This window comes from Peromyscus eremicus, chromosome 16_21 (genome assembly GCF_949786415.1).
Source record: "Peromyscus eremicus chromosome 16_21, PerEre_H2_v1, whole genome shotgun sequence".
NCBI lineage: Eukaryota > Metazoa > Chordata > Mammalia > Rodentia > Cricetidae > Peromyscus > Peromyscus eremicus.
The window spans coordinates 30,162,392-30,234,125 of record NC_081432.1 but is presented as its reverse complement, the minus strand read 5'-3'; the positions used below and the strand labels follow the sequence as shown (position 1 = coordinate 30,234,125).

At 46.1% G+C, this 71,734-nt stretch overlaps 2 protein-coding genes and 2 pseudogenes across 2 annotated transcripts; 1 reads left to right on the top strand and 3 right to left on the bottom strand.

Annotated features, from left to right (window-relative positions):
• Window positions 1–7,837: 7,837 nt before the first annotated feature.
• LOC131926112 (NHP2-like protein 1) lies at window positions 7,838–8,221 on the bottom strand (annotated as a pseudogene).
• A 16,180-nt stretch (window positions 8,222–24,401) lies between these two features.
• LOC131926111 (high mobility group protein B2-like) lies at window positions 24,402–25,857 on the bottom strand (annotated as a pseudogene).
• Window positions 25,858–26,071: 214 nt separating this feature from the next.
• Gpr45 (G protein-coupled receptor 45) lies at window positions 26,072–27,193 on the top strand. The gene has a single exon (XM_059281572.1). The coding sequence runs from the start codon at window positions 26,072–26,074 to the stop codon at window positions 27,191–27,193; it is 1,122 nt and encodes a 373-aa protein (XP_059137555.1).
• Window positions 27,194–42,993: 15,800 nt separating this feature from the next.
• Window positions 42,994–71,247, bottom strand: Tgfbrap1 (transforming growth factor beta receptor associated protein 1). Its single transcript, XM_059282138.1, has 11 exons — window positions 70,533–71,247; window positions 64,500–64,694; window positions 62,078–62,232; window positions 57,877–57,959; window positions 56,205–56,546; window positions 54,395–54,452; window positions 51,811–51,954; window positions 49,356–49,502; window positions 48,403–48,562; window positions 46,522–46,955; window positions 42,994–44,533 (listed from the first exon to the last, which is right to left on the bottom strand). The coding sequence occupies exons 1-11, from the start codon at window positions 71,218–71,220 to the stop codon at window positions 44,357–44,359; spliced, it is 2,583 nt and encodes an 860-aa protein (XP_059138121.1). The 5' UTR covers window positions 71,221–71,247; the 3' UTR covers window positions 42,994–44,356.
• Between the last annotated feature and the right edge of the window lie 487 nt (window positions 71,248–71,734).

The following is a 71,734-nucleotide window of genomic DNA, read 5'->3' as shown; positions in this document are numbered from 1 at the left end:
TAAAAAAAGGCCGGGCGGTGGTGGCGCACGCCTTTAATCCCAGCACTCGGGAGGCAGAGCCAGGCGGATCTCTGTGAGTTCGAGGCCAGCCTGGGCTACCAAGTGAGTTCCAGGAAAGGCGCAAAGCTACACAGAGAAACCCTGTCTCGAAAAACCAAAAAAAAGAAGCAGGAAAAAAAAAAAAAAAAAAGGGGGGGGCAGGGGCACAGGTGAGCCGGCCTTGAGGGCCTGAGAATGGGAGAGCTAGCCCTGTTCTCCCAACCCCCGCCCTGCCCCTGTCTGCCATGTGGTGGCATAAGCCAGGGAAAGACGCCCTCCCTCCCTCCTCCCCCCTTGCCACCTGCAGCAGGTAGAAGAGCTTGCCCTGCCCCTCACAAGCGGCAGCACTTGAGAGTGGGCCCTGCACCTCTCCTTGGGCAACACAGGAGAACCAGACCAACCCCAGGGCATGACAGCAAGAGAGCTGGCCCCGCCCCTTGTTGCCTGCTGTACTAGGTGAGCTAGCTGGGGCAGTGCTAGAGAGCTCCTCCTGGTGGTGAGGATGAGGGAGCGCTGGCAGGCTGACCAACCTGGCTACCACCCAGACCCAGAACCAGGGCTACAAGTGGACCCACACCAACATCCACCTCATTTATGAACTGCTGGAGCACGTGATGGGGCCAGTCCTACAGAATCAAATCTGCAGGATCTTTGTGGCATAGGGCAATAACAGGATATCCAAGAGGAGTCTCATTAAGGGCCCAGTATCACTAGTGTAGCAGAAGCCAGAGGCCTCGAGAGCAGATCAGTGACTCATTGCAATGAACATTTGAAATTAAGATGTATGTATGGACTAAAGGGTATGCTGTGTGACTCACTGTGTCACACTACAGCCTCCGTGATGAGATTTTTTTCTTTTAAATTTTCTTTTCTTTTATCCAGGGGGGGGGGAGTTGCAAGGGCAGAGAGCAGATACGAAAGGACAGGGAGATGAATGGGATCAGGATGCATGATGTGAAATCCCCAAAGAATCAATAAAAAGTTAAAAAAAAGAAAAGAAAAGAAAAAAGGTGGGGGGTGATTGCTGAGGGAGGCTTATAGAACTGAGACTGAGCAACATTCTGGAACACTAGACTAGAAATGATGGCCTGGGAGAATATATGAGAAATGCAGGCCCAGCCTGGAACTCTCCCTGTCTCTGGAAAGGTCTTTGAATCTAAGCAAATGTCTGGTCGTCATTGCTACAATCCCTTCAGATCATGCTGCTTGGAAGAGGTTAACACAGAACAGGTGCATATTTGGCTTCATTGTCAAATATCATCTCGGGTGACCTTTCTGAGTGCCCACGATGGCAAATGACCCTCTTCTGGCTGGATTCAGAGGAGCCCACGTGGGAGTGGCTAACCTGGAGGCAGGGGTTCCCTGTGGCTTGGCTGTGGACTTCAGATGTTTCCATCTCAAGACTCTTTTTGAACTAAATGTGTTCCTCATGCTGAGAAGGCACGTGTTTGATGTCATTAGGGGCCTGAACAATTAAAACATGTTGGGAATTATTAGGAGTTGAAGCAGCTGGTATTGGAATACTCTAGCCCTAGGTTTAAATTAGTAAGTTGGCTTTCTTGATAAGAAGTGGTATTAGATTCCAGGCCCTGATTTTACAATGAATTTGGCTGCTGTCCAGAACAGACTAACACAGGGGGTCACGCTGTCTCCCTCCCTTTATCTAGCTATCACTGTTTCCCACTTCTTATCCGTCACATTCAAGAAATGCAAAATGCAAACATACCAAGCGTTACTTTTTTATTTTTTTTTATTTAGCTGCTTTTTTCTTAGTAAAATATATTTTGTTGGGAGAGAAGTGAAGTAATTCATCCACTGGGTAAATATTGACTGAATTGTTACTAAGTTCCAGAAACCGTCAGATGCCCCTGAGAGGCAACAATATGTAGTGAGTGCCCAGAAGGGGCGTGAACTGGTGGTGGGGTGCTTGCTCATGTCTGCTGACAGTTATTTCTTAGTCTCAACTTGCTGTGGTCCAGCAAGAGCCTATGAAGTCAGCTATGGCTGAAGTTCACCGTATCCAGGCTCTGCAGTACTCCACTCAACACCGACGTAGTCCTGGCAATCTCAGGATGCCCAGTTCTAGATGAGACAAAAGGGCCAAAGAAAGTCTCACCAATGCCCAGGTCAATGCCCAAGCCACCCTATGCCTCAGTGCCTTGCTGTCACTGGGGGTTTTATGACCACCCTCTGTGGAAGTACAAATATCCCTGTGGCTAATTTCTGTGGGTATCAACACTTGTCTCCCTATAGTAGATTCCTGGAGAGGACTTTCCAAGTCAGTCTCTTACCGTAGCAATGAAATGATATTTTTGACAAATTAAACAATTATGAACAAACTGTCACGGATACTTAGTGACAAATTAAACAATTATGAGCAGACTGTCACAGATACTTAGAAGAGAGTCCCATTGTGATGTCAGTCAATTTAAAGGCAGTAATTGCCATGGGTCTGGTTGGGTATCTTTGCAGTGAGAATCTCTCTCCCCACACAGTGTCTTCTGAAGACATCTATGACTCAGCGTTAGTAGACAATTCTCTAGAATATCTCTCAGCCCCATGTGCCCAGGAGAGGGTTGGTGGCCACTCTCCACAGTGGATACTCTACCAGGCTGTCCCATCAGAGACTTCGGTGGGTTAGCCAGTAGCTGTGCTATATAGCATGACCTCGTTTTGGAAAGGCTAAGGGCTCTTTATCCCCTAGAGGTCCCCTGTCCCAAGGATAAAAGGATTGACAATATTAGAGCTAGTCCTGGTTTCTCAGAAACCCTTCCCAAACTACCCCTCAACCGTGGACAGGAAAGTTACCCATTCTCTCTCTAGGTAGAAATGACCCACTCCCTCTGGATGCGGGAGAAAAGTTAAATGAGATGGAAAAGTATGTGGGTATTGGCCCAGATGTGGCTGTTTGGAACATCAGTACCATCATTGCCAGCTTCCTTTAGATTTGCCACCTTGAACCACTCACTCTTTCCTCCTCCTAGGCCTCTCATACCAGAGTACAGTCAGGCATCATTGACACTGAGTACTTACCCTGAGAAATGCATCATTGAGTGATACTGGTGCGTGTCAGCATTATAGAGTGTGTTCACACAAGCCGAGGTGTTGCTGCGCGCTGCCCATTGGAGCATCTCATTGCTCCAAAGCACGGGCCCGAAGATTGCAGGTAATGGTGAAGATTGGTGGATTTAAGGTGTAGAGGATGTGGAGTAAAAACAAGGCATAGAGGATTAAAAACGGCAGCCAGCACAGGGCACTTTCAGCGGATGGAGCTTGCAGGGCTGGGTATTGCTCTGGATGAATGATGGAGAGACTTGTGAGTGAAAGAGAAGGCTGTAAAGATGCAAAACAAAAGATAAGAGACGAAACTACTCTGTAAATCTGCTGTAAATGAAGTGCATGGTGTTTACAGACCAAAGGGGCAATGCTCATACTGTGAAGCACAGCCTTGCTCTTCATTCAGGCATAATGAGGCCTCCCTCCGTGCCTGCCCTCGCCTTTGCTACATCACCAGTTACATCATCTGAGGGAGAGCATGTGTTACGTGGCCACAAGGCTCTAGGGCCGTGGTTCTCAACCTTCCTAATGCAGCAACCCTTTAAGACAGTTCCTCATGTCGTGGTGACCCCCAACCGTAAGGTTATTTTTGTTGCCTGGTGGTGGTGGCACACGCCTTTAGTCCCAGCACTCAGGAGGCAGAGGCAGCCGGATCTCTGTGAGTTCGAGGCCAGCCTTGTCTAGGGAGCAAGTTCCAGGACAGGCTTCAAAGCTACACAGAGAAACCCTGTCTTGAAAAACCCCCCCCAAAAAAAAAACCAAAACAAAAGATTATTTTTGTTGGTGCTTCATAACTGTGATTTTGCTATTGTTATGAAACATAGCGTAAATATCTGTGTTTTCTGGTGGTCTTAGGCGACCCCTGTGAAAAGGTCATTTGGTCCAAATCAGGGGCTGTGACTCACAGGTTGAGAACCACTGCTCTGTTGACTTCCCTGTGCACCCAGTGTTTACTCTTTCTTCATGAAAAGAATCTGTTCTTCCCCTAGGAACAAACTCCTCCTGGAGCCTCCCTCCCCCCTGTTTGCCCCCACCCCCATCACTGTGCTGCTCAGTCTGGGAACTGGAGTGTCTAGTGTCTATCAGCATAGGCTACAGGTTCCCCAGATGGAAGGAATGTGGCAATAATGCAGGCCAGGGGTTCTCTGTCATCAGGAGGCTTGGAAATGATGTCAGCCAGCCTTCTCTATGACAACAGATATTTGCAACAATTGCCATTAAGAGAAGAGGTTGATGCTGGCCCCCGTCTTGGTGGTATCAGTGCATGGGTGACTGATGCGGCTGCTTTTATGCCTAGGGTGAGGCGACATGCTGTGGTAGGAGTGGGTATAGGAACAAAACCATTTCTGCATGGTAAGCAAAAGAAGGAAAAGACAGACAAGAGAAGGCCCAACAATCACCTTCCAAAGCATGCACCAAATAACTTAAGACACCCCCTCCACTATTTCCCACCTCTAAGGGTTCTACCAACTCCCAATAGAACCACCCTGGGGATCATGTAACACACAGGCCTTCAGGAGATTCTTACATGCAAATTACACAAGAATCACTCAGGTTGGGCCTGGAAGTACAGCCCCTGGTACTTACCCTCAAGTCTGATGACAGGGAGGTGCTCTTCTAACAGGCACCCAGTTTACCCCACCCCCAGCCTTTAGCATGCTCCCCACTTTCTTTCTGTGGACCAAGCCACCAGAGAAGAGGAAAGGTTCTTAGAACCATAGTAAAATAATAATAATAATAATAATAATAATAATAATAATAATAGTGATAATAATAACAATAATGGCATCACAGCAGTAGTAGAATACATGGAAGCTACACATTCAAGATGCATCCTTAACACTGATTTGTTTTTTATTTTTAGTTTTGTTTTTCCACGCTGGGGTTAGAACACAGGGTCTCCACATACTAGGCAAGTGCTTTACCCCTGAGTTACGTCACTAGCACCAAGATTGATCGATTTCTAAATATTTTTTTCTCTCTTTCATAAAATGTCTTTCGATATTTCTTTGAACTACTATGCTAGTTACTCTTCTTCACAGTGACAGAGGTGACTTCATGGAGGGAAGATTTATTGTGGCTTATGGTTTTGGCTTCAGGGGATTTTAGTTCGTCTTGGCAAAGAAGGCCTGAGAAGGTGGCTGAGTGTCGGGTAGGGGGATTGTGTGGTAGAGTTCCTCACACCTCAGCAGTTCAGGAAACAGAATCTAGGGTGATGTTTTCCCCTAGCTGGAATGTGTCTGGATGGCTGAGGAGGACAGACATCTCAGCACTAAGTCATTCTTTGTCATTAGCAGCTGTCACCTCCTCCTTCAGACTAACAGGAGCACACTCCATGCAATGTGAAAGGAAAGTTGGGAGACCCTGGGCTTTTAATATTCATTTTATGAGCCTGAAAATGCTTTGAAAACTCAGGTCTTAAGAAAAAAGTGAAGGAACCATGGATGAACTAGGCACACAGGTAGGTCTCAGTGCAGGTGAGACATGTGCCACCACCCCATGCCTACTACCTCCCACCCCCACTGCCTCCCACCCCCGCTACCTCCCACCTCCATTGCCTCCCACCCCGACACCCCAGGGCAACCACAGATGTGACAGCCTTGACCTACCTCTTATGTTGTCAGAATTCTGGCACAGATCCTTTTCACTGTAGATAAATCCTCCTTGCATTAGGAGGCAGCTTTTCTACTCTTTAGCAGAGTCTGGCCTGCCTCTCAACTCTGTGATGGTCTCCTGCCATCCACTGCTGGTCTCAAGGGCGGAGACACCAAGAATCCCCTGTGAGCAAACTCTTGGCCCCTAGACAAGAACTTTAATGCAGTGAGTTTTCATGGATCCCCGTATCAGTCCCTTTTCTGCTGCTGTAATAAAACACCGTAACCAAGGCAACTTCTAGGAGAAATTGTTTCCTTTGACTCAGGGGTCCAGAAGGCTAGAGTCCATCACAGTGGGGGACACCCAGCAGCAGGTGGCAGGAACAGGAAACCGGGAGCATCCTCTACCACACGTGCAAAGCAGAACGGGCAAACTGGAAGTGGCTGGTGGCTGTTTAATCCCAAAGCCTGCCCCAGTAATGCACCTACTCCTTCCAGCAAGGCTGCACCACCAAAACCTCCCCAAACAGTGACACCAATGGGGACCAAGTATTCAAATGCCGGCGGTTATAGGGGACATTCTCACTCAAATCACCATAGACCCCATCATTTACTTTTCTTTCTTAAAGCAGGGTCTCACTATGGTACCCAGCCTGGTACTCATTATGTAGACCAGGCTGGCCTCAAACCCACAGAGACCCACCTGCCTCTGCCTCTGAGTGCTAGGATTAAAGGAACATGCTACTGTGTCCTGTTTCCCTGTCACATTTATGCAGCTCATCTCCAGACTACATCCGGAGAAAAGCCACCAAGTTTATAAATCCCTCAAAGACAGAGTTCATCATCCTGTCCCTGGGCCTGCCCACAGCCATTGCTCAGGAAATACTGGTTAAACACATCAATAAATTAGCATCTTACCCAGAATCTTAGAAACTTAGAACCTAAATCCAAGTTTCTTTCTTCCTTTCTAAAAGTAGTGAAATTCTGGATACAGGAGGGTCTGCTGCAGAAGTCCACCCTGAAGACACTTAGGGATGGCCCAAGTGAGGAGGTTCTGATGCACTGTGCAAGGCTGTGCATCCTTCTGAGACTTAGGTGTCAAGGGTGATGAGATCAATGAGATAATGAGCTCTTACGAGGCATCAAACATCTTACTCTAAATCTGACTATAATAAGAAGTACAATGCCTCAGAAGAGTATAGGACACCATCCCCAAGGAACCACACGCCAACAGCTAGTTCAGATCCGCCCCACCCACCAGATCTGGCATATCATGTACTATGGGACTGACCTTACTTCTGTCCTGATGAAGACCCCTCCCTACCTTTTCCTAGTGCCTCATGCCTTGTAGGGGGCTTTTCCAAACATTTGGTTTTCACAAAAGATATAGTAGGTAGGTACTCCACTCCCATTTTACAAAAGGAGAAACTGAGGCTGAAGAGTCAGGAGTTCATTCTAGGTTACAGATTGAGAAGCAGAGCTAGGAACCTGGTACTTACCTTGTTCCTTCACCTCCTCTATTTCATAGATTCATTGGCAGCTGATATTTTGGTGACTTCAAGTGAGAAAATAGTGTAACATTGCCGTGCTCCCTGCCCCACAAGACTTACTAGCTCTGGATCGTGAACACCAGCACAGGACACAGGCCTGCTATGACCTCAGTGAAGATGGTCTTTTAGCAGTTCGCTTCCATGTATCCCAGGCATAGGAGCGGATGTACAGGATGGGTGATGAGTGGCTAGGATTACTAGGTGCATTGTTAGAATTGCCAAGGTTATATCAATCCCTCTTTTTTTTGTCTTTTTGAAAATTAGTTGAAAGAACTGTTAAGAACTAAATCAGGGGACTGCAAACAGGCATAAGGGATTTTTCCTGGGGTAGGAGGACTAATCTCAAAGTTGATCCCAGTAGCACAACAGTTTAAATGGGTACAAAGCATCAATTCATAAACTTACAATGAGAAAATGCTTTATGTATAGCATATCACATATCCAAAGAACTGTATGTCTCCTTCACATCGCAAGTGGAAAAATGTATTTTTTTAAACAATATTTATAATAGAAACTGGCTGGAAACACTAAGTGCTAACAGACCACATGATACACAAGTAGGGTGTGAATCGACAGGAAAGGGCAGAGGCCACAGGCCTACACCAAGAGCCTTTGAACAGGCTGCCGGATGAACTGGATCTGCTGCTTTAGCTGAGAGCCGTCTTTGATGGTAACAGAACAGGCGACGGCAGTCCTGGAGAGCCCACAGACTGGTCCTAGGGCCTGCTTGGAGTGCACAGATACATGGGGGACATTCTTGTCTTCTCACAGCAGTGGGAGGTGCAGGGTGATCTCCAAGGGTTCAGCATCTGCTGCCATCACGATGAACTCAGAGATGTCCCTGTGGAGGGTTTCGGCGGCTTCACTGGCTCCCTTCTGAAGTTGCTTGTAGTCACATGACTGCTGAACAAGGCCCAGCAGCTTCTCAGTGAGGTGGGCACCTGGGACGGGATAGGCCTTCGGATTCACATCAGCCTCCATCCTGACTGTGGTGCTCTGGCCTCTCAGCCATCCGAGAGCCGGGAAACGGTGTTTTTAAAACTTAGACTTAGGTGGGTATTTTGGTCTGGTTTTCTTTTCTCTGGAAATACGGCATAAAATGTTAGGAAACTCACAGAGGCCCAAAAGGAGTTTAAAATTAGTTTCTGAGAAAAGCAGGTAAAAGGAAGAAGGCTGACGCAGGTGTGGTTTTGGAGGGAAAAAAAATTTTTTTTTTTCACAAAGCAGCTCGGAAAAGTTTGAGACGTCAGTGTCTGGTTTGACTCCAGCATGAGCCTAGTTGTCCTCCAAGCCCCTGGGCCAGGCTGCTTGGGATGTCACATGGTCTAGCTGGAGAAACTCAACATTGGCAGACCTTTTTTTTTTTTTTTTTTTTTTTTTAGCATCTTGAAAATGTGCTAATTGTCTCAGATTTTGTTAAAATATCAAGCCACATCCATTTTTAAACTGGCACCATATGCTTCGTGCCTGTAGCAGAATCTTCATACCTGGTTCGTGGACTTAAAAACCCCTTCTTAGCTACAAGACCTCTAGATGAGTTGAGCCAGAGTGAAAATGTTAGCTTTTAATCGTGAAATTCACAGATCAAATTCTCAGGGCTCCACTTGGAAGCTGCTAACCCTTAGGGAATCATGCACTGTCTCCCCCCGAAGAAAGGTGGCAACAGGAAGATGCAGGAAATAGATATTGTGTGAATATCCTCCAGGTGAGTTTGGGCTTGTTAGAAGCCTTGAAGAACTAATGGTTCTTTCTCAGAACTAGAGCAAGTACAGCCAGCCGGACGATTGATTGGTCGTCAGCTGAAACCGTAGAGGCACATTTGTCCACATAATGAGGCTCACATTGTACACGGACGGAGTGGGTGTCCTGATTGAGTCTTCCCCAAAACATCGGGAGGGAGAAAAGAGGAGAACGGTCAAAACTAAGTTCTGAAGCAGGACACATGACTATAATCCTGTTACTGTACAGGCTAAGACAGGAGGATCATGACTTCAAGGCTAGCCTGGGCTACGGAGTAAGACCCCATCTGTCTTAGTTAGGGTTTCCATTGCTGTGAAGAGACACAATGACCACGGCAACTCTTATAAAGGAAAAACATTTAATTGGGGTGGCTTGCATTTTCGGAAGCTCAGTCCGTTATCATCAAGGTGGGGCATGGTAGCCTGCAGGCAGACATGGTGCTTGGAGAAAGAGCTGAGAGTTCTTCATCTTTCACAGGCAATAGAAAGTGGTCTGAGGCCGGGCGGTGGTGGCGCACGCCTTTAATCCCAGCACTAGGGAGGCAGAGCCAGGTGGATCTCTGTGAGTTCGAGGCCAGCCTGGGCTACCAAGTGAGTTCCAGGAAAGGCGCAAAGCTACACAGAGAAACCCTGTCTCGAAAAACCAAAAAAAAAAAAAAAAGAAAGTGGTCTGAGACACTGGATGCATATATGTGACCTCAAAGTCCACCTCCACAGTGACACACTTCCTCCAACAAGGCCACACCTCCCATTAGTGTCACTCCCTTTGGGGGGCCGTTCTCTTTCAAGCCACCACACCATCTCAACAAACAAAGATGTGACTTGATTTCTCTGCCTTCCAAGGGTATCAAAAAAGATGTCATTGTCTTGATCAAGGTTCCGCATGTATAAATGGGGTTATCAAGACAGTGGGGCCACCTGTATCTGCAGATTCCACCTCTCAGAGGCAACCAAATGCGGACTGAAAATATCCTACATATAGGGATGGTCAGACCATCAGTGCTAGAAGCCTCACTCAGTGCATGCAAAGCTTAGTCTCCAGCAATGCCAAAAAGATACCACTAAAAAAATCCATCCATACTGACTATGCACATGGGTCTTGTAACTGTTTCCTAAACAATACTGCATAACACCATTTGTACGGGCTTACATTGCATTCAATATTCTAAGTCATTTGAGTGTATGGGGGACACATGCAGGCTCTGTGCGAAGAGGATGGTGCCATTTCATAGAGGGACTTGAGCACTCACAGAATTTGGAATTCTTGAAACAGTGCCTGTGGGCCTTAAGGGATAACTGTATGTCATTAGGGGCTATGAAAAGGAAGTAAGAACTCATTTCTGCAACATTTTGTCTATTTGAAAGTCTTATACAAATGTGAGATGTTACTGTTGCTTCTTGGTCATTAGAGTTTGTGTAAGTGGAGGTTCGATGAATGATTTCAGTTGGTTATTGGGATGGGTCACTTCGTCTGTGGCCTTGGTGCCATTGATGCCTGAGGCATCGATCCTATCAGCATGGCAACAACATGACAACCTCTGTGGACAGTGACTCTATGATGCTGGGCAACATCGTCTTCTGTCTGGTCCTTACCCAAAATAAGTGGAGAGGTACCAAAAGCTGAACAAAGACACGGGATGGCAGTGAATCCCAGCTCCACCCTGTGTCTCTCTTGGATCCAGCTTCAAGTTATAGGGTTTTTTTAAATTATTATTGTTGGTTTTTTTTGGAGCTAGCAGATTTTACTTTTGAGAGACAATAGGTCTTGTTGTAGTTTGGCTCTTTTTTTTTTTTTTTTTTTTTTTTTTTTTTTTTTTTTTTTTTTTGGTTTTTCAAGACAGGGTTTCTCTGTGTAGCTTTGCGCCTTTCATGGAACTCGCTTTGGAGACCAGGCTGGCCTTGAACTCACAGAGATCTGCCTGCCTCTGCCTCCCAGTGCTGGGATTAAAGGTGTGCGCCACCACCGCCCGGCTGTAGTTTGGCTCTTAAATGTCCCCCTAAGGTTCATGCAATGAAGATTTCAGTCACAAACTCATGTTACTTTGGTAGGGGAGGCAGCATAAATTTTCAGACATGAGGCCTGGTGGGAGGAAGTTAGGTCGTTGGGAGTTTGTCCTTAAAGGGGACATAGTGACTCTAGTTCCTTCCTCTGAGTTACTTTTCTAGTGCTGTGAGAAAAATACCATGTACAACAACATCTTTAGGGAGAAAGAGGGATACAGGTCCATCATGACAGGGCAGGCATGATGGCCGAAGCAGGAAGCTAAGAGCTCATATCTTCAAACAGAAGCAAGAAGCATAGAGAAAGCTGGGAGGGGCATGAGGCTTTAAATACTCAAAGTCTGTTCCCAGTGATTCACTTCCCCTTGCAAAGATTCACTTCCTAAAGGTTCCACAGCCTCCCCAGACAAGGACACTAGCTAAGGATCAAGTGTCCAAACATCTGACCCTACTGGAGATTGTGGTGGTTTGAAAGAAAATGCCCCCCCCCAAGGGAGTGGCACTAACGCGAGGTGCGGCCTTGTTGGAGGAAGGGTGTCACTGTGGGGGTGGGCTTTGAAGTCTCTTGCTCAAGCTTCTCTCAGTGTGACAGTCAACTTCCTGTTGCCTGAAAACTCCAGCACTATGTCTGCCTGCACAATGCCATCTTCCCTGTCACGATGACAATGGACTAGACCTCTGAAACAGTAAGCGAGCCACCTCAATTAAATGTTTTCTTTATAAGAGTGGCCACGGTCATGGTGTCTCTTCACAGCAGTAGAAACCTAACTGAGACAGGGAAGTTCTCATTCAAACCACCACATCACATGCCCAGGCTCCCATAGTCTCACAGTCATTTCATAATTTAAAATACATTTAGTCCAACTTTGAAAGTCCCCACAGTCTTTCATAGTTTCAACACTGTTTGAAAGTCCAAAGTCCAATATCTCTTTAGAGACTCAAGGCAATCTTTTAATTATAATCCCTTGTAAAATAAAATTTTAAAAAATGAAATTACATACTTCCAACATACAATGGCATAAAATACATATTACCATTCCAAAAGGAATGGAAGCACAGTGAGGAAATGCTGGACAAAAGCAAAACAGAAAATAAGCAGAGGAAACTCCAGACCCTGTAGCTCCATGTCTAATGTCGGCACCCTTCCAGCCTCTCAGATTGCAACTCCTCTCTCTCTCTCTCTCTCTCTCTCTCTCTCTCTCTCTCTCTCTCTCTCTCTCTCTCTCTCTCTCTCACACACACACACACACACACACACACACACACACACACACACACAGAGGCTGGTTCCACTCCTTCTATACACCTTTCTTAGCATATATCCCATTGTTCCGGCATCTCCCATATCTTGGGGGCTTCAGTTTCACAGCTTCACACAATGGCCTCTCGGGGCTTTCTGCCTTCTCAGGGCCTTCACACAGGTGCTCTCCTGACACACACTGCCTGGCCTCAGCTGCAGCTCTCTCAAACTCTGGAGAACAAATACATGGTCCCTTCACTCTTGCATTCTTCATGCCTCTAAACACCAGCATGATGTGTATAGCACTGCTGATCTTGGCTTTCAGCTTGGGATGGAGCCTCGTCTCCTTGAAACAAACAGCAGCACCTTTTGCACTCCGTTTCTTGCTAGGAGTGAAAAACCCCTTACCTAACTCTCCTTCACAAGTTAGAAAATTAGCTGGGTGGAGTCTCGCCCTGAGGGCACCCTTCCCTTTATTCCAGCGTGGAACAGGCCCTTCCATCTTGGCACTAAACTTAACTCTTCCTGCTTCTCTTCCCGCATATACTTCAGCTATAACATAAGCTTCCTAGTGAGCTTTTTCTCTATGAACTATACATTTTTTCTTTCTTTTTTTTTTATTACAGACTTGCACAAGCAGCATTAGTAACAACCATGCCACAGATTCAATATTTCATTGTCTTGAAATCTCCCTCATTAAGGAAATCAGTCTGTTATTTTTTTATTTTAACCTCAGGCAAGTTCTCAAAGCATGGGCAGAAGAGAGCCATGATTCTTTGCCAGACTATCACAGGACAGGCTTCTAGCTGAGTTACTGGTAAAGCCCTTGCTTCCCTCTGAGGCCTCTTGAGCCAGACCTCCATAGTCCACATTGCTCTCAGCATGACTGTTTTTTAGGGTCCTACTAGTACAGCATTTTAAGCTCTGAAGCTTTACATCATTGAAACTTTTTTAGGCCAAAGTTCCTAAATCTTCCACATTCCTCAAAAGACCAACATGGTCAAGTTCGTCACAGAAATAGCAACGCTCAGGTACGAACTTCTGTCTTAGTTACCTTTCTGTTGCTGTGAAGAAAGAGTTTATTTGGGCATACAGTTCCGGAGGGCTGAGTGTATTATGGTCGGGAAGTATGGTGGGAATCAGCAGGGATGGAAGCAGGAGCAGGAAACTGAGCATTCACAACTTCAAACACTGGCAAGAAGCAGAGAGAAAACTGGAAGTGGAGTGCAGGTTTAAATCCTCAAGGCCTGACTTCAATGATGTAATTCCTTCAGCAAGCCTCAACTTTGCAAAGGCTCCACAACCTCCCAAACAGTACCACCAACTGGGGACCAAGTATTCAAATAGTTGAGCCTATGGGGGACATTCTCATGCAAATCACCATATCTCTTCTCAGTATTTGCTTCTCAGCTGCTATGATGTTGAGCTGTTTCCCCCTCAAGCTCCTGATTTGATGTGCTGCTTCACCAAGGACACAAACCACCTAAGCCAACCGACCACAAATCCAAGACTCTAGAACTATGGACCAAAATAACTTTTTTTCTCTTTCTAAGTTGACTGTCTAATGTATATTGTCATGGTGATGAAAAGTGGGCTGATACTGGTCTAATCCATGTTTTAAGAGTCTTCTACCACTGTTGCACAGGGTCTGATCCAAGCTGTGAGAAAGCCTGGTGGCCCAGGGTCTGCCTAGGATATCAAGTACCCAATGTGCTCCTGTAGAGTCCCTGAGCACTTCCTTGTTCCTATATTTTCTGTGAAAGACATGGCTGCTGCTCCAAACTGGTGATTCATTTCTGATATAAAAGTCAGTTGTAGAGGCCAGAGATGACTCAGCAGTTAAGAGCATGACAATATTCCAGAGGAACTGGGTTCAATTCCCAGGGCATCCAGAATTCAATCACACCTGGATAAAAAAAAAAATCATGTGTGATTTCCCAATGTGTGATTATGTAAGCAGCCTCTGCATAGCCCAGACCTTAAGACTCTGGGTCCTGAGTCAGACCACTTGGTCCTGATGCTGAATTCCACAGCACTCATCCACCAGCATCCACATGGGAATGGTTTCAGGACTCTCCTTCCCTTGTGCAGAAGCCCCAGTCTATTATGTAGAATGGCAAAGTGATTGCGTCATCCCATGCACTGCATATCATCTCCAGGTGACTGGATACCATTATGATACTATTATAAGCACCACCTCTGTGTATCATTCCACAGCATGACAAGGGGAGAAAAAGGCTGACCATGCTTAGCATAGATACATTTTTTTCCCTTAAATGTCTTCAATCTGTGCTTGGTTGAATCAATAAATTTGGAAGCTCTTGACACAGAAGGGTTCCCTGTACTAAATGTTACCAGTAAAAAGGACTTAGCATGAACATTAAACAAGAGACATTATGTCAAACATTTCCTTAGAGTTCTCACTGAGAAAGCCTGACCTCCTAGAGGCCTTATTAAAGGTCAGCTGGTGCCTCATGCAGCATTTCTGATCTAGTAGAGTGTAGTTGGCTTTGTTGTTGTTGTTTTTTTCACTCTTTGGGGGCCCACCACACAGCTACCAAATAAAGACACAGAGACTTATTCTTACTTATGAATGCTCATCCTTAGCTTGGCTTGTTTCTAGGCAGCCTTTCTTAACTAATTATCCCCTCTACCTTTTGCCTCTGGGCTTTAATCTTTCTCTATCCTATATATTTTTCTTTCCTTCTTCCTCCATGACTGGTTGTGTGGCTGAGTGGCTGGCCCCTGGCATCACCCTCTCCTCTTCTCTACTTCTGTTTATACTCTCTGTATGCCAGCCCCACCTACTTCTTTCTCCTGCCGCACTGTTGGCCGTTCAGTTCTTTATTAGATCAATGAGGTGTTTTAGACAGACAAAGTAACACAGCTTCATAGAGTTAAACAAATGCAACATGAAAGAATGCAACACATCTTTACACCATTAAACAAATATTCCACAGCATAAATGAATGTAACATGTCTTAAGCTAATATTTCACAACAGTGGGGGTGGGGGCCTGAAGATCTAACAAATGCTGGGGATGCTAATGCAGCCAATCCAGGGCCAAGCTCCAGAACTGCCCAACTATGTAAAGGGATTCACCTATCACAGGAAATGCACACGAGGAAGTTCAACCATTGCTAAGAAGAGCGAGCGATAAAGATTTACTTCATTAAAAACATCCCCAGTTCTGCCCTAGTTGAAAAATCCCACCCCAAGAGCCTTGCCTGAGCTGAGGACTAAAAAATCCAGGCTCCTTTCAGCTTACCTTTCTTGGAAGTCGAGACACATGGCCCAACACCTGTTTCTAAACACTGCTACTTGATGTATTACTTTTGGCAGCCCTTGCATATTTTTTTTAATTGCCGATAAAGTTATTGAGATTGAAATATGCCATCTGTGTGAGTTTGTGTGGAAGAGGCAGGTGACAAGGTTGCAGGTAAGGATAGAGTCAAGCTGTTTCCACAGCAAAGGGCTGCTTCCCGCTTTTCCATCTGCCAAAACTGACTCCATTTCCAGATTTGGCATTTGAGAAACAATATGTTCTGCTGGAGAAGAGACTGAAAAACCCACTATTCCAAACACCAATGGGTTCCATGAAGTAATAGTAAATGCTGTGGAGACAGAGCCTATCAAGTTTCCCGCCACTTAGCTGAAACTGGATCAGTAAGGAGAAAGCAAATTCTATTAGATGTGTGTGTGTGTGTGTGTGTATGTGTGTGTGTGTGTGTGTGTGTGTATGAGAAAGAGAAAGAGAGAGAGAGAGAGAGAGAGAGAGAGAGAGAGAGAGAGAGAGAGAGAGAGAGTGTGTGTGTGTGTGTGTGTGTGTGTGTGTGTGTGTGTGTGTGTGTTTAACCTGTGTATCCAGTATATCTGCCTTTTCTCCAGCTTTTAAAAAATAGTTCCAAAAGGTTACAAACACTGGGCAGATAGGTAAGCTCAGTGGGTAAAGGTAATCACTTCCAAGCCTGATGACTTGAGCTTGACCCTGGAATTCACGTAGTGGAGAAAGAGAGCCAGCTCTGGTAAGTTGTCCTTCGACCTCCACAAGCATGTGTGCACACAGACACACACACACACACACACACACACACACACACACACACACACACACTACAGGTTTTAAAGCAAACACATGCCCCATGGGACTGTGCATGCAAATGGTCTACACTCTTATCAGTGGGTAGCGGCTCTGTCCAATTGGTTTTTGTCAACGTGCAAGGGTGCTCAGATGCAGAGGACAACTTCTGAAGGACACCTCTCACAGCCAGGAGAAGAGACTAATAGAACCTGTCGGACTCTAGCAGCAGACACCATAGGCCAGAGTGTAGCCTTATTCCCCTCTGGGCCTGAGTCAAGCAGAGTCATACAGAGAAACTCAGCAAAGACTACCAGGGCTGGGGTGGTTCCCAGTAGCCCTAGAGCGGTGGCAGCACTCAAGTGTGAAAAGGCCACATGGCTCGTGGAAAGTGATTGTAAGTTATGGAGGACTAGATGGAGTGATTTCTCCTAGCCATGCCATGGTATCCAAGTGTTCTTTTGATGAAACAACTCATATGAGTGATGACATCACTTTGTGCTATATTGGACCTTGTCAATATTGCTTTTTTAGTATCTCCTTAGCCACCTGTGGTGGTCTGAATGAAAATGAGCTCCGTAGACTCGTAAAGAGTGGCACTATTAGGAAGTATAGACTTGTTGGAGTAGATGTGGCCTTGTTGAAGGAAGTATGTTACTGTGGGTGGGCTTCAAGGATTCAGAAACTCAAGCCAGGCCCGGGGGGGGGGGGTCACTCTTTCTTCCTGCTGCCCGTGAATTCAGATGTAGAATTCTCAGCCCCTCTCCTGCACCATGTCTGCCCAAATGTGGCCATGCTCCTCTCCATAATAATAATGGATTAAACATCTGAACTGTAATCCAGCCCCAAAATTAAATGTTTTGCTTTATAAGAGTTGCCATGGTCATGATGTCTCATTCCAGCAATAAAACTCTGACTAAGATATTACCCAAGACCAATTGATACTTGCTTGGAGCAGACATGGGTGGGCCTTCAGAAATCTTGCCCACTCTCTGTAAAAGGCCTTATTTATATAGATTTACATAGTGGTATCCATTGAGAGTCATCTAGATTAAATCTGGGAGAAGAGTTAAGGCAAGCTAAGGCGTTTACTTGAGAACATCCTAAATGAATACAAAAGGGCACTCCCAAGAGCTCCAAGATTGTTGGGTGCCAGGGATGTGGTTCCCCCTATGAGTTGTTGGCTAGGGAGGTCACTGGAGCCTCACAAACCCTAAGGCTATTGCTATTTCGGGTGGCTGCATGCCAGAGCTAGACATCAAGACCCCATTTCTGAAGATACCCACATGCTTTAGCTTCTAGACGTGAAGAAATCAAACTGGGACTCAGCTAGAAGTTCCTGCCCCCAGGGCTGCCTCTCACAGTGCTAGAAAGTATCAGGCAGGCTGCTGGGAAAGAAGTTGCATCCATAGTCTTCCTTATTGTATTGGCTGGTTTTTGTGTATCAACTTGATATAAGGTAGATTCATGAGAGAGGAAGGAGCCTCAGTTAAGGAAATGCCTCCATGATATCCAGCTGTAAGGCATTTTCTCAATTAGTGGTCAATGAGGGAAGGTCCCGCCCATTAGAGGTGCTGCCATCCCGGGGCTGGTAGTTCTAGGTTCTATAAGAAAGCAGAATGAGCAAGCCAGAGGAAGCAAGCTAGTAACATTACTCACAGTGTACATTAGCTAGTGACATCATATCCATCCTAGTGTGTGTAATTACACTTTATGATATTTCCAAAATAACAGGCACCTAACAAATGCCATTTCATAAATAAATAAATAAATAAATATCCCCACTGTTATGTGATGAGTGATTGTGTTTTGTTTTGAGTGGAGGACAGAACAAGCCAATTCCAACCTCCTACTTAGAACTTCTTGAAGCCTATTGGTGCCATCCCCAGCTGATTTCTGCCTGTACTGCCAGCTACAATGAAGATTTGTTAGGCAATACATGTGGGCTGGAAGCTCCCATCTGCTCCTCCTTCCTGATTTGATGGCCACTCAAGTAATTTTTTTTTATTCTCAACTAAAGCATTCTTTTTGTTGAAATTATTATCAACATCACCATTTTGCTTTCTGTGACAAGGTCTCATTATATCACTGATGTTGACCTTGACTTACAATTTTGTGCCCCATTCAATCTGCTGAGTGCTGACATCACAGTCATGTACCACCATGCCCAGCTATTGAAAATATTATACACGTTATTTCTCAGAGGAAAAAACATGCAACTAGTTAAAGTTTAGTCAAAATCGTTAACTCATCAAATGCCGAGTTTTTAAAGTCCATTATGCTTTTACAGAATTTGTCAATGAAGTTATATTAGTTTCTTCTCTTGTTGCTGTGATAAAATACCATGACAAAAGCAAGTCAAGTGAGAAGCATTTATTTTTATTTTGGCTCACAGTTCAAGGGTTTAGCCAGTTCATTATGGCAAGGAGGTCAAGGCATCAGGAGTTTAAAGCAACCAGCCACATTAAATCCATAAGCAAGATGCAGTTTTCCCCCATCAGTCAACTCAGTCAAGATGATCCCTCACAGACATTCTCAGAGGCCAACTCTAAGCTAAATAATCCCTAAAAAAAAAAAAAAACCAATATTTGGAGGCCTATCCCCAAGGTAATTCTAGATCCTGTCAAGTTGACAATTAACACCAACCATCACAAGAGTACACCTTGAATGATATATTGTTAATAATACAAAAGCATCTTCCACCATAAGGACCTATGGCCAAGACAAACGAAGCTCCCATCTTTGAACTGAGCATTAGTTCTCAGCTGGAAGGTATAGACGCTTGTTGTGCCCAGAATCTTACATCTTCCCTCAGGACCATTTCATAAGAATCTTCTTCAGTGGCAGAGTGGTTATCCCCATTCTACAGATGAGGAAATAATGACTTAAAGAGATTAAGCACATCATCAGTTAATAGGAGACATATTAGTCCAGGGCTGAGCTTGCAGTCCCTCTTAGATATGCTCCTACTTTTCTTCTTCTTCTCCTTCTTCTACTACTTCTCCTTCTTCTATTACTTCTTCTTCTCTTCTTCTTCTTCTTCTCCTCCTCCTCCTCCACCTCCTCCTTCTTCTCCTTCTTCTTCCTTCTTCCTCCTCCTTCTTTCCCTTCTCTATTTTATTGTTTTCTTTTCTTGAATATAGATTTCCTCATACAATATATCCTGATTGGTTTCCCCTCCCTCTACTCCTCCCAGTTCCTCCCCTCTCCCATGCTCCCACTCTGTATCCACTCCCTTTCTGTCACTCATTAGAAAAGAACAGGCTTCTAAGAGATAACAACTAAACATGACAAAATAAATCATAATAAGATGAAGCAAAAAATGTGCATGTTGAATTTGGACACAGCAACCCAACAAGAGGAAGTGTTCCAAGAACAGGAACAAGACTGTGAGACCCACTTTTCCTCGCAGTCAAGAGTCTCATAACAATACTAAGCTAATAGCTACAATATATACACAGAGGATCTGGTGCAGACCCATGTAGACCCTGTGATTGCTGCTTCAGTCTCTGTGAGCTCACATGCGCCTTGCTTAGTTGATTCAGAGGGCCATGTACTCCTGTCTGGCTCATACAATCTTTCTCCCTCCCCTTCAGCAGGGCTCTTTGAGCTCTGAGGGGAGGGATTTGATGGAGACATCCAATTTAGATACTTTTTCTATATGTCTGGCTGTGGGTCTCTACATCTCTTCCCATCTGCTCCTGGAGGAAGCCTCTCAGATGATGAGTGGATAAGGCACTGATCTATGAGTATAGCAGAATATTATTAGGAATCGTTTCATTGATTTCTTTTTTTTTTATTAGATCAGTCATGTTTAGTTTCACCCTGGGTCTCTGGGCTATCTAGTCTCTGGTTCTTGGTTACCCAAGCAGTGTCAGGTGTGGGTTCTTTTTCATGGGGGAGGCTTTAAGTTAAGTCAGACATTGGTTGGCTACTCCCACAAGTGCCCCTGCTCTAGCGTATTTTGCAGGCAAGACAGATTGTGAGCCGAAGATGTCTTGGCTGTTCTACTGTGCTTTTCTGTTGCTGTGGCAAAACACTGACCTAGCTAGGTGTGTGCCATTTAATCCCAAGATTTGGGAGGTAGAGGCAAGTGGATCTCTGTGAGCTTGAGGTCAGTCTGGTCTACAAATTGAGTTCCAGGACAGCCAGGGCAGTTACACAGAGAAATCCTTTCTCAGAAACAAACAAACAAACAACAGAATTAAGTAAAACTAAATAAAATGGACACAATGCACCTGTCTATGATCCTAGAATTTGGGAGGTAGAGGTAGGAGGTGCAGGATTTGAGGCTACATAGTGATTTTTAGGCCATCATGGGCTCATGAGACTGAAAAAAAACACTAAACATAAAAGATTTTTTTTTAAAAAAAATCACCACAGAGTATAGAATACAAAAGAGAAAGGTTTTTCAATGAAAAAGAAAATTGAGGCCGGAAGAATGGGCCTAGCATTCAAAGCAGTCTGTGTTCTTCCACAGGATCAGTGGGAAGGCAATACCAAACCTACTGAGGAAAAGGTTTTTCTGGAGTTGACCTGCATGTACCTTTGGGTTTAAATGACTCAGTGAGTGAGTGTCCCACATAGTAAAAAATGACCCAAATGTACATCTTTCACCAACATTTCCAGAAGAAAAAATTAACACAACCTCAAGAGAAAAAAAGCTTGTCATCAATGAAGAAAAATAATGGAATCTACTTTAAAGCTAACATCAGTGACACCAATTGGTGAAGAGGCAAAGCCTTCTATTTTAGGCAGTAAATTCTCGCTGCCTCAGTAGTCAGACAAAGTATCCGTCTGTGAGAAGGTAGAAGAAAAATACCTTTTTTTTCAGAGACGCAAAGGCTTAGAGTGCTTTCTTAGCTTGAAGCTTTCCTGTTGGAACATTTTCTTAGCAAGCAATTTACAGTCATTTTTCCAGAAAAGAGACAACAGTGGATTTCAGAACAAGTGAATCATGAGCAGCCATGCTACTGACCCAGGGGACAGAGCCCAGATCTGGATCAGAGGCAAATCTTCAGGAGGGATAGCAAGCCTGATCAAAACTACTAGACCAAAGAATGACATCACAGTGTGAAAAAGAGGTGACGAGAAACTCAAGGGAAACACAAACATCTGTACATGACCATCATGGACCATATACAACGTAAACTGTAATATGAGGTTGTTTTAGCTTCTAAGTTTTGGTAAGTTGCCAAAAATGTATACTTAACTTGACTTTTATATTAGGAATATACTCCTTGTATGTCTGGACCCTGTAGATCATAATCTTGAACTAGTCAGATAAAATACCCAAATTTGAAAAATATTACACTGTCATAAGAATGTAAATAGCTTTATTGGAGGTTAAATTATTAAAGACTACTTATAAAAATAATCACAGAAGATTGAGTTACAGGTGATAAATAGGTGACCTTAACTAGGCAAAAATAAAAATATAGCTGATAGCCAATAGATGTAAAAGAATGAGAGAATGTGGTAAAGACAAGAAGTACTTAACTGTGCATCTTATAGGGCAGGGACAAAATGGATACTGTCCATTCTCAGTGGAGTGTCATGCAGAGATTTAAATATTGTTATAGTTTCGGTGCTTCTCAGATGACTTCAAAACACTTATTCATCAATCATTAAGAGGAAGTCAGTAGTGTCATAATTAGGATTTTATTTCTGTGAAGAGACACAATGACCAAGGCAACTCTTACAATGGAAAGCATTTAGCTGGATTATCATCATGGTGGGACATGCAGGCAGACACAGTGCTGGAGAAGGAGCTGAGAGTCCTACATCTGGAACTGCAGGCAACATGAAGAGAGAGAGCTTCTGGGCCTGGCTTGAGGATGTGAAACATCAAAACCCACCCCTAGTGATACACTTCCTCCAACAAAGCCAAACTTACTCCAAAAAGGCCACACCTCCTAATAGTGCCACTCCCTATGAGTCTATGGGGAGCATTTTTATTCAAACCACCACAGTGAGGTAATAAAATAAGCTCAACCTTGGCATGCTGTGGTGCGAACAATAGTATTTAAAGTAAGTCAGGAACTAAGATTCGAGTTTCTCCTACAGCATTGTGTGGGCATCATCAGCATAACTCAAGCCAGACACTTCTAGGAGTGCCTGTTTAAGGGGGATCAGCAAAGATGCAAATAAGAGATCAGATGGAAAAGAAAGGCTAAAGCGTCCGTTAAACACAGGGGAAGAAGTAAATACTACAAAGGTACTTGTGGAAATGTAACTGTTTAAAAACCACACACACGACTTTGCCCATACTATCTGCTTTTATTTTCTGCTTCCTAGTAACTTCTGTTTGGATGACCTTTGGCATGGTGCTGAAAATAGATACAGGAAGAGTGCTAAGGTGAACTAGGATAAGGGAAGTAAAGGAGGCCAGCAGGGAGTCAGGAAACACATGGAGAACCTGAGAAGAAGGCCAGGTTGTAAGTTGTAGAGCACATCTGTCCCCAGAAGCTAGGGCTTTGCAGGAGCATCACCCACAACCAGGCAGAAGGAAGCTGGGGCAGAATAGACCTCATTTCTCACCCCTCTTCATGGACTAGGGTCTATCCTCCCAGGTAAGGGCAGGATGGAGAGGGCCAGGAATCCAGAGGGGATAAGAGAGCCTCCAGCATATCTTATGGCCTCATCCACCTACAACCCTGTGATTTCTCAGCAGCCGTAGCTGCCGCAAACTCCTAGTTTCTGTTTCCAGCTGAGTGCCTGGAGTCTGCCTCATCACAGTCAGGCTCTAGAGTAGACTTCCTGGGGCCACCATGCTGCTGCAATCAGCTGCAGTGGACACGGTGGGACTTCAAAACATGCTGCTATCAGGTCCAGTCCACGTGCAAATGTGTGCACATGACTCTACTGTGTACACGAAACAGCAGCCATTGTAGCGATGTGATTGGCTTGCCACAGGGCTCAAATGATAACAGCGCCACCTCCAGAGAGCCTTCTGCCATCCAGATGTGGTGACATGAATCTGTGATATGCACAGCTACTCCGTACCTGGGCCTGATGCATTCCAGATGAGAGACTCCAAAGGAAGGTATTAGTGAGTGAGGATACCCAGGGAATGGATACACAGGGGAGGATCTGTTTCACCCAGCAAAGACATAACTGTGGACCTTGGCTCCTGGACACCATTCCTGCCACATCTCTGAGAAAAGCAATAAAGATTAACGCTGTTTTTAAGAACTGGTCATCTCTCCTCCTTCTCAGTGTTTCCAAGAAGAATCATATAGCAGCTTTACACTCATCTGATGCTCCTGCCAGAGAAAAAAGGCAAAGGATATACACAAGGTCACTATTTCCTTATGACTCCGTGTGAGTGGAAGTTTATACCTGTCTCAAAGTTAAGCAAATGTACTAAAAATTTTTAGTAAAAACACATTTAAATGTTTTTTTTTCTTCAAAGGTAGATCTCAGTAAAGAGAGCAGAAGGCCAACTTTCAGAACCATGGATGTGTTTATGACCTTGATGGTTGTGATGGTTTCCAGGTACTTGTCCCTGGCACTATTGGGATGTAAACACATACACCTGTTTACATGCCATTCACACCTCAAGAAGATGTTGTTGTTTTTTAAGCTAAGACTTAGGTTAGAGAGTTTGGGTCTGGTTAATTTTGCTGTGTGATGTTTTAATAAAGTTTACTTTTTAAAATCTCCACTTTAAACTCTGAAGATAAAATATCTTAATAAAGGATAGTTTGTAATCTCTTTTTCAAAAGGATGAAATAAAAAAGTATTAGAGTGATGGTATAAAAAAATCACTTTTTAAATATACATTATTTTATTACAATTTTTTTAAAAATGCAACATCCTAAAAAAAAAAAAAGACCAAAATTTACTGGTAATACAAATTCCTATTAAGTTTGCAGTGCTACCATAAGAAATTAAAGAAACCATTAAATATTTATGAACATTCAACATCAAAAGCTTTAAATCTATCTGTACGTTGTAGCCCCTGAAAAAGCTACAAACTCCTTTTTTAAAAAATCTGTACAGTTTTTATAATAAAGCTAATGTTGAGCTGCACTTGAATTTCACATTCTTAGCAAAATAATTGCCTGAGCACATATACGCCACACATTTTAGGACAGCCATTTATTCTTCATCCTCCTCCTCATCATCATCATCTTCCTCCTCCTCTTCCTCATCTTCTGGTTCATTCTTCTTCTTTGAGTCTGTTGGCCTACCAGGGCCCTTCTTTCCTGCTTCACTTTTGCCCTTGGCACGGTATGCAGCAATATCCTTTTCATACTTCTCCTTTAGTTTAGCTGCTCTCTGCTCATAAGGTTGTTTATCTTTGGTAGACTGTTCAGACCACATCTCACCCATTTTTTTTTTTTCAGTATCTCCAATAGACAGGCCTGGGTGTTCACTTTTGATCTTTGGGCGATGTTCAGAGCAAAACAGGAAGAAGGCAGACGGTGGTCTTTTTGGAGCATTAGGAGCCTTTTTCTTTCCTTTGTTATCACCTTTGGGAGGAACATAATTCTTCATCTCCCTGTCATAACGAGCTTTGTCGCTCTTGGCCAAATCTTCGAACTTCGACTTTTTCTTTGCAGACATGGTCTCCCATCTCTCGGAGCACTTCTTGGAGAACTCGGCGAAGTTGACCGAGGAGTCCGGGTGCGTCTTCTTGTGCTACTCCCGGCACGTCTGCACGAAGAAGGATTATGAGGACATCTTGCCCCTGTGGCTTATTGGGGCCTCCCTTGCCGTGTTGACGGCGTGGTGGCGTCTAACCTGGCGCCAGCGCTTCCCTCCGAGCCCCTGACAGAGAGACTTCCTTCCCCAAGCTCTGGCGAGATCTCAAAACTAATCATTTTTTCATCAAGGAGCCAGGAAGTACCAGCAGCCTGTCAGCCAGGCGCTGTCCTAGGTGCTGAAGACACACAAATTAAAGCAAGTGAGAGCCCTGCGGGCTTGAATCGGGCATTCCAAAGCAGGTGGTTTGTTTGCTCAAGGCTGTATTCCACTGATTTTCATAAAAATCCATTCCAAACTACATAAGTTGTAATTCCAAAGTCCCTAAAAGGCAGAGCTTCCAAGTGCCCAGAGGATAGCTAGCTTTCCTGAACTGCTTGACAAGACTCACTCTTTGTAAATACCAACCTTTGTCCTAAATCAGAAATAAATGAGTCATTCTTTTCTCTGCTCTTCTGTCCCTGGGAATTCACAAGGAATTGATTCCAATGCTTCCTTATGGACTAACATCTCTAAGAAGATGGTGAGGTGTTTGCATATAACACCATAACTCATCTTCAGATCATGTGTGACACACTGTGATGAAAAAGGTATGCAAATAGTTGTGTTGTTTAGAACAGTGGCGAGGAGGAGTCTGTATTTGTTCAGTTCAGACCCTGCTGGGGACTTCTGACTATTTCCTGGGTTGGCTGGCTGAATGCAGAGATGCAAAACCCTCACATGTCAGATCCCCGGTACCTGTGAAATTTAGACCATACTCCATTCCACCAGGATTCCAATATCTGACTCTTCTCTCTCTTCCTTCTTGATCTAGGCTGTAGTGTCTTACTAGGGAGCTGTGTGAATGCATGGCTGCCAGAGAGACAGGACAAGAATGTGAGTGATGAATCACAAAACCCAGCTAGCCACTCCAAAGAAAGATTTCTCCCCATGATTCAAGGGCCTTAGAGATCCTTCAACATCAAATGAAAAGATGCAGCCAGTAGACAGAAAATGAAAGCCACCCAAGCGCTGGAGGGTGCCCTTGCAGCCACTTCTGTCCAGGTTCCGAGTTTCTCTCCACGATGGTCTGTAACAGCACATCCATCGGGACTTACGAACATCTGCTGCAGAATGTGAGCAATGCTTTGGACCCCGGGGCCACCCCACTGTCCGCACCACTCAGGATCTCGCTGGCAATAACGATGCTGCTGATGATCGTGGTAGGATTCCTCGGGAACACGGTGGTCTGCATCATCGTGTATCAGAGGCCGGCCATGCGTTCAGCCATCAACCTGCTGCTGGCCACCTTGGCCTTCTCTGACATCATGCTGTCCTTATGCTGCATGCCTTTCACGGCCATCACCCTCATCACTGTCCGCTGGCACTTCGGGGACCACTTTTGTCGGCTCTCAGCTACACTCTATTGGTTTTTTGTCCTAGAGGGCGTGGCCATCCTGCTCATCATTAGCGTGGACCGCTTTCTCATCATCGTGCAGCGTCAGGACAAGCTGAACCCACGCAGGGCCAAGGTGATCATCGCAGCCTCCTGGGTGCTGTCTTTCTGCATCTCTGCGCCCTCCTTCACCGGCTGGACGTTCATGGAGGTGCCGGCTCGGGCCCCACAGTGCGTTCTGGGCTACACTGAGTTCCCAGCCGAACGCGCCTACGTGGTGATGCTGGTGGTGGCAGTGTTCTTCGCGCCCTTCGGCGTCATGCTGTGCTCCTATCTGTGCATCCTCAACACGGTGCGGAAGAACGCCGTCCGCGTGCACAACCAGTCAGACAGCCTGGACCTCAGACAGCTGACCAGGGCTGGCCTGAGACGGCTCCGGCGGCAGCAGCAGCAGGTCAGCCTGGACCTGAGCTTCAAAACCAAGGCCTTCACCACCATCCTCATCCTCTTCGTGGGCTTTTCGCTCTGTTGGCTGCCCCACTCAGTCTACAGCCTGCTGTCTGCGTTCAGTCGGCGGTTCTACTACAGCGCCTCCTTCTACACCACCAGCACGTGCGTCCTGTGGCTCAGTTACCTCAAGTCCGTCTTCAACCCCATCGTCTACTGCTGGAGGATCAAGAAATTCCGCGAGGCCTGCATAGAGTTGCTTCCCCAAACTTTCCAAATCCTCCCAAAAGTGCCTGAGCGGATCCAGAGGAAAATCCAGCCGAGCACCGTCTACGTGTGCAATGAAAACCAATCCGCCGTCTAGGGAGCGGGTCAGAGCAGGCCAACAGACCACTCCAAAGGGTCCCTGCTCAGACCCTGCTCCCTGGCTTTTAGTTGTCTGCGTCTTGTAGTGACGACACAAGCACAAAGGTACTCATTTGTTCCCAGGTGATCTGTGGCTTTCAACTTTCCAATTTCCGTGTAAGATGAATAATGATTATTTTTCTCTCTCAGAAAAAAAAATATATATATATAGTTCTAATGGGAGTTGGGGCTTGCAGGAGCTGGCCAGAAAACAAGAGAGAATGAGGGGAAGCAGAAAGTGAAGCGGGCTGAGGGCGGGGCAAGAGGAGGGTCTATCCAAAAGAGCACATCACGTTCATCCCAGCCCCCATGCCACATGCTCAAGAGAGGAGGCCCCTGGTGGCAGATTGTGGTGCCCTTGTTGGGTCGGATGCCAGCGTATCTGCAGGGCCTGGGTATGGTGCAGAGGTCTCCATAAATGTTCAACTGTGTGTTTCCGATCATGAAAAATTATCCTTTCTGGAAAGGAGTGGAGCTCACATTGGGATGTTCTTGAGATCCACAGTATGACAGGAGGTGTGTGTGTGTGGGGGGGGGGGGTGACAGTGGCCCAAAGCTCAAAATGTACTTTGTGACAGCTTAAATGAAATGAGAAGTCCACCTGGATCCTTGGGTGTATGCCCACCCCTCACACATCCAGCTAGCCTGACAGTCTCTATCCCTCTGTCCATGTCCATGCATTGGCCACCTTGTTTTCATCCTTTCCAGTGTGCTAAGAACATAGTGTTACTCGTCCACTGGGCAAGTATTTGTAGTGACTTGCTCTCAGAAGCAGGAGCAACCAGTGACTTAGCTTTGTTTACACATCTCCTCTGGACAACCCAGAGCCTTGTGAGGCACCAAATCCACATCAGCACCAGAACTGCTACAGGAACAGATCAGACACCCCCCTCCCCAAAGCTGGGCTTATACCCATCCATCTCTGTTCCTCCTACCTCACTCATGCCCACTGCTGCCGACAAATCCTTTTGCCCAGGACCCAATTCTGGGGGTGAAGCTCCTTCGAGGAGACATTTTGCTTGTAGCCTATGCTTGGCCACTGTGCTCATTGGCCGCCCATATTGACCAAGAGCTTCTGGTGTAGGAAGGTGAGTTCTGACCGTTCAGGACACAGCAGTGGGTCCATTGAGCTCTCTTTACACAGTCAGACCTGAAGAGAGGGAGAAATGAAGAAAACAGGATTCCAGGTCTGACTCTATCAGGGACCAGTCAGTAATCTTGTTCATTTTATCATCTGTCAGCCTCAGTTTACCCATTTGTCAAAGGAGGAAACAAATCTCCATGACTTCAGTCTCCTTGAGTCTACACTTGATTGTAGCCAAAAAAAGCCAAGAAGAGATAAGTCCCCTTGATTCTAAACTGGAAGTTTTTCTGCCTGAAATCACCAGATCCCTTGCATTTATTTATTCATCCATATGATGGGCATCTATTAATTAAGTGCCTATTGGATGAAATGTGCTGTGCAAGTGACAGTGACAAAAAAAAAAAAAGGCTGGAATGCACCCAAAACCAGTTGTCTGATTTCTCTCAGGAGTGTGAGAACTCAGCCCAAGAGCACAGAAGTTCTGGTTGGCTTCATTTTTTATTTCTTTCCGAGTTGTACTCAGAGGCCAGCTCTCCCTACTCTCCTACCCTCTTCCTGTGGTAGTGGTGATGCAGGCAGCGAAGGAAAGTGGAGTGTGCAAAAGAACCTAACTTACGTTAACCTCAGCCCAGGGGAGGGTCTGTCAAGACAGTGATTGACCAGTTTTCATCAGCCAAGAGAGAAAGAGAGAGAAAAGATGGGGCTGGTGTGTAGTTTATTAAAGGCTGGTGCCACCAACCCTATGCCTCTCCCAGTGCCCCAGCAAGGCTAGGGTTGGCCTCAGCTTCCATGGGTCAAGTTCACAGGGCCCAATGGTGCCCAAGAGAATTGCCAGACTACTGTGGGGGGCAAGCCTATGGGCACCTCCCCTCCAGTGGTATTTTAGAGAATTTTTATTCAGGAACCTTGAGCAAAGAGAAATCACAAAACTGAATGAAGGTACCAAAATTTACATCAATGTGTGTTATATGATATATGTTGGATAGTAATATATATGTTTCAAAGTAATAATTTTGTATATATTTTAAATAAAGTATTATGGCTCTTTCAGTGTATAAAATCATGTTTTTGCCAAAACACTTTTTTTTTTGTATCAAAGCTACTATTATAAGACTGGAATCCTGTGCCCATTACCTATTTATCAGGCTGTTCAGGCTACACCTTTGCAAATACAAACTATGCAAATACAGGTGTTATGGTTCCAGAAGCTGGGATGTCTAAGATCAAGAAACCAGCAGATTTAGTGTCTGGAAAGGACCACTCTCTTGACTCACAGAAGGCACCTTTGTTGCTATGTTGTCACATGGTGGAAGCAGAAGGGGAGGGGCCTCGTTTTTGCGTGCGTGCGGTGTATATGTATGTGTGCATGATCATGTGTGTTCACTTGTGTATGCATATGTGTGTGTGAATGTGCATAGGAAGGCCAGAGGTTGACATCATCTGTGTTCTCCACATTGAAAAAAAAATAGAATAAAGATGCTAATCCTATTCAGGAGAGTGGAGCCCTCACCACCAACCGCCTCCCCGCGGCCCCATCTCTTAACACTGTCACACTGGTGTGAAGTTGCAACATCAGAACTTGGAGAAAACACGTTATAACTGTAGCCATTCCAAAGACACAATGCCCCCCCCCCCAAGGTGGACAGCCTGTGAGTAACCAGCAAGGCTGGCAAAACTGAAGTGGATGGGACGCTAAGTTGACAGCTAGAGACTGTTGGAGCCACAGGTGGCTCAGTGCAGAGGCTGTTGCTGGTTTTTTGTTTTTTTTTTTTTTTTTAAATCATGCTTCTGGGGAGTGAACGAGTAGCTTGTCTTAACTCCAACCGCAGTTGACCACCTCCATTGTAGGCTCGGCGTTACTCCTACTTTAAGGAACTCCCATTTCCTGAGATTGAGAGTAAATGCAGAGTCCCAGTGTCCTTCCCTAAGGCTCACAGGGCACTGCTGCTTCGCTTTGGAATCATTCATCTGTCTCTCATTCTCTTTGGCCCCCGGTTTAGCCAGGTCCTGGGATTTCTGGGATCTGTGACGTCAGAGCAACTACATCCATGATTTTTTTTTTTTCTGGCAAGGCCTGGGAAAGAGAAAGAAACCTCTCAGCCATAGGAATAACTGATTCCCATCCCATGACGATGCCTAGGCCACATGAAGAGCCTCAGACATAAGACACAAAATCATATCCTCAAAGAGTCCAGGAACCAATTCCCTAGAGATACCCACATTTAGATATCTCTTAGATAAAGTGCTGTGATATTCAAAGAACCAATGCACACACTCCTGGATACTTTGAAGCACTTGTAGATGACTTAAAATCAAATGATGCACATATCGTACAGGTACACAACATACTGCACTTTTTTTTAAGGAATGAGAGGGGGAAATCAGTACATATTTAGTACAAAGGATTTTTTTTCAAGTATTTTTCATCCCTAGGTGGTTGACTCCATGCATGTAGAACCCAAGGATATTGTTCTAATTATAATGAATCCCAAAAAAACTATCACCCTTTTCACTTTTTGCATTTATTTGTGTGTATGTGGTAGAGAAGGTGGAGCAGCATGTGTGTGGAAGTCAGAGGACAGTTGGTGGGAGTCGGTTATCTTCTTCTGCCATGTGGGTCCAGGTAACTGAAGTAGAGTTGTGTAGCTAGAGTTTTCCTGCCTGGCCCACAGTCGGGACAAATCTCTCTCACCTGCCAGTCCCACAGATGCTCAGACCCAACCAAGTAAACACAGAGACTTATATTGCTTACAAACTGTATGGCCATACCAGGCTTCTTGCTAACTGTTCTTACAGCTTAAATTAACCCATTTCTATTAATCTATACCTTGCCATGTGGCTCGTGACTTACCGGCATCTTCACATGCTGTTTGTCATGGCGGCGGCTGGCAGTGTCTCTCTTCTGCCTTCCTGTTCTCTCAATTCTCCTCTCTGTTAGTCCCGCCTATACTTCCTGCCTGGCCACTGGCCAATCAGTGATTTATTTATTGACCAATCAGCAACACATTTGACATACAGACCATCCCACAGCAGAGTTGTCAGGCTTGGGGACAAGCATCTTTACCCCAGGAGCCGTCTCACCAGCCCCTGTCTTTTCATCTTCACTCTTGGTCCCCACAGCTGGAGTAAAATACAATCGAAGGTTCTAGAGCTGGAGCAAGGGCTCGGCTAGTAAGAGTACTTACTGCTCTTGCAGGGGACCCAGCTTCGGTTCCCAGCATCCACATGGTGACTTACAGGGGTCCTTAACTCCAGTTCCAGGGGCTCCCGCGCCTCCATCGGGCCTCTGCAGGCATCAGGTACACACATAGTGTACATACATATACATGAAGGCAAGAAACTCACACACATCAATAAAAATAAATAAATATTAAAAAAAAAACAAACAGCAAAGTCCTGAGAACGTTGTGAGCACTAAAACGAGCAACGGAAATCCAGGTCTGCCAACACTTTGTTTATTTTCCCCCTGCACAACTCACAGAACAACCTTTTGGGGCTGAGGTCAGGACTGAGTTCAGTTTAGAACTAAGTACAGTTGCTCAGCTCTTCCACGCTCAGGCAGTGGGCACCGCCATCCCCACCCTCTGTAGTTAGAAAGGGGCTTGACACCCTGCACTCAGGCCTGAACCCTACAGAAACTTTAGCAATGTGGAGGAAGTACTCCAGATGGCGACAGTCTGGATCCTGGGGCTGCTTACGCCCTGCATCATTCTGAGTAAGTAGGAGAGCACCCAGACCCCATGAGTCTTATCTTGGAAATAAAGGGGATCTTCCCAGGCACAAAGCCTTGGTGACTAGCAAGAAAAGGGTGAGGTGTAGCTGGTAGAGCATGATTGTCTAGCAATCTTGAGGTTCTAGCTTCTACCCCCAGCCCCATCAAAATAAACGAACAAATAGAAATTACATATTTATAGAATAGAGCTGAAGGAAGGCCTGGTCCATGGCAGGCACGGGGATTTGGAGGCCATAATTGTTTCAGATGGACTGGGCACCTGCTTCCTATCAGCTTGTCCTATTTGTGGGCTAGGGTAGGAAATGGTTAGAGAAACAGGCTGCTGAATTTTCCTGAACTGAAATAAAACAGAAATGGCTCTCCAATTAGAGGAGCATCTGGCCGGATTCAGTTTGGTACTGTCTACCTGGAGGTGACATCAGATTCCACAAGTTGGGGGCTGAGTCCCTAAGACTCACAACCCCCCTTCCACACATTTCAGGTAACCAAGCAAAAAGTAGCTGAAGTGCATAATAGCCCATAAACCAGAGTTCCCACAATGCCCTGCGAGGTGTGATTAATTTGGTGCAGCTGCTCACAGAACCCAGGGAACCATTTTGCTCCCGCTTATCTTTATGTTACAGAGGAAACTGCAAAGGGTACAGATGGGCAGGTAGGTGGGAGAAATGAGGAGGATGAGGCCTGGAGGGAGGAGCACTGTGCCTTTCCGCCCTCTCCAAGGTATAACCCTGTGGTAAAACTTCATCAGGCAGCTCCCAGAAGCCCGTCTGCACCCATCCTCTGGGTTTCTATGGAGGCTTCCGTGCACGGCCATGACCAGTGACACCACCAGCCATCTGTGAGCAACTCTCCTCTCATCGGGGCTTAGAGTGGGGTTGAAAAGTTCCTTTCCTCTAGACTGCACAGCCCGTCCTGGTGGCCAGTGACACTTGGAAGCAACCTGGAAGCCCTAGCCACAGACAGGCGCATCCAAAGGAAATGACTGATCTGAGAACCCCAGAGTACGTATGCCAGAACTAGGGACAGACCCCCACAACATATATTTGTTACGTTACGTCATAGTCCCCTCCCTCACGTGGCTGAAGATTTCAAAGTGTTAATGGACTTCAAAGGGAAAAGTCTGCTATATGGCTTCAGCTGCGCCCCTTTACTCCATATAAATTTCTACTGGGTCATGAGCCAGTCTGTAGCTAGAGTTGTCCTGCCTGGCCCACAGTCAGGACAAATCTCTGTCACCCGCCAGTCCCACAGCCACTCAGACCCAACCAAGTAAACACAGAGACTTCTATTGCTTACAAACTGTATGGCCGTGCCAGGCTTCTTGCTAACTGTTCTTATAGCTTAAATTAATCCATTTCCATAAATCTATACCTTGCCACGTGGCTCGTGGCTTACCGGCATCTTCACATGCCGCTTGTCATGGCAGCGGCTGGCAGTGACTCTCTCCACCTTCCTGTTCTCTCAATTCTCCTCTCTGTTAGTCCCGCCTATACTTCCTGCCTGGCCACTGGCCAATCAGTGTTTTATTTATTGACCAATCAGAGCAATTTGACATACAGCCCATCCCACAGCACCAGTCCTACGGGGCTGATGGGAAGAACAGCGTGGACAATGAATGCAACACCATCCCTACAGCTTCATGTGCGCACCTGCTCTTCTGAGGGCTGTTCCGAAGCCTATAGCACGCATGGGAAACCAGGGAGGCAGAGTGAGATGGGAGCCATCATCTAGGTGACGCGTAGGGCTGATAATATCGAAGAGAGCCAGCACTTAAGCACTTTGGGAAAGCAGACATTAATTACCAAACGGCTAGGCACACTGGTTGTCACTCAGGCTGTTCCTTTTGCCTAGTTTCCCCTTATCCTCTTCCTATTTATGGTCTTCGTAGTGTGGGCTAGCCAGGGCTGCAACCACTTTGTGGTCCAGCATATGAGGGTGGGGCAGGTGTGGAGAAGCATGTGTGACAAATGTTCTCCACATAACCTGTCCTCCATGGGCACACAACCATGGGCAGTCCCAAAGAAGGCTGAGAACTGGAGTGCTTTCTCGTGAGGCTATATGCCTAACTATAGTTGGCTACCCCTGGAAGAAAAGGGGGCGGGATTCAGTGGATTCCTCAGCATATCTGCCAATGAGCCACCCAGTTTAAAAATAAATGAGAGATCCTAGAACGCATAGGAATTCTAAAGTCCAAAACACGAATTTCATACATGAGCCTTTGTTCTCAAAAAATAAGCATAACTGTATTACATCAGTTGAAGAAGGTGAGCTTTCTTTCTACCCTAAGCCCTCAAAAGATATAGTCTTATGTGTAGTGGCATCAACTGCACAGATTTATGCTGCAAGGAGGAGAAAGGGGGCCATAGTAAACTTCTCAGACACACAATGGGAGACGTAAAAGTGAAAGTGAAAGTTTGTAGCCACATAGGGATGAACTTCACTAACATAAATACAAAAAAAAAAAATGAATGCAAAACTAGTTGACAGAACTCTAAGACTCTGACTATGTTGTAGGAAAAGGGTTAGTTCAAAGCTAGCTGCTCTGTGGGAGAAGACTGGTTGCTACAGACAGAGTGCATAGTGGGCTGACCAGCCCACCATGGTAATCTAAACATTTAAGGAAAGGCTTGGGGACCCTTGCTGGTGTCTCAGTGTCTGGATTTTATACTAATAACAGACGGTGTGAATGCAAATGCATGGGGGGGGTGTCATTCTGGGCAAGTGTCGCAGGTTACTGCAGCAGAGAGTCCCGGACTTCCTCATCCTCCCAGTCCTTCATCCCGAGAAAGCTAAGGACAAGACACTCTGGGAAGAGGAGAGGTGCCAGAGAAAGGCAGGGTCAAGGAGGGGACAGAGGGGACAGCTTCATCAGAGGGCCACTCTACAGCTTCATCAACCCGTGTTAGTTTCATAGGAACAGAAAGAGGGTTTTTGTTTGTTTGGCTGGTTGGTTTGGTTTTTGTTTTTTAATGAGAAGAGCTCAAACCTAATGGCAGTTGTCATGGTTCATCCTCACTGTTAACTGGACCGGAGTCAGAGTCGCCTGGGAGACATGCTTTTTGGTGTGTCTGTGAAAGTGATTTGAGAGAGGATAAACTGAGGCAGGAGGACTCTGCCTGAATGTGGATGGCCCTTGCTCTGAGCTGGGCCCAGGACTAATGAAAAAGGAGAGTCAGCCGAGCACGTGAATCTCCTGTGCCCTATCCACGTCCTGATCCACCCGGATGTGGCCAAGCAGCCTTCTACTTCTGCTGCTCCAGCAGAAGGCCACTCCCATCACTACGATGGACTACACCCTCAAAGCATGAGCCAGAATAAAATGGTTGTTTCTTAAGTCACTTCTCCCTGATACTCCAGTTCAGCCTCCCTCAATGTGTAAATAAACACCTGCAGATCCCCATGGCCCAGTTAGGAAGAACAAATTACTTCCCTTATAGCTCCATGTTCCATCTCTACCCTCTTTGCTGCTGCCTCCGGCATCCACTGCCCATTTTCCAAGCACTCCCTAGGAAAAAAAAAAAATGACCAAGCTCATTTAGCATTTTTATCGGAAAGGCTTGCTGTTCCTTATGCACAGTCCTTGGGGGAATATCTTTCCAGTTTCCTCCCTCATTGAAATGCTGCTGCCATAGTTCTCCATTTCGGGACTTTGCAGTGGTATCAGGGAGCCTTTGAATGCTTTATTACACCGTGAAGAGAGGTCACTGCTCACCATGAAAGACAAGCAAACTGAACACTTTAGAAAATGCGTAAGGAAAAGTGGAAAGCTTAAAAAAAGAAAAGAAAAAAATGCTTTCAACGGTGAACAGAGTAAGGGAGAAACATTATCTGATACTCAGAGCTTTTCTCCCTCAAGGCTTCCAGATTGCCTCTGGGATTTGATGGATCTACTAGAGAAAGTACTATTGAGAAAGCACTTTTCCCCATGCATAGACCTTTGGTGTGTGTGTTGGTGGGGGGAAGGGCGTTGTGGTCACTCTTGGGTTTCTCCCTGCCAAGCATACACAAGCACTCCTGGCTGCCTTCCACATTCCCCAGAGGATGCACTCCATGCTTTCCAAATCAGTCACACCTCGTCCGAGGCTGCAGCTGACATGTCCTCTTCTCCAGGTCTTGTCATCTAGTGCTATAACCCCACCTCAGACTGTGTAGTTTATAAGGAAAGAGATGTAGTAAGGCGCGTGGTTCTGAAGACCGGGAAAGCCAAAAGCATTGTTACAAGCATGGATTTGAGTCCCAGAGGGCATCTGCTGGAGTTTCTGGGTTGGGTTTTATATTTTTTTCTTTTTTGCCTCCCAAGACAAATAATTGCACCAGAGACCCATGCCTAGAAACAGAAATAGAGACAGAAATGCAAAAACACTCCCTAGAATGAGTTTGTGAGCTGGGAAAGACATACGTTCAAAATCACTGGACCGTGAAGCTCATGACCTTTATAGGTCATTTACATAGCATCCACATCTTTTTATTATGGGACTTCTTGTATCAGCCAATTCTTAACCACCCTCCCTTTCTCCACACACATATAGTAGCTTTATTAGCTCACTCTCTTCTCTCTCTCTCTCTCTCTCTCTCTCTCTCTCCTCGAAGTAATATAATAAGCACCTTGGCAAGGCCACAGTGGGCTGGGAACAGCTGACCTCTTCTGTCCATTGTGGACAAAGCAGCTCATTTTCCAGTATTTACGTAAATAGAAAACATTTGAAAATGACAACAGCAGGAACAAATTAAGCTCACACAGGACAGTCAGTGCCCTGCCTGCTTCTCGTGTTCACTTGCGTGAAATTACAGTGACGGGGCAGAGATAATGATGAGCTTACGGGATGCTCTCCCATTCAGCATGCCCGGCCTCTATAATTAGATAACCTTTGCTGCGGACTGTTCCGTAGAGATTACCCAGGACACGGGCCTGCAACGCAGGTGTGCAGATATGTCAGGAGATCTGCAGTTCCAGGCTCCCCATGGCGGCAGAACAAGGAAAGAGGCTGGCTTTAACTTCTTCAGATACTGTTCCTCAGCTCATAGCTATGGAGAAATGGAACACCAGCCCTTCCCATCCCATCCCCACCATTTACACTCTTCAAAAGGTCACCTTACTCCCCCAACAAATGAGGCAGAGAAATGCCTCTCCCCTCTCCCCCATCTTGGCCAGTTCCTCAAGCTGTCAGCACCCATAGACGTCAATCAACATCATGGAGTAATGGTGACCCACTCCAAGGTAAAAATGGGGGTCATGATAACTTCAGCAATTCTCCAAGGAGGGACATAACCAAGGACCTGAGAATGGGGCATCTTCCCTCCCCACAAGACTAGATGGTTGTATACAAAGAGAGAGGTTGGAGAAAAGTAAGGGAAGCATATCATTCATTAGGAGATCTACAGTGAAACATACCTCTGCCTGTTTAGTCATATACCGAGACCTGTAGGCACCTGCCCCTGCTCTCCTTCCCTATAGATGTTAGTCTGGCTCTTGTTTCAGAATAGGCTTTGAACACACCTTTGTAGATAAGTAAGTGTCACATCATAGGTGGGTGATGGGGAGTCCTTGTTGACAAACATCTTGTGCTGAGTTTAAACCCATTCTTAAGGGCCTACATCAGACCACACACTAGCTTTGCTTACTGGTGTGTTTTAGTCATTTGTCCCAGACAACAAACAGGTGGAAGACATTTAGATGAGTTGGTAGAAAGTTATCTTTTACATGTTCTGGACATAGGAAATAGAAATCCTAGTTCTAATACAACCTAATGATTTCTAATCTAATGAATTCTAGTATTAAATATATATACATACAAACTGACTGCATGTGCACACACACACATTGTTGGTAGCACACTATTTAAAGCCATGAAATGGACAGTAGATTTGCTTTTTAAAAGGCAATTGTGATACATGCACACTACAATAGGCAAGTGAATGCAGTCATGGAAGAGAACTGCATGGTTTGACTTCTTTGAGCTACTCTGGCATTGTCAGAATCACAGGAACAGGAAGAAGAGTGTGGTTGCTAGGGCTGGGGAAGGGGAGATGGAAAGCTATTATACCCCATGAACACAGAATCTCAGGGATCATGAAAAAGTGGGGATGGATGATGATAATGATTGTATTACAATGTGACTATACTCGTGCCAATGGATGGTACAATTAAAAGTGGCTACAGAGGCTGAGAGATGGCTCAGATGTTAATAGCATCCACCTCTCTTCTAGAGGACCAGGGTTCAACAGCTCACAACCTCTGGTTCCAAGGAGATTTGGCATCCCATTCTGGACTTCTTGGGTACTGCACACATGTGGTGAATAGACATGCCTGCAAGCCAACATCTATACACAGAAAATAAAAATAAAAAATATCTTTTAAAGAAGTGGCTGCAGGGGGCTGGAGAGACATTTCTGTAGTTAAGCATACAGGCTCTCCTTCAGAGGACCCAGGTTCAATTTTCAGCATCACACGGCAGCTCATAACCATTGTAACTCCAGTCCCAGGGGTCCCAGTGGCTTCTTCTGGCCTCTGTGGGCACTGCATGAATGTGGTGCTCAGACAGACAAGCAGGCAAAATAATCATACACATAAAATAAAAAAATAACATGAAAAGGGAAAGTGGTTGCAGGGTTGGTATAATGGCTCAGTGGTTGGAAACTGATTCCTGCCAAACCTAATGATCTGAGTCCAGCTGTGGGATAATGCTTTTTTACACTGGTTTAATAAAATGCTGATTGGCCAGTAGCCAGGCAGGAAGGATAAGCAGACAAGGAGAATTCTGGGAAGAGGAATGCTGAGTCAGGAGACACCAGCCTGCCATCCAGGGAGCAGCATGTAATGGCACACAGGTAAAGCCACGGAACATGTGGCAACATATAGATGAACAGAAATGGGCTGAGTTTAAGTGTAAGAGCTAGTCAGTGGTAGGCCTGAGCTAATGGCCGAGCAGTTTTAATTAATATAAGCCTCTGTGTGTTTACTTGGGTCTGAGTGGCTGCAGACTGACTGGACAGGACACAGGAAAACTCAGCTACACAAACCAGTCCCCAGGACCTATCTGACGAAGGAGAATTGACCCCCTTGAGTTGTCCTCTGATTTCTAGATGTGTGTGGTTGCAAAGCCTGCCCTGCCCCCCTGCCCCCGCCACACACAAAATAGATGAAAAAATATTAGTGTTTGCAATGATCATTTTTATGGGGTGTATGTTTATGGTTTAAAAGAGGAGCACTCTTTAAATGTAGTCACATTGGAAACATAGTAACAGTTATTGCTTTTCTTTGGGGCATAACACTGATTTCTTGACGTGGTTTATTCATACAAAATAAATATACTCTGGTAAATTATTTGAAGTCAAAGAAACTGTTTTCAGAGGTGTGCATTATTATGCAAATAACCAAGGAAACGCTTCCTTGTCCTCTAATTCCCAAGAAAGCAAAAGTTTGCATCTGGTTATACATATTTATAAGCTTCAGTCAATGGCCGTCTGTAACTCAGCAATGTATTGAAATAATTTAGAATGGATTTGGGGGGTTTTCCTATAACATCCTGACTACAGGGGAAGAAGTGAAGGACAGTAGGCAGCCTGGCTCCCCTAATTCTATCATGTGCATCAGCTGACCCAGGTAAATCACAAATGTTTGTGTGGACCCCTTGAGGGGGAGGCAGGGCAAGTCAGCTCAATTGGAGGCAATGATGAAAACCAGGTCACTTTAGCTCATAGTCCTGAGAGTAAGCTGGGATTTGTCTGCTGAGCTTAGAAGAACAGGAACAGAATCTGAAGGGAAAACTTACTGTCTCAAGTAAGAGACATGGAAAATGTTCTGTAGAGAAAGATGACCATAGTGGTGAAGGACTCGAAGATGCCAGAGACAAATCAGACTGCTTCTTAGCACAGACTGGAGGACAGGAGCAACTGAGAACCAGATAGCTAGAACCCATGTGGACAGCTGTGGGGTCACTTTCCTGGACAGTGACCATGTAGTGAGGTGTAGGAGTGCTGACATCCCATTGAGACAGTCACATCCACAGCCATGCTGCCGAGCAGGAGTTTCTGTGCTGGGTGTTACCGGGGCTCTTCAAGCCCTGAAGGGCAGCATTGAGTGCTGAAGGCTGAATCATGGCCCATTACCTTTCCCCGATTCCCTTGCTCAGAAAGTTAACACCTGAAGAGACCCCAGATGCTACCCAGCTCTATCCCTGATCATGGATGAGACCCCAAGGTCTAAGGGACATGACTGTGTCCAGGTGGAGTGTCAGAGGCAGCAGCACCCAGGTCTCCTGGTATCTAGCATCTTTTTGGTGAAGTCTCACTTGCTCCAGTCCCTGTGTTGCTCTCTAATTCTTTCTTGCCACGTGATCTCATTTAGCTAATTTACAACTCTAGGCTGCAGACTGAATTATAGCTATTTGTTTCCCTTCCCTGGTTGCGAGCTAAAGAAAAGCAGGCGTCATTAATTCAGCGCTTTTCTCCAAACAGCATGTTAACAAGCTTTTAGATGGTGCTCCAGCCACTGAGCTTTTCTGAGAAGGTGAAAAGGTCTCTGGTCCATATGGTCTAGATTCTTGTAGGTTTTCATTTCGAACGCTAAGGTTGACAGATCCGCTAGGAGCAAATGGGGTATTAGTTAATATCTAATTACTCCTAACACAAGTCACAGCCCATTTAACTGAGGCAGACACCAGTCTTTGCCTCCACAAGACACATTTAGGACAATTTACCTTTTCTCTGCCACTCGGCCTTGCGCTTATCTTTGTAGTAGTTCTACAATGTGGTGTGAATGCAGCCTCTTCTTCCCAGGCCAGCCTCCAGTTTAGCCTCCACCATCCTTTGCTTTCTTTCTATTTAACATGCTAATAATAGACACAAGAATACCAGTGTATAAAAGAAGAAAGAATATCCCAGCTGTGAACTCACTTCTCTGAAAGCAGCACCCATAGTAGTTTGAGTAACAGGGGAATTTGCAGGCAGGGGGTCATCTTGTTGGCCTGGTACCAAGCTGAAATCACCAAAACAATATCTCAGTTTCCTCTTGGAAATCTGAGGCATGGCATCTTGCCTCACTCTACTGATGAGATTTACCTGGCCATGTGATAGAGGGTTAGAAGAGTCAAGAAAGTTGATTGTAGTAACAAATCCCTCCTTTGCTCAGAGATGGAGCAGTACCTGGGATGCAAGCCCATGAGAGCATACTGCCATTCAACAGGATTGCTCAATGGCCTGTTGTGACCACTTTGGGGAGGGGAGTTGACTTGAAAAAAATTTGGTACATGCCAGAGTACCATTTCAGGGAAGGGGTGTGTGGAGGCAAGAGGATCGTCTCAGGTATCCTGCTGTACCATTCTTTATTCCCGTGAAGACAGCGTGGGGGGGGGGTCTCTCACTGAACCTGGAGCAACACTGTCTCTGCCTTTCCATACCTCTGGCCTTACAGGCCCACTACTCTTGCTTTCAACATGGGTTCTGGGATCACAGATCAGGTTCCATGTTTGAAGCAAGCATTCTTACTCAACGGGGCATCTCTTTACCCCATGAAAGTAGAGTATAAAAGGCAAGGTTTGCTTATATTTCTGGAATGTGTTCAGGGTTAGGAACGCAGGAGCATAGGGCTTAAGAGCATTCGGCTCCAAAGAGAATGAGCCAAGTCAAGGAATCTTGGTGCATAACTGTTCACCTGAACTCAGTGGGTGTACAGGAGTGCCCTAAGAATCTGCAGGAGACAAATACCAAGGTGGAGTGGTTAAAATCCAGCCAAGCCACAGCAGAGCCTAAGGGGCAGCTGCAGCTAGCTGCTGCAGGTGCTTCCCTGGGCACAAGGAAAAGTCAGAGTGAAGCTGGATTCTAGAACTCCTTACAATGGAGCAGCATATGTAGAAACCAGCACTACAGCAAGGTAATTTTTATTTTTAAAAAATGACAAAACAAAAAGAATTAGAAGAATTTTAATAAAATCAACAAGTTTACATTTGTACATCTTGTGGATTTGGGACCCACTGAGAGGTGAAGGAAGCTGTGAGGACAGAGGTTCCCGTGGGAAAGCAAGCAGGAAGCAAGGGGCTGCCCCAGCTGTGTGACAGGTGCCGTGGGACAGTGTGACCCAGCACCCACTTCTCTGCTCCAGGGGTGTCAAGCACGGCTCACGAAGCCTCTCTCTCTGCTCTGTGTTCACACCCGGTGCCCACAGCCTAGGTGGCAGGCCTACACTAACACCTGGTACGCAACAGCGGATAAACAGTTCCCCAAATGAAATACGAGTGTGAACCGATCTCAGCCCATGCTGCTCTAACTAGGATGGCTGCCGGGGCCTAGAGGGAGGGAGAAGGCCCGAGTTCCGCTTGGCACTGCACCACTCGTTGGAGGGACAGTCACAGGCTGTGAGAGGACCATGTGTTCTGTTCATCTTTAAAACGGGATTGGAGAAACGGCCCTTGGGAGAGTGTGGGGAAGGTGAGGAAACAGGATTCGTAGCACGGGAGGTGATTCTCTGCCTTGCAGAACTGTTTGCTTTAGAGGATTCGGTGGGGGTTGGACTGTTCAACTTTGTCAACCAATACTCAGAGAAGAGACTAGTGTCCCCAGGTTGGGAGTGAGCAGTCATAAGCCCTTCCTGAGACCACACCTGTCTTGTGCAGGGAGAATAGCGCTTTCAGGTTTGACTTTACTCACCGGGCAACTTGTTCTTTGAGGATTAATAGCCAATCCATAGGCTGTGATGACACACGGTGAGAAGAGTGTTCTCAGTCCATCCTTGGGACACAGTGGTGCTGCAGGGAGACTTCATTTATTCTTAGACACTCAACACACGCAGGGAAAAGGGGGTCAGTCCCTTGAATAGTGACAGATGCTTTTACTTCCTGGCTTACTCAGGATCCCAAAAGGAAAAGAAATACACTGATCATTCTAAGTACAGGAAGCATTCTGTAAAGAGTGGACGGTGAGGGAAGGTCTGGCGGGGGGTGGGGTGGGGTGTGTGCTCTGGGGCCATCCTGTCAGCCCAGGAGATGCTTCTTGTCAGGTATCATCGCAGAGGGTGTGCTGTCTGTCCTGGGGATGGCTGGGTGACATGGAAGAGGGCAGTGAAGGGGCAAGAGCTGCAGCTTGTCTGTGACACGACACAGACACACCAAGTCTAGTTGGTCACGGATGAGACCTTTCCTTTGAGGGTTCAGGAAAGCACAGGGCAAGCATAGAAAGTGCTGGCAGATCAGGCGGCCTGGCCAGACTGCCGCCCAAGGTCCTGCAGACACACCTGCGGGAAGAACGGGCGAGCAGCACTACCGGCTGCCGGCTACAGGGCGGAGGCCAATGCCAGCCTCTCCTGGAAGGCTCATCGGTTTTATTCGTCACATTTCCCTTTGCATTTCCCAAGTATTCAGTAGGAGGTACATTTTAATGAGGAAAGAGTTATCTGTAATGACTATGACTGAGGAAATTCCAAATGAGAGAAAACTACAGATAGTATGAATTCAAATGAAAACATGTAGTCGTGTATGCCCATCAAGGTGTTTCCAGTCGAGTGCATGGAAACGAACCTGTCCCTGGGCCATCACACAACCTGGGCCCCCTTTCTGTTGCAGTCTTGAGGACGGGCAAAGCAGCTTCCCACTTAGGTCTCTTTTTTTCCCCGTACATTTGTGTGTGTGTGTGTGTGTGTGTGTGTGTGTGTGTGTGTGTGTGTGTGTTGGTTCTCTGCTTCCACTTGAGGGGGACTGAATTCAGGTTGTCAGGCTTGGTGGCAAGTGCCTTTACCCACTGAATCATTTCACCGCCCCGCCTGCTTCAAGCTTTATCTGTTTCTACATAGATCTCTGTGTGCTAGGCAGTCAGAAGCATGGGACTTCACACCAAGTGAGTGTTTAAGAGAACAAGACAGAGGGTTTCTGAGGTTGACAATTGGATGGGAAGAACAGAAACTATGTCCACCTTAGGGGCAGATGCGGAGCCTATGTGAAGAGCACACCTCCTCGTAAGGCGAGGTGCCCACCTCAGGACTCTGCACCCTGGACACTCGCCTGAGCTAGGTGGCCCTCATCTCCAGACCCCACATGTGTCCAGATCACCCAGGCTACACTGCCTGCTCTTCAAAGTTGGCTTGTGCTTTGGATGACTGTGACCTCCTGGACGGGTAGTCTCTGGCCTGTCACGATTCTCAGGGTTTCAGGCCTTTTCCATTTACATTCACACAAAGAACAATCAGTGGTGAGGAGCCCTCGTTTCACAGGGATGGCGCTTCCCTGGCACCTGGGTGCCTTCCCTTTGTTCTGGCTGGCACAAAGCAGGTTTGGAAAAGAGCTCAGAATCCCCTTTGCAGCCTGGAACCATGCTTTTCAAGTCCGAGTACCAGGGCTGGGTGTGCTGGGGGTCGTGTGTCTGCTGGCAGCACAGTGGGTGTGCACAAGCCCTCCGTTCGGGTACCTGACAAACACAGGCTCACCGAAAGGGGTCTGGCAGAGCTGGCACAGCTTTTTCTCCGAGAGCCGGACTGCGCTTCCCTTCAGCTTCATCTGCAAACAGAAAGCAACAGTGAGGAGGCTGCTGAGTCAGGGTGGACGCGCATCCCGCTGTGGACTATGACCGTCGACAGGACTGCGCCGCATCAACTTCTTGACATAGGACATGAGGAATGGCATGACCATTCTTTTGTTTGCTTGTTTTTTGAAACAGGGTTTCTCTGTGTAGCTTTTGGAGCCTGTCCTGGAACTCACTCTGTAGCCCAGGCTGGCCTCGAACTCACAGAGATCCGCCTGACTCTGCCTCCCGAGTGCTGGGATTAAAGGCGTGCGCCACCACCGCCGGCACAGAACCATTCTCAATGAGCACACAGAGAAAGTGGCGGAGTTGCTTTCCTTTTATTTTTAAAGATTTATTTATTCATTTTTATATGTATATGTGTGTGGCTGCATGAGTTTACAGGCATCACATGTCCGCAGAAGCCAGAAAAGATCATCAGACCACTGGAACTGGAGTTGTGAGCCACCATGTGGGTGCTGAGAACTGAACCCTGGTCCTCTGCAAGAGCAGTAAACATCCTTAATCTCTGAGTCATCTACCTCTCCAGCCCCTGGAGTTAGTTTTCTTAAAGTAACCACTGTGTGTCTGGAAAATTCTACACAAACTCCTCCCTTCAGCAATGTCAAGGCATTGACTGTCTTAACCCCGGACTGTCAGAAAGTCATGGCTATCAGAGCTGAGTGGGACCAAGCAAGACCCTCATTTGCAAATAAAAAGCAGGACTCAAATCAGGGACTTGGTCACAGTCACTCAGTTAATTAGTGGCACATTCCCACATCACAATTTCATTTTTTGGAAGTCAGTAAGAAACAGCACCTGTCACTATTGGCCCTAGTCTGATCATGAAGACTTGAGTTGCATAAGTTAAGGTTTCTTTATACAAGCGCTCCATCAGTCTGGGCAAGTAAGTCCACTGACAGGGGTAAGCAGCAATTCAGGGAATTCTCCTGCACAAACTAGTACCCTCAATGTGCAGCCCTGCAGCCTGCCAGGGTTGGCACTAAGAAAACACAGATAAAGGTCTCTGCCCTCAAAATCTAAAAGTAAGAGAGGAAGTTGTAAATGCACACACAAGGGATGTGGGTAGGCAAAAGACTGAAAGCTTAAGGTTTTGAGGTGGAGAAAAACAGGCAAGTCAAATGCTGACTGGATATTCACAGAGAAAGAGGTCAAATACTGCAGGTGGTGGGGTCAGCATGTGCCAAGGATAGGAGGTAAGACAGCATGCTACATGGCCAGGACATGTGCTGGGAGTCGAGAAGGAATTAGAAAGACAAGAGGTGAGACTGAATCTCCCAGGCCACAGGTTCTTAAGGAAGACCTCTGTATGGGAAAAGAACATGATTCCTGCTCTTCAGCCAGCCACGTGGGGTTTCCAGAAATGGAATTCATCTTGGAGAAGAAAATGTGAGTTTCTGAACTGGCCTAGAAGATACTTCTGGGCTCTTCTGTCAGAAGGCCCAGTTTTCTCCTCTGTGCAGTACAGAGGACACCAGAAGACACCACACATGATGCCATAAAGTGCTCCAAAAGGCATAAAGAATGTGTCTGGGGAGCATCACTATTCGGACACTGCTCGCCTTCCCTACACATTCTCCCTGGTTTTGTTTGTTTGAGACAGGGTCTTGCACTGAAGCCTAGACTGGTCTGGAACTTACTGTGCACCCAGGATGACCTTGAGGTCCTGACCATTTCCCTGCCCCATCCTCTCAGGTGCTGGGATTATAGTGAGTGAGCACACGCCACTTCTACACACTCTCCTGATTACCAGTGTCCGTATGGAAAATGTCTCACTGATGCTGCCCACCAGTGCAGCCTCTGCCTCTGCCCACACAGAGCTCTGTATCTTGGTGGTAGCAATCAATACATGTAGAGTGGAAATAAGAACTAACCAAGACCATGTTATCGTAGGTTAAAAACTCACCTCTCATGCAACATGGGCTCACAGAGAAGCAAGCTGGCACGAAGGCTGGACACTCACCTTATCATACATGTAAATCAGGTTTTCTGATCTGGCCAGGCCAAGAGCCACCTGTGTGGTCCTCCGGGCATGGATGCTGTCCCTCATAGCCCCTGTGAGGAACGGGCAGAGAAGCTGCACCGACCAGGTGTCAGGCAGCAGCTGGAGGACCTGGGTGGCATCGAACTCCCTGGCGTGGTGGTTCAGCAAGTCCACAGCAGCCACAGTCAGCTCATGGGCAGAGGGGCCTGCGCGGAGGTACATGGCAAGCAGTGTGTGGAAGAGGCGCTGACGGCAGCCTGCGTCCTGACCCTCGGAGCCCCACAGGCAGTAGTCCTCGGCGGCAGAGAAGTCCCCCATCTCATGTACCAGGATGTGCAGGGCCTTCTCGTGCTCGCCCAGCTTCCCGTGGAGGATGGCGCTCTCCATGGGCAGGCCAGCACCCTGGATCTTCTCTGTCAGACAAAATTGGCACTCAGTAACAGACTGGGCTGGCTGGCTGAGCTCACCTGCTTGTTCCTGCAGCCTCAGCAAGAGCAGGCTATCTGGCTACCTAGACATTGCTAAATACTGCCACCTAGATGGTTGAGGGAGGTGGCTCCTTGGATTTTCCCCTGGTGACTCAGAGTCATAGAAAAACTGAAGAGAGACTCCACTGCTGAGGTGCAGGAAACAAACCAAGGGGTGAGTCTGGTCTCAAAAGGCCCCTCAACATCACTGGCTCCTGGTCTGCAGTTAACCTAGCATCACTCTGTCTTCCCAGGAGGAAATCTTACAGCTAACACACACAGGGGAACAGCTGTCCCTCTGTCCCTCTGTGCTCAGGGTACTGTAATGTTTTCAAGTTCTGTATGCTTGAGGTCACCTCCGGAGGACTTATGATACAGTGTAAATGTGGCTGACTATAAGGCTATGATATTTAGGGGGAAATATTTTCAAACCACACTTGGTTGAATCTGCAGATGCAGAACCCATGGATAAAATCCAAATATCCACTTTACTCAAAAAGCCATTGTTCAACCCCTTTATTCCAATTTAAAATATGCTTCACTGAAAGGAACAAGGTATTTAAAAAAAAAATCTTGTCTGTATTATCCAATGACTTTCTGGAACAGAAATAAAACCTTTTCCTTGTCCCCCCTGCAGTTAAGCTTCCAGAAAATGACACAGCCCTGGGGCAGTGTCAGTGCTGATCAAGGCTCTCCCTTAGTGGGCTGATGGGCTGAGTCTCACGACCAAGGTCACTTTGCTCCCCTGCGGGCTGTGAAACAGGGGACAACACAAGATCTTTCCCTGCCGCAATGGGCTATTCCCAGGACAACTCTCAGCTGAGGGCCAAGTTCATACTAAACAATAGGCCCTGGTGTCTATCTGGCACTTGGTCACCATGGGCTGCTCCTCAGGCCTGATGCCCCAGGCAGATATTACCAGCCTGGGGGTAAAGGGCTGGCTGTACAGCCTGTGTCAAGTACAGCAGCAGCTAGACACCATGGCATACATGCCCCACCATTCTCCTCACAGCGGAATGGCAGGAAATAATTACTGAGAGGCTGCCTTATTGAAGGCACAGACAGAGGTACAAAGGTAGGAGATGGGAGCTACACAGGTTCTATGCTCAGACTATGACATTTTCCTGAAGGGCTTGAGCACTGCAGACCTGGGAAACCCTTGGGGGTTCACATGACCCTGGCAGGGATACTGACTGATGAAGGTACTGAGATCATTAGAAGGACCTGAATCCTTAATCCAGTTTTAAAGCTCAATCTAAAACTCATCAAGTCAGCTCTGAAGAAAAGGGGCTCAAGGAAGCACCCCATGAGACCCAAATGTTGTACTTTGGGACAATGGCTTCCTGTCCCAGCCCCGAAGAAGTCTCTCACTGGGATACGATCTCATCCTCACCTTTCAACAAGTGGATGTGGTAAGCGTCAGACTTCTGGAGCAGCCTCCGGAGTTTGACCTGAGTCTCAGTGGCTTCTACGTCCTTGTGGCCAGTGGCCACCCTCTGCCGCAGGACTTCTTCCAGGTAGAGGATGGCCAGGTGGGTGTGGTACTCTTGTTTCTGCAGAAATCAGGGATGCATCAGACACAGTGTTTACATGAGAGAGGCCATGGTAGATTCTCAAACACAGTGGGCAGGCACCATCAGGGTACTGGAAAACTCCCAGGAACCCCAACACAGAGGGAGGAGTTACAGTCAGGTTGCTACAGTTTGGATGCTGAATGTGCCCCCAAAGCCCATGTGTTAAAGAATATCCCTGGGCTGCTACTGGAGGGTGGGGGTGGGACTTGGAAGGGATGGAGCCCATGGGAAGGAGTGGGACCAGGACAGGGACAGCGGAATGTCAACAAATGCCTGGCCCTGACCTCTTGACTTTCCGGGCACAGCACTGCCCTCTTCTGCCAAGATGCTTTATCAAAAGGAATGGGACAACCTGCACAGATGGAAAGCTCTGGGGTTGTGGGGCAAAAGAAACCCCCTGTTCTTCCTAAGTTAATTGTCATGATGATGGAAAGATGATGAACACACGTGGGGGACACATGAAGAGTTACTTTCCATTCTGGGGGGCAAAGGTTTTAGGTATTCCATATTTGACACAGACAGCTTCCCCGTTTCCTTTGAGGATAATAACAGAGAAAAGAGAGTGGAGTGGGTATGAGATAGGAGATAAACACGTCCACCTCTGATCCCTCTGGTGTCCTTCACAACGGCTCATATGCCCTCAGGTAATCAACAAGCACAGACTGAGTGACCGGGGCACATGACCTGCCCCAAAAGTGACAGTCAGGCTCCCCTTCCTCAGCTGTGAGTGACATTGCAGCCAGGGACCTTAGTCCGGGCTCGGAGTGCTCACCTGCAGTCTCCTGTCGATAACAAGATGCTCCAGATATTTAACCAGGGCTTTAGGGTATTTCTTAAGGCAACTAATAATGTCATCTGGATTAAAGCGAGTCTGCTGCTGCTCGTCCAAAGGTCTCTTGGTGAAAACTTGAACTCCAATCTGCAGAAAGAGCAGCAATTCAGTTTTCTTCATCCCTCCTTCAGTCACGTAACATTCACGCTTTGGCTAAAATCGTGCAGAATATGCTGAGGTATTAAGCAAGAGCAGCTTCTCATATGTCACACTTATCTCAAAAATTTGGAAGAAAACAGTCTAGCAAGAAGTCCTGAGAAAGACCAACCAGAGGGCACAATGCAGGCAGGAGTGAGGCTGGCACTTGTGCTGGGATTCTTCTAGAGTGACTGGGAACTACAGAATGGAGCAGGCCCTGGTAAGAGGCCGTGACAGCCACACAACCAACACTAGTGCTGTTCGGGTTATCCTACTAAGACTGTCCCTTGCAAAGTTTAAGCGAGAAAACCCAGAAAGTCGGAAAACGCAGTGTGCTCTCGGTTCTCTGAACACGTTGTCTGGCTAGTAGATCATTTACCGCACTTGGCTAGTCCGCCATCTGAGTCTGGGGTACCTGAATGGCTTCCAGGCTGCCTTTCCATGTCTGCCATGAGGAGCACCCTGGACCAATTCTGCCTTCTGAGGAAATACTAAGATGGCCACTACACCTTGTCCGGCTCCCCTGTGCACTTACATGTGCAAGTATTATTGCATGCCCACAGGTTTAGATGCACACATACCCACATACCCTGTGAACCCCAAACACAAGAAACGCAACACAGCTACAAGTCTGCATTTGTGTCTTAGCTCTGCTTGCCTACATGACCTTGAAAAGGTCTGTTATTTGTTTGTTTTTCCTTTTGTTTTCTGTCTTGTTTCTTTGTTTGTTTTCTTATTGTTGTTACTGTTGTTTGGTTAGTTGGTTTTTCAAGTCAGGGTTTCTCTGTGTAACAGCCTCGGCCATCCTAGAACTTGCTCTGTAGACCAGGCTGGCCTTGAACTTGCAGAAATCCACCTGCTTCTGCCTCTTGAGTGCTGGGATTAAAGATATGCACCACCATTACCCGGAAAAAAGGTCTGTTAACCCCATTTGTGAACCATGCCCTTCAAGAGATGACAGAGGCCATGTGGTAGGCCACCATGTGGCACACAGACTCTGTGTGTTTGGCTGTGACTGCCCAGTGAGTGGAAAGGACCTAATCCTTTCAATGACATTGCATTCACACCATAGGAGCATGTGCTGGTGTGTTCTGTAGGCATGTGTAGAGGTAAAGGAGGATGGAATAAAAAATACGCAAGGAGGGGCCAGTGAGCTGGCTCAGCAGGTAAAGTCACTTGCTGCCAAACTTGAATGTCTGGATTCAGTCCCTGGGACATGCATGGTGGAAGGTGAGAGCTTCAGCTGCCCTCTGATCATCGTACACACAGTATGGCACATATATGTACATGTATGTGCACAAATAAATCAACGTAAATTTAAAAATGTTTCAGGATGGATGGAATAAGGGCTCTGACCTGGTTCAGGAAGTAGCATGGACAGCAGAGGAGTCTGCCCTGCCCTGCTTTGAACGTCTCTGATCTTGTCTCTCCAACAAGTCAAGGAAATGGGTCTGTTATGCTTGCTGCCTTTGTGGGGGTGACCTGTGGGGCCTCATTAAGGTCTGTGTCTTTCTATCCTAAGCATGCTGCCTGGCTTAGAGCAGTGGTTCTCAACCTGTGGGCCACAACCCAGGGGTTGCATGTCAGATATGTACATTATGATTATAACAGTGGCAAAATTACAGTCACGAAGTAGCAACAAAACAATTTAGTGGCTGGGGGTCAGCACACCATGAGGAACTGTGTTAAAGGGTCAAAGCGTTAGGAAGGTTGAGAACCACTGCTCTACAGCCAAGAGCCAAGAGCTGCTCTTTCACTACTGTCCTGTTTCAGCCTCCAAGACGAGGCAGGTAATGTTCAGGCCACTTCACACCTCCATGCCCACAGTCTCTAAGCAGGAGTGATGGAAACAGAAGAGGGCGATGCTCTTCCTGATGTGACCCAGACTGGGGGCTACTTCTTGCAAAGGACCAGGCTGTGCAGGGTAACAACCTGCACCCATCCTAAAGAACAAAGTGCAGACTTCTGTTTCCCAGGAAGTGAAGAGGGAACTGTAGTGTTTTCAAACACTGGGAGCATGCGCAGGCTAGTCTGCTTACACTTCTAAGAGAGGCCTCTGCAGAAAGAGGGTTCTGTGGGACCTCAGCAGCAGCAGACTGTGGCATTTGCTCATGCTCAAAGGGAGGGATTAAAAGGGGCATAAAGTAAACAGGGGAGAATGAGTGTAGCTTTTTTTCCCTCTTCTACCTAAAGTTGACGAGGTATCTAGTGTCTTATACCAGCCATTTTGAAGAGAATGCGTTTATGAAACACAAACCTCCTCACTTTTCTGCAACAGCCAGTCAGCATGGGTCCACACCAGCTCTTGGTCTAAGCAGTAGGTAAGAAAATCAACGATGTATTCATACAGGTCTGAGCGTGTGGAATCCTGGATGTCCCCATTCACAATGTTCACCCATAACTGAAAAGAAATAAAAACCAAGAAAATTTAAATCCAGACTGTTATATATCTTGTAGAATTATCTTAGAAAAACTTTGTTCTCTTACTCTCTTAAGACTTTTAAAAGACACAGGGTGAGGCATCCCTCACGTGAAAATCTAGACTCTGAACATCGGTAAGCATGTTGACAGCGCAGCCTGAATTTCAAGGCTGCAGACTGGGTGGCTGGCTGGAGTGGCTCTCGCTGCCCAGGCATTACTTCACAGTCTGAAACAATTCTAGTCCTTAGCATTTTGAATAAAGGGTGCTCCCACCTACAGTACAGAAAGCTGTAAATTCTTAGTTAAGTTTCAGGTTTTTGTTTTTTGAGAAATAAATCTGAACATCCAAATGTGCTAAAATCTTTTTGTGACGATGTGAGATGATACTAAAAGTGAAAAATTCCACACCATCAAACTTGGTTTTGAGCACAGACTTATCAAAAGTATTGTATAATTACTTTCATGCTATTTGTATAAGACACAAGTGAAATTTAGTTTAGGCTCAGGTCTTTGGTCCAAGACATTTCATTTCGTACATGCAAATACTACAAAATATAAAATAATCTGTAATTCAAAATGGTGGTGACACCCCCCATGAAAACTGATTAGGATGCTCAATGTGCACTAGTTTTTTCTGTCCTGAATTCAGTTATTAAATAACTGAATCAAAGGTCCACTGAAAAGTATTGATTTTTTTTATGGAACTTTCGCCACTTATGAATATTTACTCCATATTATTCAAGTATGCAAATCTTTCCCTATAGCTGTGCTAACATCATCATAACACACGTGCAGTAATTCTAAAGATGCTGCTACCATGTCTTAAAAATAAACATTCTGTCTGTAATATCCAAATCTGCTCTTGGCCTTTGAGGCATGTGTTGATGGAAACTCATTTTCCTGTTCTCTTCGCTCTGCAATTATGTTATTGTGATGCTTTAGCAAAGTAGCTGCAGACTAGACTCACGAAGGCATGGCCAACGCCAGGGAGCCCACGTTACACGAGCTCACGAGGAAACTAGCACCCAATGCAATCTGAGGCCTAACAGGGCAGACGGAGCACATATCCCCAGGGTGTAAGAAGATGCTCTATAAAGATCAATGGAAAGCTGTAAGGTGCAAGCCAAGAGGCAAGGCTAACAAATCGATGCCATTCAACTCAGACCCAGCATCCTTGCTGGCCTTCACACCACAGCTCCTCCACAGAGCAGGGGCATGAACTTGACCAGCTGTGGTTCTGTACTGATGCTGTGAGGGAAGCAATCGCCCAGTTCACTGGCAATGGTTGCTGTTATTAACAGTGGAAATCATAAATGCAACCGTTACTTGCTGCCTTAATTTTCTAAGGTGATGTCATATGCCTACTGGCTCAACAAAACTATCACATTTTTAAGCTGATTTCATAAAAGTCATGAAAAGCAGGGGATATTAGCAGTTAGGAAGAGCAGGGAGGGGGTGGACAGGGGGAAGTTAGATATGGATTACTAAAATACAGTTAGAGAAATAATCCTTAGTGTTCTGTGCTCAGTGGGGTGAACAGAAGCACTGTTTACAGACGAGCTCTAAGTTTCCCACTGCAGAGAGATGGGGAACCATTAAGAAGGTGGGGACACCAGTGACCATGACTAGGTTACCTTCCACTGCAAGCACATGACTAGTAGTACCCAGAATCCAAGAAATGTATGTATTACTATGTGATAATTTTCTGAATACACACTGATGTGTATGAACGTGTCTGTGTGTGCATATGCCACATGTGTGCAGTGCCCACAGAGGCCAGAAGCGGGGGAGGGGGGGTCAATCCCTAGGATCTGGAGTTAGGAGGTTGTGAGCTACCCAACATGAATGCTGAAATTGACTCCAGAAGAACAGCGGCCACTCTTAGCTGCTGAGTCACCGCTCCAGGCCCCCTTTTCACTTTTTAAAAGGAAATCAGCCTTTTTTCATTTCTTCAATTTCACAAACTCAAGCGTGGTAATGTTCTTTAAGGAGATTTAAAAATATCACTTTTTGGTCTTTTTGTCAGGAACAAGTACAGAGACTTGCAGTCAACACTTCCCAAGGAGCTCACTTTTGAAAACACTATTATTTTTGTTCTCTGTAGAAAAGACCAGATCAGGCAAAAGTGGTTTCTATTGATGGATGGGTTTTCAAAAAGTAACACAGAATTAAAAGTTATTGGCCTTTTAATAACACTAAAGTGTTTTGTTTTGTTTTTGGTGTGTGTGTGTGTGTGTGAGCATGCGTGCATGGTGTATGTGTAAATGTGGAAGCCCCGTGTGCCTCAGTATGCATATGGAGGTCTGAGAACAACCTGCCGAAGCTGTTCTCCGGGGACACCATGGGTTCTGAGGCTCAGACTCGGGTGTCAAGCCGTGTACAGCAGGTGCTCTCACCCACTCAGATCTTTCTGAACTCACCTGAACAGCAGAGGCATCTTGTTTATTGTAATGATACAGCAGTCCTAGGGCAAAGTACCTGGAAAGGGAAAGGATGGGAAGGATAAGCAAGAACGTGGCACAGTCCGGGACATGCACAGCTCATGCTCTGCCCATGGGCTTCTTCCCATTCAGCAGGTGACCCCCGGAGAGGTCCAGTCCTTCCCTTAGAGAGCCACATCTCAAGACACTGAAGTGTCAGCTGGAACCTTCTCTTTGAAATCTCTAGGAACATTAGGTGACTTTTTACAGACACAACAGCCTGAGTCACTGCCACCAGGTGTCAGTGTGCACTCTGGATCTGAAACCAAACAGGCTGAGGAGCACTAATCTGCAACGTGAAATCTGAGAGATGCCCAAACATGAAACTTTAAGGGCAAACCCGATGATTAAAAAGCTAAGGGTATTTTCTTTTTCTCGTGTGTGTGTGTGTGTGTGTGTGTGTGTGGTGTGTGTGTGTGTGATCCCAAGCGCAGTCTGCATGTGTTTGGGGGCATGTTCCTATGGAGGGAGGCCAACCCTTGCCTTCAGCCATCTTCCTCTCTATCACGCTCCACTCTTTCGTGCAGTCGGGTCTCTCACTGAACCTGGAGCCCAGCAGACTGCATAGTCTAGGAGCCAGCAGGTCCCAGGCAGGCTGCCACACGTGCCCAGCTTTTGTGTGGCTTCTGGAGTCTAAGTTCCAGTCCTCATGCTTGTATAGCGAATGCCCGATCCACAGACCCTCTCCCCAGCCTGTTTCAGGTCTTGAAGCATATTAGATTTTAGGGTTTCAGATTAGGAAACTGCTAAAGAATACAAAAAAATTCCAAAATCTGAAAAACTCTGAATTTGGGAACTTTTCTGTCCAGGCATCTTGGTTAAGAGATATGCAACCTCCAACCACCATTCATTCCATAATGTGTTCACTGAAAGATATGGAACGAGCTAACACTGCCAAGGAAGCCCAGGCCACCTCAGCCATCAAAGGGGATCTGGCACGGTGGTCCCACATCTTCATGAGTCCTTTTTCATTTTAAACTCTAAACAAAAGTCACATGAGGTCTGGAGAGATGGCTAGGCTCTTCAGCAGAGGACCCAAGTTCAGTTCCCAGCAGTATGTCAGGCAGTTCACAAAACCTGCTAACTCCAGCTCCAGGGGACTAACGCCCTCTTCTGGCTTCTGTGGGCACCTGCACTTATATGCACAAAGCCACACAGAGACATGTACGTATACAAAACTGAAAATAATCTTTTTAAAAAATCACATATAAAAACCCCAAGGAGCTGCCAGCCCTAAGCAAGCTGGCCACTGTGGGTTCACTGGCTACGGATTTAGGGCTGCCTACTAACTGTTAGGCATAAAGAAGGCAGTTCAAATCATGATCAACAAGATCAAGAAGGCTCAGCTATTTATTTAGGCACCTAGCTAACCAATTTGGTCATGAGTGACTCAATGGCACTATTCCTACCAAGTATGCACATCTTCTAAGGGTGGGTCCTAGTCTGACAACAGGACATTCTGAATTGCTGCATTTACTAACAAAGCTCATAGTAATTCACATTGTACTCTCTAACATGAACAAGCACAATAGTGAAGTCCCCCAAGGCCCCTTAGACCAGGAGAACATCGCCATCCAAGGACCGTTTGATGCCTGGTGTCACAATGACTTCTTGGTGGTTGCTGCCTGGACCCTTGAGAATCCAAACACAATGTTGGCTGAGTCAGTCTCACAGCGTCCCCTTGAGGGGCCTCATGGGGTTCCAGAGGGCTGGAGAGGAAGGCTCACCCCGTGGGGCTGAGAACACTCACTTTTTGTGCTTCTCCAGCCAGGCAGCACTGTCCGTCAGCAGGCAGAAGTTCTCAGTGACCAAGAGGTCCAGGAGGCTGTCGTGGTCAGCCTCTGCGTACAGCTTGAGCAGGGCTGTGTCTATGTCTTCCTTGTAGCCATTTGCTACCTCTGTGCAGCGGACTTCATTCAGGTAGCTCATGAGGAAGCGCTTGCACTTGGCCATCTTCTCCTGGTCGCCTTGGGTCAGCTGGTTCAGGTCTGCATACTCATGAAGAGGAGGGTGAGACCGGGTGAAGGAAGAGGAGGTGGGCAACAGGAAGGGGTAGAGAGAGATCAGCTCCCGGACATCCAGCTGGCTGCTTCTGCAATTACAGTGTCAAACTAAATGAAGCAAAGAGAGAGAGAGAGTACACATAGGCACACAAACAACACTGGAGGGCAGTGCCTGTCGGCACATGTCAACGGGGCGAGTGTGTCCAAGTGATCATCCTAAGTTGCTAGTGCCAGTGAAACAGTACCAAACCTGATTCCAAAGATGAGAGACAAGGGTGAGGGACATATACAGATGACCGGGCATCGCAACATCAAGACACCTGAGCTGTGAGGAAAACCCAATGAGCCCTGGGATTCCTTGAGCAAGAAAGACCCATCCAAGAGCAATGTGGCATCAATCTGAGCCAGGACAGGGTCATGGACCTTCAGAAACCAGTATCTTCCTGATACTAAACTCCAAAAGGTTGCTCAGTGGTGCTTAAATAAGGGTCTTTATCCTAACCTGGTTTGTGCTACTACTATCCAGCAGGTAGGATCCAGGGCTGAGCACCCTACAATGTACCAGACAGCCCTGCCCCAACACACCCACTCAGGAACACGCTGGTGTGAGCAAAGGACAGACACGAGGGCAGGTGTGATGACAAAAGTGTGCTTCCTACACACGTGGGTCAGGAAGACCCAGAGCAAGAGAAACGGAGAGAAGACAAAGAGAGGAAACGAATGCCTGTGAGGCCCACAGCAGAGCTCCACAGCCACAGGACCCATCAGAACGACAGACGGTTGTCCTCCTAAAGACAAACTCACTTCCTGAGTGGGCTAACTGGGTACATACCATCTTGAAAGTCTACAGGATAATTTAAAAGTTTTTATAGGCTGGGCAGTGGCAGCACACACCTTTAATCCCAGCACTCAGGAGGCAGAGCCATGCAGATCTATGTGAGTTCAAGGCCAGCCTGGTCTACAGAGTGAGTTCTAGTCAGGGCTACACAGAAAAACGCTGTTTCAAAAAACCAAAAAACAACAACAAAAATGTTTTATAGGTTTTCCCAGAAGCCCTTGCTTTCTCTAAACTCAGCTTCTAGTGAAACCTCTGGAAAGGAGGCAAGAATAAATGGTCCTCAGAATCCACTTTAGCAATCCCACTCCAGAAGCCTGCTGTCCTGACTCAGGAGCCCTGCCACCTTCATGGACTCTCCTCAGCCTGCCAACTCGGGAATCGGGACAGTGGGCCTTCTAAAGCGGGTGGTGGAGCCCAGGCACCACCCTGGAAGGTGTGAACGACCACAAACCACCCTTCCCATTCCTTACTGCATCTCCATCTGGCCGAGTCACAGTCCCCCCCTGAAATCACACAGATGATGGAGGTTCCCAGCAGAGGGGACACTGAGTGACAGTCCTGCTACCAACACTTCAAATTACCTGAAGAGCTCCTTGGCTTCCAGGAACTGGAGTTGTGCAAACTGTATAAAGCCTGCCTGCTGCAGAATCCTCCTGTACATTACCTGTAAGGAAACACAGATCAATTATCTCCTTAAAACCATCACCAAAGGGCTAGGCTGCATTTGTCAGCCACAACCCAATTTACCTTAATCCACAGAGATAACACGTTACTAGCTAGAGAAAAAATAAATGTACTTGAATATATGGACTTATCCCTCAGCAGTGAAAAGGCACTGGTTCCAGGGCCCCAGAGATACCAACATATGGTCAAGTCCCTCATATAAAACAGCATTGTACCCCATAGCATCTATACACATCATCCTACATGCTTTAAGTCATGTCTAGATTATCTGTAATACCGAGCAAGCTGTAAATCCAATATAAACAGTTCTTAAACTATGTAGTTTAGGGTATGATGTCAAGAAAACAGTCTGTATGTCTTCAGTACAAATGCAAATCTTTCTTCTTATGGCACTTGAGGGTGGAGCCCAGAGCCTCGTGCATGCACGGAAATGCTCTACTAAGCAGGAGCTGAACACACACACACACACACACACACACGCACGCACGCACACACGCACACGCACACGCACACACATACACACACACACACACACACACACACACACACACATCTTCATAGGTTTGTACCCATGAACCCCTAATGTACTGCCTCACCCCTCTTCTCCTCACTAGGCTTCTGTGACTGCTTCAACCTCTGGTTGCTCAGATGGAAATCAACAACCTCAGGAGTTTTGGCATCTTCTTCTACTCCTCTGAAAGTGACTTTGCAGAAGTATTTCTTATAACATTCCTCAGACACAAGGCTAGTTAAACTTAAGTACTACATAGACACATGGACCCTCTTAGCCGAAGCTGAGGAAGTGCTCCTATCTCTTGGAAATACTCCGCTCACATTAATAAAATAACAGACTGGTCCACATAGTGAGTTCCAGGGCAGCCAGGGCTATACAAAGAAACCCTGTCTCAAAAAGCAAACAAACAAACAAAGCCCATGTGCACACTTCAGGAGAGTGAGTCCCTTCCTCCCTTCTCTCACTGTCCATTTCTGAGGTCTGCGAAGGTTTGTCTGAAATGGAGTCGGGACACATCTTGTTCTCAAGTATGCCAACAACATCATCCTAGCACTCTGTCTCCCAACTGAGGACGGTTTTCATCGCTCTCTTTGATACTAACTCTTCTTCTAACCTAGAATGCCAAGAGATCCTTGAATATATAAGGTATGCCCACTACTACCTGAGCACCTAATCACCAGCTTATCAATTCTCTTCTATTAATTCAGGGATTATTGATCTGAAGGATTCCCTGGTCCACTTTCATTAAACAAATCATTGTCACTCACTGCCCCCACCCCATTTTAAAGATGAGAAATGGTATTTTGAGATGAGTTTTTACTTCCAAGTGACGAAAGTAATAAATGCTTGAGCCATGATCTAAAGCAGACCTCATCAACACATTCTATTGTTTTTTAGAACAATCTTCTCTCAAATCAACTCTACAAGGTTTTTCAGCAGAGGGTGTGTGTGTGTGTGTGTGTATGTGTGTGTGTGTGTGTGTGTGTGTGAATTCATTTGGATTACTGGGGATCAAACTGAAGTTCTTGTGCATGCTGGGCAAGTGTTCTGCTCCTGAGCTACCCCCCAGCTCACTCTGGTTTTAAAGAGCTCTCCAAGCATAGCAACAGCTCCTTTGGGGCACTGAGATCAGCACATTGCTTAACTGCTTGTCTCCCTTCTCTCCATCTGCCTTTATGTCTCTTCTCTGAAAACAGCCATTTCTGACCTAACAACTGGACTTACTATACCACCTTATAACAATACTCAGAAAGCAGAGTCCTGCTGCCCACTATGCAGTTCTGTTTCTGGAAGTAGAAATAGCATGGGTCATCCTTGCAGCAAAAAGGATCTATCAGGTGTGGGGGAATTCCTAGCTATAATCAGGCTTGCTACAGAGAAATCAGTGACAGCAGCATCTTCCTGAGGCTCCTAGACTCAAATGCCCTGACCTCCATGCCAGGAGGGAGACAGAACCACCACCAACTCCCAGGTCTCTATTAGTAAGGAGGCTGAAGTTTGAATGAGTCACCAAAGTCACCCCCAAATTCACGTTAACAGTGTTTAGAGGGGCAGTGCACTGGATGCAGACAGCTCTGGATGAGGTCATGAAGTCCTCATAGGGTGGCACTAGTGGCCTTCTTGTGACTGAAGATGAGATCAGAGTCAGTGTATTTACTCTCACTATATGATGCCTTGGGGTTGGGAGGTATGAGTTAGACACAGGCTTCATAGGGGCAGCATGAGCTGTAGAAAATATGTCCGGAAAAGAGGATGGGGAGCATCTTTTGAAATAGTGGTATGTGCATGGGACTGCAGATACACACACACACACACACACACACACACACACACACACACACACACTCACTCACTCACATGGCTGTTTGCATAGCTCAGGGAAAATAACACCCACATAACAAGAGAGTTGAACTTGCTGCAATACAGGGAGAAGGCAAGGATCAGATGCAGGCTGGAGAGCAAGAGAACTCATGTGACTTCATCGGGTATTGGCTATGCACCTTTGCTCTTGTCAAAAAGAGCAGAGGAGAAAAAGCAAAATTCCAGACACAGAACATTGAAAATCTCCATAAGGAAATGCTATATAATGTGAGTGCTCTGCACATGGGATCGTACAAGGCCAGCACACCCCTTCACCAGCAACTGTGACACAATGCCATGGCTGCACACTGCCCATGCAGCTCTTCTTCATTCAGCCACAGCCATGCCTGCCTGCACTGTGTGGACGCGTAAGGTAACAAAAGTGCCAGCAGTCAGAGGTCTGTGCCTTTGTGTTTGCTGCCCCCTGCTGAATGCCAATAGGTCAGTGCCACTTCAGCAAGTTAGGAGCAGGGATGAGAACTTCTCAGTGCTAACCATCTATATGACCCAGGCTCTTCTCATTCACTGGCAGAAGCTACCCTTTGCTCTATGAGGCAGCTTACATCCAAACACATCCTTTCTGCCACAGCGATCAATCATGGGTAGAATCTGACTGGCTGTAGTTTCTAAGCTCTGTTAGTGATTGGTTCTCCTGATAATAGAATGTCTATACGACACCACGGTTTTGGGTTGTTTGTGGAGTTCTGTTGTTGCTCTTTCTGTAGCCCTGGGGATTGAACCTAAAGCCTCACCCATGCTAGGAAAGTGACGTCACTTTTTATTTGAGACAGGGTTACCCTAAATTTCCAGGCTGGCCTTAGACTCACTCTGTACCTCAGGCAAGCCTTGAACTTGAGGCTCCCTTAACTTAGGCTTCTAAGTAGCTAGCTTTACAGGTCTATGCCTCCAGGTTCAGCTAACATGTTTTAGCACTCTCAAGTAGGTAGAGTGCCCTGAATGACACATCTGATCAAGTAGGAATTTTAGGGAATGTGACTGATTTGGGGTGTATTTATATCAATAACATTTAAAGTTAATATTTCTTTAGTGTACTACATGTTCTCTCCTGGCCATATGTAGTAATCTGTGCTTGTGATTCCTGTACTTGGAAGGCTAAGGTTTTCTGAGGAAAGGAAGTGGCTGGGTTCCTGCAATGAGAGGTACTTTATCCACATAGTGGGCAAAGCATTGCCTACAGATGATAAAAGACGGACTCTTCAGGGGGACCCAACCTTTTGACATTGCAACGTGACAATATGTGGTCTACAAATGCACTGGATTGAATGTATCCTGGATGCATGTGCCCCGCCCCCACAGTCTACAGGGAGGACACACATGCAAATTAACTGAACCCCAACAAATACAAACTCTAAAATCAGAGACCAGTGGCCTGATCTCATTCTGCCCGTTTATAAGGACCACGTTCATAACTGTTCTCAGAAGGTGACTGAAGAAGGAGTTGATTTCAAATACAGTCTAGTGTATCAAGTAAGAAACTGACAAGCTCACCTTCCCATGTTAGCTGTGCAATTGCAGGAGAGCTGTGTGGTTGCTCTGTAACCTGCTTCCTTACCTATGGCAGGTGAGATGTGGTAACTACACAACGGGTAGAAAAACTCTGCACATGGTCTTATGTAGAGTGAGCCCGATGCATGTGGTTAAAGCCGAATGCTTCCAACTTGTGGCTTGCAGGCATGCTTTCTTGGGACCAGTTAATTACCAACCTGAAATTTCTCTTTTGGAATGTTCCTCCGGGCTCCTTTTGCTAAAACCAAGGCCTCCTCCACTCTCCGGCTTGCTAACAGATCCTGTATTTGTTTTTCCAGAGGTAATGGAACCAAGATGTAAACTCCTTTACTTGTGGCAACAATCACTCTTCCTGAGGGAAGAGAAGAAAAACATTAATGTTGTTGGAACGGGAAGAGCGTTGCCTCCCGCAATGCATTACTGCAATCCTCATGCTCAGCCCTTATCTGATCTGCTAATCACTCCCACCAGCTTCTCCAATACCATCCCAAACGAAATTATGGTATGATGCCTCCCTTTTCTTCCACCCACACTGACAACTGCTGGGAAGGGCAACCTTTAACGTCACATTGCTAAAGAATAAAATGTGCTCTTTATCCCTTTTTCTGTATGAAAGTGCCCATTGATTGAGAAACCCAGAGGAGACATATGATACAGAGTCCAGTGGAGCTGTAGCGCTCCATCATGGAACACTACCAAACACTCACTGACAGTCTTTTCCTTCCAGAGTTGGTTTACATAAACCAAGATTGTAATGTAATACTTTGAACTGTGAGATGATATTTCATGCTTCCCGTCCATCCATACACCACCTAGTCTTTCAGTTCACTTGCTGATTTCCCTACTATCCTGCCAGCTCTCCTTGCCCATCACTGTCACCCTTGTACCCAAGACCCTCGACAGGAAGTCTGTGGAAGATCAAGACTGCAATCCAAGCTAGCTCCTTCCACTGGGCTTTCAAGTTAAACTCTGATCCTTCTCCTAGCTCAGCAGTCCCTGTTCACATGAAGTAGTTAACTGATTTCTTCTGGCTCTGTATCCCAACCAAAGTGGTTTTCCGGCTGTCTACTTGGAACCACTCTTTCTAGGAGACTCTTTGCTCCCATAAAAGGTAGGCTACATGGGCTTCCTCCATGTCAATAAGCCCCATGCAAGTGTGCACCAGTCAATGCACAAAGTCCCACAACCTGAGTACACAGTCAGCCCCCTGTATCTGCAGATTACATGTCCACAGCTTCTGAGTCTGTAGGTTCAACCCACTGGGGACTGAAAATATTTGGGAAAGAAATGATTGTGTCTGTAGCCAAACATAGGTAGATTTTTTTTTTGTCCACATTCCCTAAACAATACATGAAGTAACAACTATTTAAATAGCATTTGCATGGCTGTAAGTGGTATAAATAATCTAGAGATGATTCAAAGCCAACAAAAGTATGCGTGTAGGTTCTAGGCTAATACTAAGCCATGCCACTGAAAGAGGGATCCTGCAACCTGTCCACATGCGTACCAAGGGATGACGACACATGTTACTCCAATTCATGTGTCAGTGCTTCCTTGGAGCTGACCCCCGTCGTGGTGGGGGCTACACGGCTCACTAAGGTTGTACCGCAGCATCTTAGACACCAGGAAGGCGATGTTTGGAGAACAAAAAGATCTTCAAATGGCAAGTACAAGGTATGAATCTAGATTAAAAATACTCAAAGCCATTCTTCGGACATGAATATGGGCAGGCTAGTAGATGGTACTATAGAACCAACGTCAACAGTCTTAGCTACAATGTTCTTAGGAGGTTTGTGTTGAGGAGGTCAGTGTCTTCCATTTCCTTATGAGCAATGCTGCAAAACACAGACCGGCTTCCAGTCGAGGTGAAGGGACTACGGTGGTTCATTCTGTCTCTCACTCAGTTCTCTGAACGGTTGAAAATGGTCAAAACGGGACAGAGGAAAACTGAAACTGGAGCACACGGCACTGAGGCCACTTGCCAACTGTGTCCAACCACACTGTAGCCTTGGCATGCCCCTCCCCTTGCCATACCAAGGACTCACTTGTGGGACCTCTTGTTCAGACACACCCTTTTCTCTGATAGAAGGTTCTGCATACACCTGCTAGGCTGACTCCTATTCATCCTTAAATGTCACCCTCAGGAAGCCCTCCCTGATTTCTCCAGGAATCAGTTCTTTTTTTGCACTCCCCAGGGGACCTACTCCATCTCAGACTGAGTCTTAAACTGCTGTGGCTCTTTACTGAAATGCCTCTCATGCCCTTAAGCTTGCTGTTCCCAAAGCATAGAAACTGCATTACAACTGTTGTCTTCTTTTCTTTTTAAAGATTTATTTCTTGTATGTGTGTGTGTGTGTGTGTGTGTGTGTGTGTGTGCGGTGCACATATACAGGTGCACACACACAGCGGTGAGCAGCCTGGTGTGGGTACTGAGAACCAAACCTGGGTCCTCTGCAAGAGCAGCAAGTGCGCGTGAGCACAAGGCATTCTCCAGCCATTTGTGTTTCTTCTCTCAGCATAAGGCCCAGCTCCTAATACTTCCCCAGTATCATTTACGGTAGAAAGACCGCAGAAGGCCTGGAAAGAAAATGCTGTTAAGATTTCTACTTTAACAGGTACCTTCAAAGTCCTGCAGGATGTGGCCTTCCTTAAAGGGCAGGGTCTGTTTCTGCTGCTGATCCAGCATGCTGTGAACCGTGATGAATTCGTCATCGAGCGCTATGACATAGGGAAAGCACACAGCCGCCCCAATCACATTCTCCGACCAGTGCACAGGGGCACGCTGGGAAATCCCAGCAACGGTGGCAAACATGCCTAGAAAAACAGAAAGGAGGTGTGGTCAAATAACTATGAGGTGTTCTTTGCCATAGAAATGACCGGGTGAAAAGTAACTGGCTCACTCGATTCTCCGACAGGCTTGTACTTCAAAAACAGTAATAGAACATACTCCTGTGTGAAGAACCATATATGACTTCATCACCGTGAAGAGAACCGCCTTATTCAGGATGCATATCATGTCTACTTGCAATTACAAATGAGATTTTAAAGTATCTCCATTGAACTCACGCGCCCATTTATAAATGACATGCTCCCCCACAGGAGAAAGAAAACTGCTCAGGAGCGTGGCAGGCTTTCTTCCACTACTTCACCTGGCTTCTATGCGTCAAGCTCTTTTTCACACATTTGTTCACACAGATTTACTGAGCACCTACTGTATGCCAGAGTCCATTCAGAAGCTGGCTATGCTTAGAGTTGAGGTCTGAGCACTGCTAATTGGTTTTACCCCCTTATCACTGAGAATGTATATATGCTATAAGAACACATACACTATGACACAGAAAACTGGTTTTGTTTATTCAAGACAGACTGCTGTAAAGCCTTTGTCCATAGTAAACTTGTGACAGTTTATCTATACTGTACATAAGGCACTGATATTAGGGATTACTGAGATGAATATTTTGACCAAGAGGTATCTATCCATTTTAATTCTAACTTTTGAAAGCATCACAGTGTAGCTTCCAAATGATTAGACACCACGGAAGCAATCAAGCGGTGGGAGAGGAGGCAGGTATAAAAGGAGGGGCTGAAAGCCCCATTGCTTTGGGTCTCTGCTGAGGTACCACATCCTAGCAGGAGCATGAAGCAGGAAAAAGCCACTTACCTCATGAGGCAGGAAGCAAACCCAGAAAAATGGGGAGGGAGGAACCTAGACGACCCCCCCAATCCTTCTAAGGCCCACCCTAAGTCTTCCCTCCAGATTCCACCTCCTAGAACGGTGGTTCTCAACCTGTCAGTTATGACCCCTTGGGGGTCGAATGACCCTTTTCTTTCACAGGGGTCACCTAAGACCTTAGTAAAAAAAACACTTACGTTACAACTCATAACAGTAACAAAATTACAGTTACAAAGTGGAGACGAAATAATCTTATGGTTGGGGGTCACCACAACATGAGGAACTGTATTGAAGGGTCGCAGCGTTAGAAAGGTTGAGAGCCACTGTCCTAGAGGACCCACCACTTTCCAGTTGTCACCTGGAGACTACGACTCTAACACAGGGACCCTCTGGTGACACACGTCCTGATCACAGCCAACAGTAATGCCCAAGTACACAGAACAGCATCAGAAAACACCGGCGGAGTGCAGCGCAGCTATGCATGAAGACCACGCTGGGGATGCTAGTGCTGTCCCTGGAAGTCAGCCAAAGAGGCCAAAACGGAGAAGAAATGAACAGCACAGCTGGTGATGAGACGCCGCCTCCAAGACAGGAGGGAAGTACAGACTGGCAAAGGGATGAGCATGAGCGATCCCAGAGATTCTGCTAAACTCTGGGTGAAAAAGCCATGTTCCGAGCAACGAGACTCCAGGATAAGATGGAGACTGCCAACACTGCCAGTCAGGGTCACTGCACTTACCCTCTCAAGGGAGTCACACAGTGCAGAGGCCCTGGCGGGTGCTCCTGACATAGAGGGCAGAAGACGGATGTCAAGAACTACGGCTTCTGCAGCTTCACTGGGGTGAAGGAACAGAGCCGTAACTGGCAAACGAGAAGGTCCAGTCAAGTCAGAAAAGCACCCCCTAGGAAGAGGCTAAAGTGCCCTAGCTAACTCTCTTCCGGCCAAGCACGTGATGAAGTCTGTTGCTTTTATACTACTACAGGAGCCCAGGTGTTGTCAGTACACGGCGTGAGAGATTTGGAAAGGGCACACCAACTTTTAAGACCATTCTTTTTTGGCCACGCCCCTTCCAGGTTCGAGCCCACCTGTGACCTAGGCCCACGTGACATGAAGCACAACTGAGTTATTTCCCTTGTCTGAGAAGCGCCATCAAGGGGTATGGCTACAGTAGTGTAAAAAGTTAGGTAAACTTGCCTCACAAAAGGTCAAGCATGATCTCGTATGACAAGAGCGGTCACAAGTTACACTCAGGGAGAAAGGCAGAAGAAAAGAATAAAAATAGGTGTCATGCTGAAAGGTGCATTGATAATCTCGATAGTAATTTGTTTGAACTGTTGATTTCCGGAGCTGGGTGATGATGCTATTTGTAGAACCTATAGTTACAGAAGGTATATGTAAGAGACCTTACAAATACCCTTTCTATGTGCTTATAACTGCATTCACTACAGGCAGAAGGACAAGTAAGTACGTCGGTTAGCACTTAGCATGACGCTCATGTAGATGACACATAACAGACGACCGTCATTCCCTTTAATCTAGCACTATAGCCAAGAAAGGAACACGAGACTCTAACAGTTTCCCCGTGAAGCCTTCAGAACCAGAGCAGTTGGGGCGACACACGAGGACAGGTGGAGTGAAGTGGGAATTCCAGATAGACACCCAGGGCATGAGGAAGTCGGCGTCTATTAAAGGCAGCCCCTGAAGTCAGCCAAGAAAGGGCTCTGCCAACTGTTTATGGGCACAGTGGACAGTCACATAAAAAAATAGCAATAGAATTGCTGCTTTACATGGTGAGACATGAGACCGTATAGGTAATATCAGAAAACACAGATGACTTTGTCTATCAACTGGAAGACAGGGAAGCCTCCCAATTACGACTCAAAATCATAAAGTAATAACTTAAAACGTCGATACATTGGATTATACAGCACTTTGTAAAAAGAGATTTTTGCAAGGCAAAAAATAGAAACAAATACCTATAATGGCAAACACATAGGTATTTCAGATATATAAAGAATACCAAACAATACTAGTGATAACAGAGGGTCTGGGGTGGGGGTGAGGTTCAACGAGTGGTAGGACATGGGCTTGGCATGGATGAGGAACTGAGTTTAGTCTGTAGCGTGTTCGTGTACACACATACACACACACACACATACACACAATTAAAGATAGACAACAAAATAGGTAATCCCTATTTATAACCTAAAGAAGCACAACGGACTCCTAAACATAAGGAATTCTCAGCGTTGCTCACAGGGAAATGTGCTATGCTGCCAAAGACACAAAAGTCGGGCAGCACACTCTGTTGGCCAAGCCTGGGGGAAGAGCATTGCCAATGTCACCAGGGAGACTATAAAATAACCCTTACCAGGGCAGACATGGTGATACCCAGCTCAGCCCACATACATTCATTACACTCAGTGTAAATCTGCTGAAATAAAAAGCAAAACTACTACTACTAATAATAAACAAACAAACAAACAATAAATAGGTTACCTAAGGGAGGAGGCTAGATGTGGGCAGGATACAGGCTGGGTCCTCTGTGGGGATCTAGATCACAGAACTTGCAGGAGGATGCAGATGAAACCTTGGTGTGGTAGCAAGGTGACACTAAGATACAGAAGGATGGGTCCTAACATGATCTTATGATGCAGTCATCCTAAAAGGGTGGCATTCCCAGCACTGTCCATGGACCAGAGCCCCCGCACCCAGACCCTGGTCTGTAAGCAGCAGGGCTCTGGGGAAGAGTGGCTTGACACCAGGTCTGGTGCAAGAACATATGAAATGTGAAGCCCTCGGATTTCTAGAGACATGGCAAAGTGGCTCAAGAATCTACCACGTGAGCTCTGTTAGAGGAGTGTTAAAAAATATCCCTAGTTGATAGACGAGACCTTAATGTCTCACCCTGACTTCACACAGAGTGCCTAGGGGATGCCAAGTGGTTAAGGAAGGGAAAGTTCGCTCCCCAGAGGCATTCCCAGTGGTATATGAAGGGAAAAATAGACAGAAACACAGTGCTGCCTATTGTTAGGCCTAATGATGGCATGGACCAGGCAATGGTCATCAACGGCCAGTCTCATCACAAAAGGGAGGAAGCCATGCAAACTCCCACAGAGGTATCCACACTATGAAGTTTCTTGCCTCCCCCACAAAGTAAGCACAAAACCCCTACATCTCCTAGTTATCTGCTTGCAGTGAACAGAGGTCTGAGGGTCACGGAGGCATGTTAAACCACTCGATGGGGATGAAGCTATCAAAATTCCAGAGTGTAGGGAACCATCCAACTCCTTCAGCAAGGGGAAAAGGAAAAGCTAACAAAAAAAAAAAATGAAAAGAGATGGAGGGACCTAAAGAAAAAATAAAATTTAACAAATCTATCGGCCAACTACAGTGTATGAGCCCTGGATGGTACCTAGACAAGAAAACTGAAAACACAACAACCACAAATATTACAGATATTTATATACAAGCACACACATGTATTTGTGTGTCCGTTACATATGATAACACAGGAGGAATACAACGTGTGTGAATGTATCTGAGTGTATTTTGAGTATTTCACATCGTTGCAGTTTTTCCTTTGCACGTGTGTCTGTAATTGTGAACCATATTACATGATTTACAGAGGAAGTGCTATGGTATCTAGAGCTGCTTCAAAATAACAACAAGGGAGAGCAGGTATACAAAGGGACTGACGGGGCAGAGGCCAGAGAAGACGCACTGGTTTCCTTATGCCATGCTCTATGCCTATATATGTGTATGTGTGCTATATGATATACATTTATAGATTAACTAAATATATAATTACATTCTAATTTACTTATTTTATTTAACAATATTTTAATATATAATACATATATGATATATAATTATATATAAATGTACATAATATATAATTACATATTATATACACAAATATATAATCATATACTTAGTTAATTTATAAATGATATATAATAATTTACATAGCATATAAATTATATACAAACACATATGGTTTATACTATATAAATAACTAAACATATAATTTAATAATTTATATTATATGTAAATTATATACAAATATATTTATAATGATATATTAATTCTAATATATTGTGCATAATTTATATAATATAAATATGTAATTAAATATAGATAGATACATATAGATATTCTTTTCCATGATAAAAATTCATTTTTTTAGAGCAGAGGACATTAGGACCAAGCATTTTCTTCTTCTATCCAGCCATGAACAGACATGGAAGAGTCTTGAATACACAGTCAAGTAAAAGCCACTCTGAAAGGCCACATATCATAGAATTCTAACTACACATTCCAAGGCCAACTACGAATGAACGCAGAACAAGGTTAGTGGTTGCCAGGAGGTGGGGTAGGGGTTCAAGGTCAAGCCCAGGGATTTTTTAAGGCAGTGAAACCACACCGTATGGACACCACAGGAGTGGTTACAAGTCAATGTACATTTGTGCAAGCCTGTCAAGTGTACATCACCAAGAATGAGCCCTAAGGTGAATCTGAACTTTGTTTATCAGGTGTTAATTTATAAATGATATATTATATATATATATATATTATCAGGTGTTAAACAGATTCACTGGCTCTATCCAAAATACCATTCTGGTGGGAAATGGTGACCCCACCCCCCACTGAAATCTGATGGAATTTCAGCACACACCAGTCATGCAGATCTGCTATGACCTGGACATACATTTCCAGTGCTGCCAGACACTCATGAGTCCAATCATGTGCCACATGCCATCTTGTCCACAGCGAACTGCATGTGATCACTACGTCACCTATTGCCATTGTAGCCATCTTAACCGACCAACAGATACTCTGACAATGCATAATGGCAGCACCTAATGATGCGTTTCTCAGAAACCCTCACCCTCCCACGGCAAGGTGTATCCAGAAACCCTAAGACAGCAGACAGGATGCAGGTGCCCCGAATAGCAATGCTGCAGCCCCTCCTCACCCAGGCCTCCCGGGCCAGCCAGCAGGAACTCCTGTCTGCCTATCCTCTTGACAATGGGTGGCTTCTCCTCGCTGCAGTAGGGAAACAGGTCCTGGGAAAGGCCCGTGCTGTAGTTCAGGATGATGTATTGTGTGGTCAGGGCCAGGCACAAGAAGTAGCCATCCACAGCCACGGCAAGAGGCTGCTCTGGAGTGGACACTTCCTTGACAATCTGTACTCGGTCCTCATACACCAGAAACATTTGGACGGTCCTGCGCTTCACCGAGATGATGCACACTTCCACGCAGAAGGGGTCTCCATTCACAGGGTTTTCGTTCACTGCAAAGGTTGTAGCCCCTTTGATGCGGGCTCCTGAGGGGACTGGCTCCAGGTTCAGCATGTTAACCAGGGTTATGGAGTTGTCACAGAGCACCAGCAGCCTGTTGAGAGCTGAGGCTGCACACAACTCGTTCACAGGCTTCTTGAAGCCCAAGTGTCTGTGCAGCTGTTTGGTGGCGATGAAGGAGGCTGTCCCCGTAGGCATGGCCTTCTCCTCCAGCAGGAAGTGGTAAATGAAGCAGTCACTGGTGCCGACATAGAGATTCCTGCCACAGCACTCCACACACTCAATGCTGATGTGCTCTTTGTCACCCGTCAGCAGCTCCCGCTCCACTGCAGAGACCAAGGTGAAGGCCTTGATGTTCATCATGTCTACTGGGTGCTCTGTGGGAAGATGGATAGACAATGTTAAACTTGGAGGAAGAAGGAAGAAGCACACACAGCAAGCTGTAATAAAGATGCACTGATTCCCCATTTATCATTTCAGCGGAGAACTCCAACACCATCAGAAAACAGAAAAAGAGTTCCCATGACTTGCCTCACTAGACGGCTGGGGACCCTGGAAAAGAATACACACACATGCTTAGGATGACTTGTCCTTCTACTCATTCCCAACAGAACTGAAAGCTCCACAGAATTTTCTTCATTTTTCCTGGGAGACACACCACAGATAGAACACTCCCACACACACACACCCACACACACACATCCACAGACAACGTGAGGGATACACCTCTGAAAAAAAGCAGTAAGAGAGCTCATCGGGCTTCTTTAATGTCTATAGCATATGTGTTTAAAAGAGTAGTGGGCATTACGTTCTGAATCCCTTTGTGCTCCCTGTAAAGCAAGCTTGCCGGTTCCAGCTCCACACTTGTCTGGGAATA

What these genes read in the sequence shown, in the direction of transcription:
- Gpr45 (XM_059281572.1), top strand. Translation starts at nt 26,072, where the DNA reads ATGGTCTGTAACAGCACATCCATCGGGACTTACGAACATCTGCTGCAG.
- Tgfbrap1 (XM_059282138.1), bottom strand. Translation starts at nt 71,220, where the DNA reads ATGATGAACATCAAGGCCTTCACCTTGGTCTCTGCAGTGGAGCGGGAG. An exon ending in GAAGCCAAGGAGCTCTTCAG is followed by an intron (nt 56,547 to 57,876) that starts GTAATTTGAAGT and finishes CTGTAATTGCAG; the next exon opens with AAGCAGCCAGCTGGATGTCC. An exon ending in TGTTGCAGAAAAGTGAGGAG is followed by an intron (nt 49,503 to 51,810) that starts GTTTGTGTTTCA and finishes CTCTTTCTGCAG; the next exon opens with ATTGGAGTTCAAGTTTTCAC.